The sequence below is a fragment of the Cupressus sempervirens genome, chromosome 8 (genome assembly GCF_028749045.1).
Source record: "Cupressus sempervirens isolate cs-2001-9-10 chromosome 8, ASM2874904v1, whole genome shotgun sequence".
Lineage (NCBI taxonomy): Eukaryota > Viridiplantae > Streptophyta > Pinopsida > Cupressales > Cupressaceae > Cupressus > Cupressus sempervirens.
In genome coordinates this window covers 636,409,816-636,481,904 of record NC_143125.1, presented here as the reverse complement: position 1 = coordinate 636,481,904, position 72,089 = coordinate 636,409,816, and the positions used below count along the sequence as shown (strand labels likewise).

General features: G+C 33.7%; 3 pseudogenes; 1 reads left to right on the top strand and 2 right to left on the bottom strand.

The window, feature by feature from the left end:
• Window positions 1-13,196: 13,196 nt before the first annotated feature.
• LOC149544045 (senescence-induced receptor-like serine/threonine-protein kinase) lies at window positions 13,197-25,224 on the top strand (annotated as a pseudogene).
• A 2,072-nt stretch (window positions 25,225-27,296) lies between these two features.
• LOC149544044 (cysteine-rich receptor-like protein kinase 25) lies at window positions 27,297-31,864 on the bottom strand (annotated as a pseudogene).
• A 22,450-nt stretch (window positions 31,865-54,314) lies between these two features.
• Window positions 54,315-61,058, bottom strand: LOC149544043 (cysteine-rich receptor-like protein kinase 25; annotated as a pseudogene).
• Window positions 61,059-72,089: the final 11,031 nt, after the last annotated feature.

Genomic DNA, 72,089 nt, shown 5'->3' with positions numbered 1-72,089 from the left:
ATGTGGAGTTCTACTTGCACAATTTGGAACTTATATGGCTGTCAGTTTATGAGACATGGACAAATCCGAGGCTTAACTATTTCAAGTTGGTTTTTGAACAACATTTCACAAAGATTTTTTATAAAACGATCCTAATTGGTCTAATTCGTTCTGCATAACTGATTCATTTTGAATTTCATATATATATATATATATATATATATATATATATATATATATATATATAGATAGAGAGAGAGAGAGAGAGAGCATTGTAGATTTGAAATGCACGTGTGTGAAAAGGGCATTAAAAATGACACACATATACATTTGTGGAAGATTTGAAAAGAGTTGTATTTAAGAGCTATATTATAAGCTTGTATACATGTATAGATGCAACATATACATTTGTATGTGTATATGAGATTGAAAGAATAGCAAGAGATATAAAGGGTTGAACACTCTGCAAAGTTATTACTACTGATGGTAAAGGAGTTGAAGCTCAATAAAGATTACAGCTTCACAGAGTGGTTTTTCTCCTTATGACAAATCCTATTTGAGAAATTTTGAGGGTTTCCCACTCAGCACAATATGTGTCTCTATACTTTGTGAGTTGGTATTTCTTTTTGTTCATGGTAAATGTTTTTAATTTCCAAAATAGCTTTATATTCAGTTATGAATTGTTAAAGGATTGAAATCAGATTTTTGAATTAAATTTATATAGTTCTGATTCACCTCGCTCTCAGAACTCTAACACTTCCAACAAGAAAGTAGATACTTTTACAAAGACAAAACTCTGCTACAACAAAGACCAAATTCTTTTATTCCATTACAATCTTATTTCATTTACTTACATTTAAGAACTAGCACTTCTACAGCTAGGAATAAACATGGAGTTTATGTACATGATCTTCCTTATTTTTTATCCTCTAATTTGTTTGCATGATAACAAATTAATTAGTATAACTTCTGATCCGTGGAGATAATCAGTTATAACTGTTGTCTACTGTGATTTTTTTATAACATTTAAGCTGTTAAATTGGTCAACAATCTGGTTCATCATCATCAGAAATTTGGTGCAGACAAAAGGTAGTTTAAACTGAAAGTATATAAGCAAAAAATAGCAACTAGTGGATATCTTTGCAAAGGGAGCTGGAAAGGATCAGTTTTTAACACTCAGAAATCAGATTGTTAGCCATTGCTAGAAGTAGGATACAGAGTTCAAATGAACATTAAACTCATCTCCAGCTCCACTGTTTCCGTCAATTTCCAGTTTTAAGTATTTTAGGATTGTGATAATCAACGCTTGATTATTATGAGTTTTCTGAAAGTTAATAAAAAGGTCTTTCTTTATGTTCTCTGTAGTTGCATTGATTCAACATATAATAAAGGGCAGTTTATATAATATGAAAGCTGCAGCTCAATTAAGCTTTGTAAACTGTTGTTAGGCTTTAAACACCGCATGATCATTGTCTTTTTGGTTGAAATACAGTTTTAGAATGTTGAAATAAAATTAGGATTAAGGATTATTCTGCTAAAGAAAATTAGAGTATTCTCTGTTTTTAAGCAGAGTTTTGTTAACTAATTTGTTTATGTGATTTTCTATATTATTTTGTATTTGGTTGCTGGTACATTTGAAATTCTACAAATATACATCTTTTTCTGAGTCACTTTTCACAGAGACACCAGGTCCTTAATTTTCTCTCCCAGCTTGTCCTGGGACTCTTTAATAGATGTCAAAACAGTGATAATCTCATTTTCTCCTGAAAGAAAATCATAGTACGAATATCCTAAACCTGCTCCTCTAAAAGCTCTTAGTTTAGAGACGAATTGTTATTGCAGATTATGTACAAAAATATTTAAATACTACATTTAATCATTTATATGATAGTTGAAGTTCACTAAATAAAACATACTGCATGAAGTTCACTTAACAGTTGGGATCCTATGCCATCTCTTCAGGAAGGTAAAATCTTAAAGTCCTAAAGAAATTCTGAAATTAAGTTTTTCACGTTTGCCCTTATGGATTATCGATTTTCACTTTCCTTACAATGTCAGGTCAGGATTCGTATCCGAGCTCTTCTCCTTCCGGACTTATTAAAGCCAGTAAGTGATCATAACTTTCGAAATGTAATAGGACAATAAAACCTAGTGTCCCTATTCTATTCTGAATTGTTGAGCCACAGAAGCATTTGTCATTAGGCAATGGTGTTATTTTACTATTTATAATTCTGTTCTACTGCACTTGTTACAGGCGCAGCTGTTTTAGGTGTGCTACTAACATTCTTCTACCTATCTCGCTATTTAACTTCTACCTGTCTAGCTAATCAAAGTAGTTGCAAGTGAGCTATAAAAGAACCTGGCTGGAAAGATAATTTATTTTTCTTAAATTTCATTTTATTTGAGTAAATATAAATGATAATATAAATTTTAATATTCAATGTCTTTAATTTTTAAAGATGAAGGGTCTATCACGTCCATCCTTGCTTTATGACATATATCACTCCCACTCCAAGTAAAATCTTAAAGTTCTAAAAAATATTGAAACCAATTTTGATAATTAATTCTATATTCATATTTGTATGCTCTTGTGTTGAGAACATGTGTCTCAACCTTGCAATCTTCTTTTGGAAAATTCTAAAATTTGTTTGTGGAAGTTTCCCCCTTGTTTATACATTAGAAATTGGTTAATGAGTTGTCAAAAATGAGTCCTGTCCATAGTAGAATATAGGTAGGTCAATTTTAGAGCCTTGATGACTCATTTTGTGAATTTTATGGGGGTCTAGACTAAGGGACAAAATTGTGCACGGGATTACTATTTTAACTGGTTGCTTTTCCATATTGGAAATGTAAATGTCAAAAATGGGTAACATGTGGCATGCTAGTTTTGCCAACCACAAGTGGTTTCTAGATTATAAAATCACTATAAAAGGAGTGCTTGGGGAGGTGTTTGTGTAATTGAGTTTAGTTTGCAAGACTGGTTCTAGAAGGAGTCTCTCCGAGTTTGAGTTGTGGTGATGTGCTCCTGTAAGAACTTACATTGCAAGTGTATTGTAATCATCTTGGTTTGATAATACATTGTGTGGATTTTGGAGGGTGGGATTTTTCTCTCAAAAGGGTTTCTCCACAGTAATCACTGTGTTATGTGTTCATTGTTATTTTGATTATGTTATTATGCATTTATTGAGATCTTTGCAATAGCTAGTTGAATTTGGATAATCATCCTTTCAAATATTAGTGTAGGAAGTGATTCCATACACCTTTGCTTCCGTACAAGTAGTATCAGAGCCTCATCAGTTTTGATTCTATTTGTTGGGTATAGGGTTTTTTGAGCTAATCAAAGTTTGAGTGGGAGCTTGTGCAGAGTTTTTCATTTCTATATTGCAAGATTGAAAAGATGGTAAGCATGTTGGGGAGAATTGATGTTGAAAAATTTTATGGCACAAACTATGAGATGTGGAAGCTAAAGATGGAAGATCTATTGAATGATTAGGATCTATGGGATGTGATTGATGAGAGAAGGTCGAGGCCCATAGATCTGACTTTAGCTGCACAATATGATGTTATAGACAAAAAAGCTAAAGGTCTCATTAGATTATGTCTTACAAACTTGATTCTGATTAATGTCCATGAAGAACCTACCGTAAAGAAGCTTTGGAAAAAGCTAAGTGAGATCTATCAAGAAAAATCATTTGTGAACAGGATTTTCTTGAGGAAGAAGTTGTATTCTTTGAGACTGGAAGAAGGTGAACAAATTTTTGAGCATCTAAAAAGGTTAATATATTGGTGACTTAGTTGACCTCAATAGGGGTGCTAATGGATGAAGAAAAAAGGTGTCAAATCTTTCTATGTTCATTGCTAGACTAATGAGATAGTCTTGTGATGGCTATAGGGAGCACTTTAGTTATCTTGAAAATGGACAATGTTGTTGGTTCTCTACTTTCTGAGGAGATGAGAAGGAAGGTCTCTCTGAATGCCAAAGAGGCTTTGAGTGTTCGTGGAAGACCAAAAGAAAGAGGCAAGAATGAAAAACAACATGGTCATTCTAAGTCCAAATAAAAAAGGGAGATCAAAATCTCCTAGTAAGTCCAAACCAATTTGCTGGAATTGTGGAAAACCTAGACACTTTAGAAAGGACTACAAAGAGAAGAAGAAAAGGAACAAAAAGAAGAAGCAAGATTCTAATTTTGAGTCAGAGAAGGAAGATGGAGATGCTTTCATTGCAGCCTTGGCCACTCATACATGTGAAAATGCATGGTTAATAGACTCAGGTGCATCTTTCCACATGACTCATAATAGAAACTGGTTTAGTAAGTATGAAAATTTTGATGGTGGTTAGGTGCATTTGGTTGATAATTCAATACTTGATATTGTTGGTCATGGAAGTATTCATGTGAAATTTTGTGATGGTAGAATTAGAAGATTTGATGGTGTCTTGCATATCCTTGGACTAGCAAGGAATTTGTTATCTATTAGTAAGCTAATAGATGCAGGTGTGCATGTATAGTTTTCTGAAGCAAGTGTAAAAATGGTGAGAGGTGCTATGGTAATAGCGAGAGGAGGTAGATTGGGTACATTGTACCAACTTGATGCATGCACAATCAAGTGCAATAGTACTTCTGATAAGATTGTGAAAAAGACTACTCAGTTGGAGAAGGAGAAGATTTCTCTTTCAACAAATGGTCATGGTTTTTGGGTACCCAAGGGTGCTCTATCTACCAAATCAAAGTTTCCTATAGAGAAGACCATGTTATGGTACCAGAGACTCAGCCAAATAGGTGAGATGGGTCTATGGACCTTGAAAAATAAGAACCTTGTTGATGGATTAAATGACTACAATCTTGAATTTGATTTTTGTGAGCATTGTATCCATGGTAAAAAAAACCGCATTCCGTTTTACTCAAGTTCTCATAAGTCTTCATGTATTTTGGATCTAATCCATTCAGATGTATTTGGTCTAGTTGATGTTCCTTCTATTGGTAGATCAATTTATTATGTCTCTTTCATTGATGATTTCAGTAGAAGAACATGGGTTTATTTCTTTAGGATCAAAGCTGAAGTTTTCAAATGTTTCAAAGAATTTAAAGCAATGGTTGAATTATAGATTGGAAAGAAAATAAAATGTTTGAGAACTGATAATGGTGGTGAATTTTTCTCCAATGATTTTGACACATTTTGTAAAGATTGTGGTATTAAAAGAGAGAAGACAACTTTGTATTCTCCACAGTAGAATGGAGTTGCAGAAAGAATGAATAGGACCCCAATGGAGAAGGCTAGGAGTATGCTGAGTGGTGTTGGAATAGAACAAAAGTTTTGGTCTGAAGCTATAACCACTGGCTTCTACCTAATAAATAGGTCTCCTACATCATCTCTTGTTGATAAGATGCCTATGGAAGCATGGTCAGGCCACAAGCCTTCACTTAGACATCTAAGAGTGTTTTTTTGTGAGGCGTATGCTCATGTGCCAAAGGAGAAGCGCACAAAATTGGACAGAAAAGATGTCAAATGTATCTTCATCGGATATAGTTATCATGTGAAAGGATACAAGCTTTAGGATCCTATTGCACAAAAGGTATTTTATTCTAAAAGTGTTATTTTTAGAGAAACTAAGCCTTCTTCTATTACAATGCAACCAAAACAGATTGAAGAAAAGAAAGATGTGATTCAACTTCCTGCTACACATAAGAACATTGAATGGAGGCCCTTAGAAAGACAAGATGTTGAAGAGAGCTCTACAAGTTCTAAATGATTAGAGGAAGACAAAGAACCTAATCATGAACCTGAACCAGGTTTTTTTTGAAGAACTACTAGACAAAGGAAACCACCTGAATGGTATGTGTATTCTCCTGATGATTGGAGATGCATATTTGCATTGAATGCTAATATTGATGAATTGAGATCTATACAAGAGGCTCTTGGTATGAATGATTCAAAGTCCTGGAAAATAGTGATGCATGAAGAAATGGTAACACTTCAAAGGAATCAAACATGGGACCTTGTACCATTGCCTAAAGGATGGAAGCCTGTTGGTTGTAAATGGATGTTCAAAAGGAAGATGGGTTTAGATGGAAACATTGAGAAGTATAAAGAACATTTGGTTTCAAAAGGTTACTCTCAAATTGAGGGAGTATATTATGGTGAGAATTTTTCTCTAGTAGCCAAAATGACATCAATTAGATTTTTGCTTTCTATTGCAATAGTTTATGATCTAGAGATCAAGCAAATGGATGCGAAACCTACTTTCCTTCATGGAGATTTGGAGGAAGCAATTTACATGTCATAGCCAAACCACTATGTGGTGAAAGGTAAAAGTCATTTGTTTTGTAAATTGAAGAAATCCTTGTATGGTTTAAAATAGAGTCCTAGGATGTGGTACTAGAAGTTCGATACATCTATGTTGAGTTTGAGATTTGTGCGGTCTAAATCTAATCACTGTGTATATTTCAAATTTGATGGTGATGGTTTCCTGGTCATTGCCTTGTATGTCGATGACATGTTGTTTATTGGCAAAGGAAAGGGTTTGATTGCAAAATTAAAATCTCAACTCTTGATAAAGTTTGAAATGAAAGATCTTGGTGCAGCTAGGTACATTCTAGGAATGAAGATTATAAGAGATAGATAGAACAAAAAGCTTTGGCTAGGCCAAAGTAAGTATGTTGGTACTATTTTGAAAAGGTTTAATATGTAGGATTCAAGACCATTGAGTGTTCCTATTACTATGGGAACAAAGCTTACTAGCTCACAGTGTCCTACATCCCCATTAGAGATGGAAGAGATGAGTTGAGTACCATATCAGACTGCTATTGGAAGTTTGATGTATGCTATGGTCTGTACAAGACCAGACATTGCCCAAGTAGTGGGAGTACTTTGTTGTTATATGTCTAATCTAGGAAGAGCACATTGGGATGTAGTAAAAAGAGTTTTTAGATACTTGCGGGGTACCTTAGAGTACTCAATATGATTTTTGTGGAATAGGAAACAAGCATTCCTTGGATATTTGAGGCTATGTGGATTCAGACTAGGCTGGTGATGTTGATAGAAGAAGATCCACCAGTGGATATGCGTTTACATTATTTGATGATGCAATCAGCTGGATGAGCAAGTGACAGGTTGTGGTCACTTTGTCCACGATTGAGGCAGAGCATATGGCAGCTACTCATGCTTGCAAAGAAGCCATCTGGCTAAAGAGATTGTGTTCAAATATAGAGTTCAAATAGGGTGTAGTGACAATTTATAGTGACAACCAAAGTGCAATCTGCCTAGCGAAGAACCCTACATTTCATGTGAGGACCAAGCACATTGCTGTACAATATCATTTTGTGAGAGATATGGTCGAGGATGGCAAGGTGAAGCTAGAAAAGGTAGAGACTTTGGTGAATGTTCCTGATGCATTAACTAGGCCCATGAGCATATAAAAATTTAGATGGTGTTTAGAGTCTATGGGCCTCTCATCCCCTAGAAATTAAGTCCATGATATTTAGGATCCCCTGACTCTTGCAAGGTGTTTGACAAGTGGGAGAATGTTCATAACATGTGTCTCAACCTTGCAATCTTCTTTTGGAAAATTCCAAATTTGTTTGTGAAAGTTTTCCACTTGTTTATACATTGGAAATTGGTTAATGAGTTGTCAAAAATGAGTCTTGTCCATAGTAGAATATAGGTAGGTCATTTTTAGAGCCTTGATGACTCATTTTGTGATTTTTATGGGGGTCTAGACTAAAAGACAAAATTGTGGATGGTATTACTATTTTAACCTGGTTAATTTTTCATATTGGAAATGTAAATGTCAAAAAATGGGTAACATGTGGCATGGTAGTTTTGCTCATGGTTTTCTAAAACCACAAGTGGTTTCCAAGTTGTAAAATCAATATAAAATGAGGGCTTGGGGAGGTGTTTTTGTAACTGACTTTAGTTTACAAGACTGGTGCTAGAAGGAGTCTCTGCGAGTTTGAGTTGTGGTGATGTACTCCTGTACGAACTTGTATTTCAAGTGTATTGTAATCATCTTAGTTTGATAATACATTGTGTGGGTTTTGGAGGGTGGAGTTTTTCTCTTGAATGGGTTTTCCCATAGTAATCACTGTGTTATGTGTTCATTGTTATTTTGATTATGTTATTATGCATTTCTTGATATCTCTACAATAGTTAGTTGAATTTGCATAATTGTCCTCTTAAAGATTAGCGCAGGAAGTGATTTTGTGCACCTTTGCTTCCTTACATCTTGAAGGCCATGCAGGAGTAACAAAGATGCCACCTAGAAGCTTTATGACGTATATCGCTCACACCACAAGTCAAATCTTAAAGCTCTAAAAAATATTTAAGCCAATTCTGATAATCAATTCTATATTCATATCTAAAAAATATTTAAACCAATTCTGATAATTAATTCTATATTCATATTTGTAGGTTGCTTGAAAGTCATGTGGGAGTACCAAAGATGGCACCTGGAAGCTTTATGCAGGAAATTCATGTGGGAGTACCAAAGATGCCACATAGAAGCTTTATGTGGGAAATTCATGCGGGAGTACCAAAGATGCCAACTGGAAGCTTTATGACATATATCGCTCCCACTACAAGTATAATCTTAAAGCTCTAAAAAATATTTAAACCAATTCTGATAATTAATTCTATATTCACATCTAAAAAATATCTAAACCAATTTTGATAATTAATTGTATATTCATATTTGTACACTGCTTGAAGGTCATGCGGGAGTACCAAAGATGCCACCTGGAAGTTTTATGACATATATCACTCCCACAACAAGTAAAATCTTAAAGCTCTAAAAAATATTCAAACCAATTCTAATAATTAATTCTATATTCATATCTAAAAAATATTTGAACCAATTCTAATAATTAATTCTATATTCATATTTGTATGCTACTTGAAGGTCATGCAGGAGTACCAAAGATGCCGCCTAGAAGCTTTTTTTGGAAGTATCAGAGTTCTTAGAGGGGTGGGGGGGTGGGGGGGTGAATTAGAACACAATTAAATTATCTCACAGTCTAATTACACTAATTTTAATTCACAATTTACAGCAGTGGAGAAATCAAAATGTACTGAAATGTAAACATGCATAATAATACCAACTCACAGAAAGAAGATACACCAATTTTGTGCCGAGTGGAAAACCCTCGAAAATCCTCATGGTTTCATCATAGGGAGAAATACCACTCCATGAACTTGTATTCTTTATTGAGTTCCAACTCTTTTATGATCAGCAGCTTCTACTGCTCCGAGTATTTTAACCCTTTTATCAGTATTGTAATTACAACCTTATACACATATATAAATGTATATGTATGACATTTATACATGCATACAAGTTTATAATAAGACTTTCAGTCTTTACAAATTGTTTTGAAATATAAGTCTTCTTTTTGTTTCTTTTCAACTCTCTCTGTATTTAATTTACAAATGATCTCTATATTTATAGAGATGAAATTCGAAACTGATAAGTTACATGAACCTAACTGAACCAGTTAGGTTTGTTAAAAAAAAAATTCTTTCAGAATGTTGTTAAAGAAACCAACTTAATTTAGTTAAAACTCGAATGTGCCCTTTCTTTATGAAACTGTCTGTCATCTCTTCCTTTTTAATCAAAACTGTGCTGGAAGTATTCCGAGTTTAATACTTTTAATATAATCTTCAAGATAATCTGTTTACTTCTTCAAAAAGAAAAACATTTTACCACTGGTTATTCAGTATTTCCAATATGAACATGCAATGCTATTGAAACCATCTATATTACAGATAATGTGTCTTCTCATTTATTTCTTTTGTCTTTTTGAAACTTTCATTTAGGGTTTATGTCATTCTTGTTTGAATCTTAGTAAAGATCCAATAGAAAAAAAAAACTTCTTTGCTATCTCCTCTAAGAATTCTTTTCAAAAACCTTGAAAGATTATAATTTTATGACTGTGCTTCATTCTTTTGGAGTTTTGATCTTCCGTGTGATTAAAAAGATCTGACAACAGCAATGAAAGAAAGAACTAAAATTTTGAAACCCTTGACTTCATGAAGAAAAGAAGTTTGAAGATCAAATGAAAACCTTTTCAACTTTACTATTTTGGCTGTAGTTTTTTTTAAAGTTTTATTGACGGTATTTTCGAAAACAAATGAAGAAAGACACCATTTGTCTCTTACTAAAAAAAATGACATATTTATCTCTTCACAACATACCTGAAGACTGTCGTCTTTTTACCTGAAAATGTTTTATCCTTTTGCCTTTGAAATCCATATTTAGCTTTGAAGAAGCAGCACACTATTCCTCTCGTTCAAGCATATGAAAAAGAAAACAAATGGGTTTGAACAAAGAAGAAATTAGTATCATGAAAAAACCTTGTCCTTTCACAATGCCGAACAAACATATTATCTTCAGTGAACTGTTTAAAAGATTTGCATGCCAAAACCCAAAAAATTATATTTCGCTGTCAAAGATCTATCCAAGAGTTCTTTCACGAAGATTAAACTTGCAATAATAGTAAAATAATCCTATTTTCCAGCCATAAATTTACAGAGAACAACCAGGAAAACCCTCATAATGCACTGTGTTAATGTTTCTTTCAACCTTAACGAGCACCCACAAAGAAAATTCATGTAGGAGTCAACAGCTTTATGCGGGAAATTCATGTAGGAGTACCAAAGATGCCACATAGGAGCTTTATGTGGGAAATTCATGTGGGAGTACCAAAGATGCCACCTGGAAGCTTTATGACATATATAGCTCCCATCACAAGTAAAATCTTAAAGCTCTAAAAAATATTTAAACCAATTCTGATAATTAATTCTATATTCATATTTGTATGCTGCTGGAAGGTAATGCAGGAGTACCAAAGATGTCACTTGGAAGCTTTATGCAGGAAATTCATGTGGGAGTACCAAAGATGCCACGTAGAAGCTTTATGTCGGAAATTCATGTGAGAGTACCAAAGATGCCACCTGGAAGCTTTATGACGTATATCACTCCCACCGCAAGTAAAATCTTAAAGCTCTAAAAAATATTTAAACCAATTCTGATAATTAACTCTATATTCATATCTAAAAAATATTTAAACCAATTTTGATAATTAATTCTATATTCATATTTGTACACTGCTTGAAGGTCATGTGGGAGTACTAAAGATGCCACCTGGAAGCTTTATGACATTTATCACTCCCACCACAAGTAAAATCTTAAAGCTCTAAAAAATATTTAAACCAATTCTAATAATTAATTCTATATTCATATGTAAAAAATATTTAAACCAATTCTAATAATTAATTCTATATTCATATGTAAAAAATATTAAAACCAATTCTAATAATTAATTCTATATTCATATTTGTACGCTACTTGAAGGTGGGAGTACCAAAGATGCCACCTAGAAGCTTTATGATGTATATCGGAATAAACCAATTCTGATAATTAATTCTATATTCATATTTGTACGCTACTTGAAGGTCATGCAGCTTTATGCAGGAAATTCATGCAGGAGTACCAAAGATGCCACGTAGAAGCTTTATGCGGGAAATTCATGTGGGAGTACCAAAGATGCCACCTGGAAGCTTTATGACATATATCGCTCCTATCGCAAGTAAAATCTTAAGCTCTAAAAAATATTTAAACCAATTGTGATAATTAATTCTATATTCATATCTAAAAAATATTTAAACCAATTCTGATAATTAATTCTATATTCATATTTTAATTAGAAGTGACTGCCATAAAAATTAATACTGTTAACGGCCACGAGTCAATAGACATAACCAGTAAAAATATGACCATGAATAGCTTTTGTTTTGACGCGTTGCACTATAATTTCAGGTTTTGGGCCAATATATTCCTATCCACATGGTAAGTCTAATTTTAAACACTAAAGGATGTAGAAGTAGTGAATTTCTATTTTGGTGCGACTATCCAGCAATGAGAATCTAAATATTACTCAAGGGGTTTAAAGTAATTTAGTCCCACCTTGATAAAGTTAAGATTCTGATATTTGAATAGAAGTCATAATTTAGATAGCTAGTTTTAAAGCAATTCTGTTTTGACAGGGTCCACGGCATCCGCGCAAGGGAATCCTGTGGCTGCTCCAACAGAGAGTAAGAAACATCTGTTTCAAATTAAGATATCATTCAAGAAGACATGTTTAACACATGGCTGACTGCCTGATGGATTGTTATATTCAAACAAATTTGGATAATCAACGCATGATTATTATGAGTTTTCTCAAAGTTAACAAAAATGTCTTTCTATATGTTCTCCGTAGTTGCATTCATTCAACATATAATAAAGGCCAGTTAATATATTATGAAAGCTGCAATTCTAAACTGCTGTTACGAGCAGTAAACAGTGCATGATCATTATCTTTTTCTGTTGAAATAAAGTTTTAGAATGCTGAAATAAAACAAGGATTATTCTGCTGGAGTATTTTCTGTTTTCAAACGGAATTTTGTTACACAATTTGTTGATTTTCTATATTATTTTGTATGTGCTTGCTTGTACATTTGAAATTCTACAAATATCCATCCATTTCTGAGTCGCTTTCGACGGAGACACCAGATTCTTAATTTGCTCTCCCAGCTTGTCCTGAGACTCTTTAATAGATCTCAAAACAGTGATAATCTCATTTTTGTCCTCCTCGAAGAACACCATAGAACGAATATCCTAAACTTACTCTTCTATTAAGCTCCTAGTTTGGAGACAAATTGTTATTACAGATCATATACAGAAAAATTCAAATACTACATTTAATCAGTTATATGATACTTGAAGTTCACTATATAAAACTTACCGCACGAGATTTTTTCTTTTCAGGTAAGGGCCAGACAGTTCGAATCCTACACCTCCTTCTGAGAAAGGTAAAATCTTAAAGTCCTAAAGAAGGCCTGAAATTATGTTTTTCATTTTTCCTCTTATGGATTACTGATTTTTACTTTCCTTACAATGTCAGATCAGGATTTTCCTCCTGGACTTATTATAGGCAGTAAGTGATCATAACTTTCCAAATGTAATAGGACAATAAAACCTAGTGTCCCTATTCTCTTCTGAATTGTTGAGCCACAGAAGCATTTGGTATTGGGCAATGGTGTTATTTTACTATTTATAATTTTACTCTGCTGCAGTTACAGGCGCAGGTGTTTTAGGTGTGCTACTAACATTCTTCTACCTATCTTTCTATTTAACTTCACCAAGAGCTGCTGTACCGTGAGATAACGTTCATTCAAACATTGAAATGGAGTCTTATATCATAGCAGATGCAGTTCTCTCTTCCAAGCAGCTACAATTCCCGGAACCTACACTAGATGTTTATACAAACCTCTCACCTCATGATATACTTGATATTAAAAGCTATTGCAGTGAGTCTCATCCAGCTAGGGTAGGAAGCTTTGCACGAGTTTACAAGATGATCTTCCATGGTGCAGTTTTGGCTATAAAGGAAATACAACATAGATCCCCTCACACCAAAGCATGGGTGCACAATAAAGTTGATCTTATGATGGGAAAGGAGCACACAAACATAAACAAACTGTATTCTTGGTGTATCGAAGAAAACATATCTTACTTGGCCTACATGTATATAGATGGGTGTTCTCTCCATGACTACTTGTTAGGAAATTGTATAGGATTTTCCTATAGTTGAAAGCAGAGCCTTAAACTGATGATGGGTATAGCCAAGGGAATTGAATTCTTGCACAAGAATAAAATCATTCATGTTGATATCAAACCTCAGAATGTTATGGTGGATCGTAATGATAATGAGGCAAAGATTGTTGATTTCGGGCTTTCGAAGCATGTAGATTGGCAGGGCACACATAGGTCAACTGCTATGGTAGTTGGTACGAGAGGGTATTGGGCTCCAGAGTATTGCAGGAATAACAAGATCTCTTACAAACATGATGTTTACAACTTTGGGATTGTTGTGCTTGAAATTGTAACAGGGCAGAGGCATGTTGATGAAGCACGTGGTTCAAGTCAGTTTCATATTCCAGGGCATGTAAGGCACATGATAGAGAACAATCGTTTTGAAGAAGCTGTAGATGCTAGACTCAAACAGGAAGGGCGGAACAATATCTGTTTAGAATATATATATATATATATATATATATTCTTATGATAAGTTTGTCGGTGTTTGAAAACAACAAAGAGGTAATAGTTCTGTAAAAAGAATTTTAAATTTTTACTACTTTTCTATGTTAGACCAAGTAGCTCATGATAGTCCAACGGTGTACTCTATTGTGAAGTCACTAAATCCTTACCAAGGTAGTTAGAGGTCTATGATGGAACCTCGAGTATTTTGATTGGTTCTATTTCCACCACCCCTAGGTCTTTTACCTAGAATAGGTTTCAATAAATTATATGTTTATGATGAGCAATATAATTCTTAAGATGAGACACATGGAAGATGTCATGCAGTAGTGTGAATCTGTAGGCTACCGGGTTCACAACTTTCAACCCCTCAAAGGGTCCCACATATCTTGGAGGCAATTCAGCATTCTTTCTAAACTTAATGGTACTCTTTTGGCATTTTAATTTTAATAGCTCCCATTGAGAATTCTCTAGATGTCATTTTTGCATCTGTGTGACTTTCATGTCTATCATTTGCATCTTTATGTCTCTTGTAGATTTGAGTTACTTTTTCTTCCATCTCCTTTAGCATTCCTGGCCAAATGACTATTTTATCCTCAACATGGTTCCAGCTTATAGGGGTTCTGCATTTGCAACCATATAGAGCTTCAAAGGGTGTCATCTTAATAGTGGACCAGTCAGAGTTATTATAATCAAATTCCATCAAACGTATATACATCTTCCATCGGTATTGTTCATCCATAAAATAAACTCTTAGAGGGTCTTCTAAAACCTAGTTTACTCTTGATGTCTAGCCATCAACCTCTGGATGATAAGTAGAACTAATATTTAGTTTAGTTCCTGAGGCCAAGAATAGTGTTTGCCAAAATCCAAATGTCATCCTAGCATCCTTGTCAAATATAATCTTTTCCAGAAGTCCATGAAGTCTGAAAAATTCTCACATGAACTTGTGTACAATTTATGGTGCTCCATCAGTCAAATTACCAGGTATGAAGTGGGCTACTTTGGTTAATCTATCTACTACTACTAGAATCATGTTGTATTTTCTTTGACCTTGTATTAAGTCCATTATGATTATTTTCCATTTCCATTATGATACCCCATTTGGATGTAGGAAGCCAGTTGGGTAAAGATGCTCTGCCTTGACTCTTTAACACTCTAGACACTTCGTAACATAGTCTATTAGTTCTCTTTTCATCCCCAGTTGGGTAAAGATGCTCTGCGTTGACTCTTTGATACTCTAGACACTTCGTAACATAGTCTATTAGTTCTCTTTTCATCCCCTTAAAAAATGCATAGGTTTTATATTATCCAAGGGGGGGCCAAGTGGAATTCTTCCAAAATCATTCTTTGATTTTTTGGTATTTTGGTTATGTATATCCTGCCTTCATATCTCAATAGCCCATCCTCTTATATTTTGAAATCTTTGTAATTGGGATCCTATGGGTCTTTGAGAAGTGAATGAATGATATCAATATAGAAGTCATCTTGTTTTAAATGATGTAATACTTGATCCTTTAATCTGATATTTATGATGGCCATAGTTGAGATATGCCTTTGTTGACTTAAGGAATCTTCTACCTTATTGTACCTTTTTTGGTGTTAAGATTGGGCTGAGTGAATGTGGTGATCTAGTCAAATTTCAAAAGGATTCCTTATCAAGTAATGCCTGCATATTTGGAGGGCATGCACAATGGCATCTAATTCTAAATCATGTTGGGCAGAATTTTGTTCATAATTTTTCAGCTTCCTTGACTCATATGAAAAAACTTGGTCCTATTGGATTAGTACACCTCCTAATCCTTCCCTAGATGCGCCAGTTATAATGAAATATTCTTTTTGGGGGTCTGGTACTCTAAGTATTGGTGCAGTGGTTAACTTATCCTTTAGGTGTTCAAAGGTTTTTGACATTTTTTACTCCAAATTAATTCCTTCCCTTTTCTCTTAAGTAAGGTGACGGGGTAAGCTATCTTAGAAATATCTCTGACAAACATTCTATAGAATCTTGTTAGACCCATGAAACCCTTGACCTCTATTAGATTCCTAGGTATACACTATTCCTTGATTTCTTTAATCTTTTAAGGGTCTACGACTATCCCTTGAGCTTATATATTGTGTCCCAAATACTAGATTTCCTTTTGATTAAAAACACACTTAGACAACTTTCCATATAGTTTATATTCTCCTAAGCTCTGTAGAACCATCTCTAAGTGTTCTGTATGTTCTCTTCCATTTTGTGAGTAGATCAAAATGTCATCTATAAAGACTAATAAAAACTTATCAAAATAGTCTTGAAAAATGATATTCATCAGGTTCATGAATGCTACTAGAGCATTGGTTAGTCCAAAGGATAGTACCACAAATTTGCAATCTCCATATCTAGTTTCTAAAGTAGTCTTGTGAATGTCTTCACCTTTGATGTGAAGTTGACGGTATCTTGACCTTAAGTCAATTTTTGAGAATATAGTAGCACCTCTCATTTGATCAAACATATCATCAATTCTAGAAAGTAAGTATTGGTTCTTGATGGTGACCTTACTGAACATCCTATAGTCTATGCACAGTCTAATAGTTCCATTATTTTTATTGAAGAACAACACTAGGGATCCCTAGGGTGAGACACTGGGTCAAATAAGTTTCATATTTGGAATGTCTTACCACCATAATTGTAGTTCCATCAACTTAGTCGTGGTCACTTGGTAAGGATCTTAGGATATAGGTTCTTCCCTACATACAAAGTCTTATAAAATAAAAATTTCTAGATTAAGGTAGTTTGGGAAGTTCTTCTCAAAACACATATTGAAACTTCTTAAGATATGGATAGTTATCCTCAAACAATATTTTTGAGTTTTCCATTATTTCTCCATCTTCTAGATCACTTGTATTTTTTCCAATTCTTCAATCGTAATTGGAAAGATATCACATCCTTTCCTTCCACATCATCATAGTGGCATGGTTGATATTTGACATAGTTTGATTTCGTGCACAACTCTTTTCATACTTACATGAGTACCTTGATTAAAAAATTTAGTGAGATAGTTGACCTTGGGCTTGTGTGCACTAAGCCAATTTGCACCTACGATGATGTCATAGAACTCAAGAGGTGCTACATATACATTTAATTCTATAGAGAAATTTTGAAAGTCAACCTGAACCTCAAACAAATATTGCTACACCTTAGCCCTTGACCAGTTTGAACATACTCAACTATCCATGGTTTTTCCATGTAACTAGACCTCTTTGGGAATCTACTTAACAACTTTGTGGTTATCAAACATTCTGAGGCTCCAATATCAATTAATGTAGAGATATGGTTTTTATAGATCTTACCCAAAGTTTAAATTGGGTCCAACTACTATTCTTTCTACTAGTTGTCTAGTATTGCTTGAATCCTCTACTAATAAACATCTTGTTGTGGTGCTAGTGCAAGTCAAGGTGGTTGGTTGGTGTTTGTCTTTCCAGTACATTTGTTAGTATAGTGATCCCCACCACAATTGTAGTGTAGTATTGGTGGTCCTTTTGTTTTATTTCCTTTACTATTCACATTTGTACTAGAGTTACCTTTAAATTCTTTGTTACCACTTTTTGTCAGCTCTAGTTTGTGGGGTTTGTAGTTCCTAAATTGTTTCTTATAGGATCTAGAGTCTCTTCCCTCTGAGTTCCAACTTGTTTTCCTTTTATTATCCTAAATAGAGTCATCTCCTTTTATTTTATTTTCTTGATGAACAACATTATTTATTCCCATGAAAAGATCTCCAGCTTTTAGATTATGGTCTTGCTAATACAAAGGTATATATTTCAGAAACTGAGTGAATTTTTCAAAGTATTTTTGTACAAACATATCCCCCTACTTAAGGTTCTGGAAGTCCAATGGCTTCTAGTCATAGAAGGTTTGGGGTAACCATTGGTTCTTGAAGATGACCACAAACTTACCCTAGGTAATTTTAGTTGTCTTAATATTTAGTTCTACCTTGCTGTTTCCCCACAAAGTTGTGACTTAACCTGAGAAATGGTGTATTCCCAAACTACCTTTGAGGTTTCCAAGAAATTTCTAATTTGAAAATATTATTCCATTTTTGTTAGCCATACTTTTGTATGCTCTCTAGATTTAGAACTAGAAAATTTGGGAGGTTTGATCTTTTTAATATCCATGAATAAGTAATCATCTATTTCAAGTTTCTTTTGATTCTCAGTTTGTGTAAGTGAGGCTTGAATATTTCTCTCACTATGTTTATAATTTCTAGTTCTTTTCTAGGAGGGGATGAGGATTGCATTTCCTCTTGACCTTGCTTATTTTGGGATGCCAAATCATTTATTCTCTTTTCCATATTTTATAGCTTCATTTGCATGTCTTGCAAAACCTGAAGTAGCAAATCTGTGCGAAGGGGTGATTGTTCTCATTAACCATTTCCTGGTATGTGACATTCTCATTGTTGTTCATGGTTCCTCTTTAATGTGGCCTAAAAGTAAATACAAGTTTTTGAGTCACTTTTCTGATTTATGTTTTTTTTTTTTTGAAAAGAAAAATAAGGAAAAACACAAGTAAAGCTAGGAATTTGACTACTTTATTTAAAATTTCTTAGCTACATTTGCAACCAATTTTATTCACCAAAATTCCTCTTCTGAGGACATTACGAATTTGGTCATTTCGATGTCTTATTATAAGGTTATTGCTCAATTTTAGTTTTGTAGTTATCTCGCAGCATCCAAGTTCTATGGAAGAGTTCAAGGGGGTTATCCTGGTGAGCATTCCATGCTTGGATGAGTTTGTCTCTATAAGTTGCCTTCCTAGTGAGGTCCATCTGACCCTTTCCTTCCTCATTCATTGACATGCTTGCGTTAAGGTTTCATTTTTCCAAGGCAAGGAACAATAAGAGTAATCATATTGTAGCATGTTCGTAATCAAGTAGGGAAATATGGGATGTTATGCCTTCTTGTGAGGAGTCTTCCTTGTATAAATGTTGCTACATTTAAATCTAAAGATTCTTAGGTTTACTACATTGCTAAGTGACGTGCTTGAGGTTCAATGTTGAACCCATTGCTCTAATAATTTCTCATATGAAATTATGTACTTATTCTAAGAACAATAATTGAACATTAAATAGTAAGGCATGAAGTAGGTATCAAAACAATCCATCTTAAACAACCATTAAAAAAACCCATTTCATACGATGATAACAAAATTAACTTTCTAAAGTGAAATAACTAACTAAATTGAATTCTACAATAACTCAAAAAGAAATTATAACCATTTCAATATCCTCTATGCCTAATATTACAAATTATAAATGTACTACAAGTACAAAAAAAGAGTACATAATGAAATTAATTGAAAATAATTGAAGGTTTTGTTCAAGCCTCGACATCTAGTAAAGAGGAGAACCATTAACATAGGCTTAACCTCCCAAACTCAAACCTTATGAATCCCAACATAATTTTATAACGAGAAAGGCCCTCCCTACTATGTGTTAGGCTTGGGGCACTATAGTCCAGCCACCTACGCATACTAGTGTCGCTTAGTAATAGGCATACATTCTAGATTAACTAGCAACACTGACATCTTGTGATCAAATTAGGCAATCATGCCTATAATCAACATTGGCCAAGGATTTAGATGGGTTTTAATACCCGATCACCATCACTTGTCGAGTACTAATTAGACAATCATGAGATGACTTGGATGTTTTAATAACCATCTTAAAGATTTAAATGTTCATACATGAAAGTTTTGATTTGTTGTTACTTTTCCATTGCACGAATCCTCTCCTCTCCACCCTCTTTCATTGGCTTCACTTGCCTAGGGTGAGTCCTTGGAGACTATTACTTCATACTTATATTTATGACATGGTGATCTTGGAATGACTTCCAACAACTAATATACAATGAGTACTAACATCTAATATCAGATATGCTATTTTGATAATCAAACATTTTTATAGAACTCTATTTGAGAGATACTTGGGTTTTTAAAAAGAAAGAAAATAAACATAATATATAAGGTCTCTCCACCTCAAGCCTCAGTAATGGATGATCATAAATATCTACAAGGATTTTTTTTTATATTGCACTCTCAACAAAATCTCATAGAAAAAATATGGTGAAAGAGACTTGGAATGTAAAAGTAACTAAACCTGATCGAATGTAAATGCCAAGGAAAAAGGTTAGCTCTATCTATGTCATGTGACTTTGAATGGCCCGATCTTTGAATTTCTTTTGAGGTGAAGAATGCAACAAGGTAGAATTGTGAGGATGAAGGAATGAGATAGATCACTTCAAGGCATCTTGTTCCGCTTTGATGCAAGATGCATAATTTAATATATATCACCTCAGACTTTGCAACCTATAGCCTTTAGCTCTCAACTCAGTTCAAGATGATAGTTTCAAATAAAATATCACCAGTTTCACAAGCTCTCAAATTTGAAAAGAGGGTGCCCAGTGCAGATGGCTGCTTCTAAAAAATATAATATAAGTTTTAAATTTACTGTAAGTTCCTTTTCTTAATATATTATATATGTGCATATATAAATATAGATAATTTTAATTTTTAATACATGATTTCAACATGATATCTCTTATATCAAAAATTTCTCTTCTAAATATATGTACATCTATATATATTTTTAATTTAGAGAAATATGGTTTATTTCTAACATCATATTTTCTTTGTATATGCATATGTGTGTGTGTGTGTGTGTGTCTATATATATATGCCACCATGATACTAGGACGATATGTATATGTGCATATATATACATATGTACATATATATATATGTAGACACACACACACATATATTTATATACAAGTTCTTATGATAATATTGCTAGTGCCTCAAAACAATAGCGAGGTAATAGTTTAGAACAAGAATTTTAAATATCTATTTTTTTTATATGTTTGACCAAGTAGCTAATGATAGTCGAATGGTGTACTCTATTGCAAAGTTGCTAAATCCTTATCAAGGTAGTTCAAGGTCATACCTAAAAATCAAATAATGAACTTAGATAGCACCCCATGCCTTGAATCCCATTTAGTAATGCTTTCTCCCATTTGTATACTCCTAGAACCACTAGAGCAAGATTTCAAAGATAATAACAAGTTAGTCCATTTAAATAAAACATTATAATGTATTACTAATATATTTAAATGACGACTAACTACCATTATCAATAAACAAATAAACATGATAACAGCTAACTGATTCTAATATACAAAATTTTAGCAACCTCTTTTCACGTGAAATAAATAGTTAACTATAATTTCCCTTTTCACACGATAATGACAATGATAATTTAAGTTAAACCTTACAACAACTATAAACTTTCCAAGAAGTTTGTTAATGGCTAGAAGCTAGAGACATATAGAAATGGAAAACAAGAAGTTATAGAAATATATAAATGAAAAACAAGGCAACTCCCACCCTAGTTTTCAAACTATAATTAAGCAGACAATTGTCCATATAATATCCAAAAGAAATGTTTGTAAAGGAGGCACCAACTTTCCAACAAATTTTTTAATGGCTAGAGGCTAGAACGATATAGAAAAGAAAAAAAAGAAAAAATTAAAATAGAGATAAAACTATGATACATTCAAACTATAAAGAATTTATATATATTTCAAACTTGATATGTAAAAATATTGATGTGATGGAACACCAACAAAGAGCCATTGCTCACTTATTGTGCACCACTCCTTTTCTCATTTATTTAGTTAATTAAAAAGAAAAATTGTACATCTCATCTTTTCTCATGTTTTTATTTATTTAGAAAGTCATATTTTCTTTGAACATTGGGAAAAAAAGAAAAAAATGAAAAGGAATAGAAAGTTAGATAAGAAAGAAAAACACATGATTGATAGACTTGAAAGATATATTTACTTTGAAAGGAAGAAAGACTATGTATGCATAATACATGCCATAATTTGAATTAGTTTCTAATGCTCCCCCTTACTCATGATTGTCCACTATAGTTTCTAAAAGTTGTCTCTAATGTAATATATGTTTTATTAGTGTGCTTATTTATTTTATGAAAAATTGAAATTTTGTTTTTGTAGTTAGTTTCAAGTGACTTACAAATCCACTTCATAATGATGTCATCAATAATACAAAGTATTGTTTGACAAATTAATTCATATTTTTATATCAATAACATTATCTTTAAAAATTATAATTATATTAGAATGAGTATAATATTTATGTTATAATTATTATAGTATAATTATATGTATTTTAGTAAATTAAATTGAGTCAATGGTGGTGATCTTTGATGAAGCGAACCTATAGTACATTTTAGAAAACATTAGAGCATTATTTTGTAGTAAAATGAAAAAATACTAGCAAAAAATTATATATAGAAATCTAATAAAAAATAGATATATTCTTACAAAAATTAAAATTAAATAAAGAATTGTGAAAATATTGGAAAAGTAGATTTTTTTTAGAAGACATAATTTTGAGATTAACAAATAGTAAAATATGAGTGAGTAATAAAATACAATAGTTATAGGTAAAAATATGTTATTGTTAATGGGTGCTTGTTCTATTGTTGAAGTTGAATTGAATAGAATGAGATCACTAGAAATTAAGTTTCAAATCTCAGGATGTCATATATGAACATACAACTTGAAAAAGAATAGAGTGCTTACTCCCCCTTAATCACGATTGTCCACTATAATATCTAAAAGTTGTCTTTTAGGTACATAAATCTTGCATTTCTCTCTAATTTGCAAATTATTCTTTTGATATGTAATGTTCTAAGTCTAGATTTATCCATTGTCATTTAGCTCTCTAATGAAATATATGTTTTATTAATGTCCATATTTGTTTTATGAAAAATTGATTTTTCTGTTGTTGTAGTTAGTTTGAAGTGACTTAAATATCCAATTCATAGTGATGTCATCAATAATACAAAGTTTTATTTGACAAATTAAATGATTAATTAATTAATTATAATTATATTAATAATATTATCATTGAAAGTTATAATTATATTAGAATAAGTATAATATTTATGTTATATTAACTATAGTATAATTATATATATGCTAATAAATTAAATTGAGTCAAGAGTAATGATCTTTGTTGAAGGGAATGTATAGTACATTTTAAAAGCATTAGAGCATAAATTTTTGCAGTAAAATAAAAAATTACTAGCAAAAAAAATAGAGGAATCTAATAAAAATAGATATATTTTCACAAAAAATAAAATAAAATGAAGAAGTGTGAAAATATTGGAAAACTAGTTTAATTTTTTTTAGAAGATAGAGTTTTGAGATTAACAAATAGTAAAAAATGAGTGAGTAATAAAATACAAAAGTTATAGGTAAAAATATGTTATTGTTAATGGGTGCTTGGTCTATTGTTGAAGTTGAATAGCATAGAATGAGCCCACTAGAAATTAAGTTTAAGACACCATTGAAAGACATGTATACTATGAAAGTAAGATAGACTATGTATGCATAATACATGAGGCAATTGGAATTAGTTGCTAATCCTTCCCCTTGACCACAACTATCTACTATAGTTTCTAAAAGTTGTCTCTTTGATACATAAAACTTGCATGTCCCTCTAGTTTGAAAATTATTCTTTTGATATTCAATGTTCTAAGTCTAGATTTATCCATTGTTATTTAGCTTTATGAAGAAATATATATTTTATTAATGTGCTTTTTTTTATATGAAAAATTGCATTTTTTTGGTTGTTGTAGTTAGTTTCAAGTGACTTAAATATCCAATTCATAATGATATCATCAATAATAAAAAGTATTATTTGACAAATTAATTGATTAATTAATTAATATCATTATATTAATAATATTATCATTGAAAATTATAAAATTATATTAAAATACATATAATATTTATTTTATATTAATTATAGTATACTATATGTATTCTAATAAATTAAATTGAGTCAAGAGTGGCAATCTTTGATGAAGTGAATGTGAAGTTGAATTGCATAACATGAGCCCACTAGTAATCAAGTATAAGATTTTATATCATGATTCCAAATATGAACATACCACTTGATAGAAAGATTAAATTTCCATAATCTATTAAAATTAGAGTGATTCGTTTCTAGATTATATCATGTTAAGATCTTTAGAATCAACATTTGGAATCACAATCCATCATCATGATGGAAGAGAGACTAAAGATGTAAAATAAAGCAATGATGGATCCCTTGCTTTCTTTCATTATAATGATAGATCACAAATGATTTAGAATATTGATTGTAAAAGCTTTAACACAATCTAATCCAAAACCTAATCAGTATAATAATACTTCATATTAAGACCATAGATATTACAATGTTTGATTCAAAATTTAAAACAAAATAATAATAATAAACACTATTTGACAATTTCAATTATTAATATTTTTTTTAGGCAAAAGTGGCAAGCCACTGTAATATTTTATTAATTTGATTCAACAAGGTCAACTGGGAAAGAATTAGTGAAGAAAACCTGGCATCATTCCTAATGTATACATAGTTTTAGATATTTTGAACAAATAATTACAAAGGGTGAATCAAGTACCACCCATTAGTATATCTAGAACTGACTATCACCTTCCTTCAAATTGGTATACATGAGCACGATCCAGAAAACATATCTTCCTAAATTAATTTTTTGAGGGCAGCATGTTTCTCAAATATGGATAAAGGGTGAAGTGATGAAATCAACAACCCATCACAACCCAAATTTGAAAGAAAATCTGCAACATGGTTTCCTTCCCTATAGGTGTGTGAAATACAAACATCCAAGCACTCATCTAGGAGCCTCCAAATTTGAATAAGAATATATTTTAACTTCCAAGAGAAGATAGTCCTATGAATATAGGCATTAATAATGACAGAGGAGTCTCCTTCAATATGTAGCAACCAAAAATTACCTTGTTTTGCTAAAATAAGACCAGCTAATAGAGCTTGTGCCTCTGCCATGTTATTTGTATTAATAGGCAAAGGGGATATTGTAATTGCCACAACATCTCGATCTGAATTTCTAATACATGCACCAAAATCAGAAGGGTCGAGATTACCTCTTGATGTGCCATCAAAATTCAGTTTCCAATATCCCTCATCTGGTGGCCTCCATCCTATTTTCTTACGGGATATTGAAGAAGTGGAAGAATTGCAAATTTTCCAACCATTTGGAATGAATAAATGTTTCCATCTTTGAATAATTTGAGAATCCCAAGAAGTAACAATAGGATTAAATTTTGTCTTTTGCAAACTTGAATTTGTCACCTCTGAGATAGATCTTTCAATTCCCTCCAAAACAATTTCTAAGGCATGGCTCTCTTTTCTAAAAATGCGTTTGTTATGTTCCCACCAAATAGCACAAACAACCAATGTCAAGATACATTTCCAAAGGTTTGCAAATAATGATTTGGGATAAAGGATTGGCCAAGCTTTAAAAAGATCCCACAAATTATTTTAGAGAGGAATACTATAGTGCATCTTATTCAAGACAAAACTCTAGGATTGATAAGAAAATGAGGATGAGACAAAAAGATGAACCGTTGATTCTTCACACTCATCACAAAAACCACAGTTAAAAAAGGAGGCAATGTGCAATCTAGCCAATCTATCATTGGTCAAAATCCTATGTTTTAGTGCAAGCCAAGTGAAACAACCTACCTTTGGAAGTACAATATGATTCCAAAAAAATGAAAATGCCCTACAAGTAATTTTATGTGAAACATTTTGCTGCAAAATTTTATAACCCTCTTTTACTGAATAATTGCCATCCTTAGCTAGAGCCCATAAAATCCTATCTTGAGATCCAGAAAAGATGACTTGCTTGGAAGAAAAAATATCTTTGAATTGTCTAATTTCCTAAGATGAAAGTGGTAAAACCGCTAGATACTTCCAAAACACTTTCCCTGAAAGTTCACAAACATATGCCACATATTGATAAAGTTGAGTACCCCAGTGTAGTTCTAACACTTCAATAATAGTAAGAGAAATCAAATTATTGGAAAGTGGAATTTGACCATTCCAAGAATCTCTCCAAAAGTTAACTTTAGTACCATCATTAACTTCCCAAGAAACATAATTAACCACAATATTACGAGAAGCTATCATGAAATCCCATATAACTGAACCTTTAGGAGGATCCAAAATACAAAGAATTATAGAAGGATCATTATTATCCAGATACTTTTGTTACATAATTTTGCACCAAGTGGATTGAAGTTTAGTGTACATTTGCCAAACCAATTTCCCACCAAATGCTTCATTTCTTTTAGTAAGGTCATGCACACCTACCCCTCCTATTGCTGGAATCTGTGACATGTCGTATAATGAAATAAGTGGGATCTTACAAGAATCATCCATATTACCTGTCCATAAGAAGCCCTTAATCATTTTCTGAATTTGAACTAGAATTTTTGGGGGAGCTTTAAGAAAAGCAAAAAAGTAATTTGGAATTGCAGCTAATACTGATTTAATCAGCAAGACTTTCCCAGCCAAGGATAACCATCTAACTTTCCAAGCAGTGATTCTACTCTGAATATGTTGAATGACAGAGTCCCAGTATGAAGATTTATTTGAACCCATAAAGAAAGGGATGCCCAAATAGATAGAAGGTAATAAATATTCTAAGAAACCCAATATTTGTTTAATTTTATCAGAAATCACTTTGTTTGTGTTAAAAAAATATATTTTTGATTTCTAAGCATTAATGGCTTGACCTGACACTGCTGAATATAGATTGAGAACATGAAGAATATGCCTAGCTTCCTGAACATTTGACAATCCAAATAAAAGTGTATCATCTGCAAATAGAGAATGTGTTATAGCAATATTTGTACCCAAAATAAGTGCGCCATGCCAATTACTGAGCTTATGTTGATGTGAAATGATCTTGCTAAAGGCTTCAGCCATAATGATGAAAAGAACTAGGGATAGGGGGTCTCCTTGCCTAATCCCTTGAGTAGAAGAGAAGAAGCCCGCCGGTTTACCATTTATTAATACTGAAAACTAAGCACCCGAAATACATGCCTTAATCCATTTGCACCAATTCTTTGAAAAAACCATTTTGGAAAGAACTTGCAGCAAAAATTTCCAACAAACCCTGTCATAAGCTTTCATCATATCAATTTTTATACAAAATTTGAGGAATGATTTGAATTTCAATTATTAACTCAAATTTTCGACATAAAACACTAATTAGTGATCCCAATGTTAGCCAGAACATGTTCTAGTTTTTCATTGGGAAGCTGCAAATGCAATCTCTTCTTCTTCTTCCTACGCAAGACTAATATGGCTGTGTGCACTGTTCATTAGTGAAGTAAGTTTTGTGAGAACAAGATCCATATCAGGTCATTCTGCCTTATCAGGGTGAGCACATGTGAGTGCAATGTTTGCAATAGTGAAGGCTTCTTCTACATCAAAGATGTTCCACCCATTCTCTTTAGGTTTAGAGTCCACAACTTCTTCAAAATGGTTGTTCTCTATCATGTGCCCCCTAAATATGAAACTAACTTGAACCCCGTGCTTGATCAACATGCCTCTGTCATGTTATCATCTCCAACACAACAATCCCAAAGCTATAAGAGAGCTTGTTATTCCAGCAATACTCTGGAGCCCAATATCCTTTGGTGCCTATTATTTTATCGGTAGACCTGTGTGTCTGGTGTAGTGGCACCCATGAAAGAATTAATTTACCATCATTATGGTTTAATATTATGTACAAATGTAAGCAAGAAATGTGACATGGGTGAAGGATCTAGGAGAATTAATATCTTATCATTATTATTTAAGTTGATGCACAAGTTTGATTCAATGGGTAATGTATCTTATAAAGAATCCTCAAACAAAAGGATTTTACACTATTTTGTTACCAAATGAAAATTGAATGAATGATTTTAGGGTAGTTGTAAATAGTTTGTAAACTGTTCAAATAGTCTTTAAAAGACATCTCATAATGTAATGGAAGGAGATAGAGAATAGAATCAATAAGAGGGGAAAAGACAATAGGTTTGAAGAAGAGAGTAAATTGATAAGAAACTCTCATGGCTCTTTGGCGGCAACCACTAGAGAGCCATACATTTGTAATCTGTCATTAGTATATAATGGAAGTGTGTTTTAGTTTTAATAATGTTTTAGTCTTCTCTATATCGATCTTTTGTACTTTAAAGCATTCGATTATAGTTCATTGGTTCATTGATAGGAAGAATGTTATAACAGTTTGGTTCGGGTTCCAAGTTAAGAACAGTCAATTTCATATTAACATTATTTTATTGTCATTATTGTAATTGCTCCGCATCTATGGTGCAGTGGCACCCATGAAAGAATTAATTTACCATCATTATGGTTTAATATTATGCACAAATGTAAGCAAGAAATGTGACATGGGTGAAGGATCCCAAGAGAATTAATATCTTATCATTATTATTTAAGTTGATGCACAAGTTTAATTCAATGGGTAATGTATCTTATAAAGAATCCTCAAACAAAAGGATTTTACACTATTTTGTAACTGAATGAGAATCGAATGAATGATTTTAGGGTAGTTGTAAATGGTTTGTTACAATTCATTGGTTCATTGATAGGAAGAATGCTATAACAGTTTGGTTCGGGTTCCAAGTTAAGAACAGTCAGTTTCATATTACCATTATTTTATTGTCATTATTGTGATTGCTCCGCATCAGTGTCCCCTCCCAATCCACGTGCCTGGAAAACCCAAAATCAACAAGCTTTGCTTCATCATCCTTAACATCGATCATGATATTATGAGGCTTGATATCATCATGAATGAGTTTATTCATATGTAAGAATTCAATTCCCTTGGCTATACCCATTATCATTCTTAAGCTCTGCTTCCAACTGTACGCAAAGTTTCTACAATTTCCTCTCAAATAATCATCTAGAGAACACCCATCTATATACTTGCCTCTATACACCAAGCATATAGCTTGTTTATGTTGATGTGATCCAATCCCTGTAGTAGTTCAACTTCATTCTCCACCCACATTTTGGTGTCAGGGGATTTGTGTTGTATTTCCTTTATAGCCAAATCTCTGCCTTGGAAGGCCCCCCTGTAAACTCGTACAAAGCTTTCTTCCCCAAATTTAAGAGACCCATGGCAACAGCTTTTGATATAAGCAATCTGATCTAGTGTGATGTTCGAATAAATATGTGTAGGCACAAGTGACAGTTCTTGATTAGAGGGGAAACCTGCATGCATGCCATGTACAATTATTTCTCTTCCTCCAATCCCATTTGTTTCAATTGTGTAGTGAGAAGCAGTTGTTCTCGTTGTAGCTGTTATTTGCAGATTGGAAGATAAACTTGAGGGAACCAGATTTTGTTGAACATCAGCTTGCTCCTTATAATTACTTGCGATGAAAGTAAAGGGGAAGTTGTTCCATCTCGTTTTTGCCCGGGTTTGTACTTTATATTTTAGATGATGCCGATTATAACCAATAGCACAATTGCAACAACTGCACCAGAGGAAAATACAAATAATGAAATAACATTGTCGCCAAATGCTTTTAATGGGGAAAAGTAAATTTGGAAAGTTACAAATTGCTTACCAATTACGACAGTAATTATTATAGATGAGTTTACAGAATTGTTGAAAGTTTTTTGGAATCTGCCCATTGTAGCTGTAGCAGAATTGTCGAGATTTTTGAATCCATCTGATAAATGGTAAGTGAATGTCATTACTCATCCATTGGATGAAATAAAAGAAAAATATAAGATTTTAATGTTTTTTCAAGAAAAATGAGATTTTACCATCGGCAGAAGAATGTGGTTGATAATCTAGTTGAGTAGTTGTCACCTTTCCCTTTTTACCTGTGAATAAATCATTAGTAATAGTTATAGTTTTTTTTTTTTTTTTTTTTTTCTTCATTCTTTTTTATTTATTTTAGATGATTTCAGAATATTTATTTATCTATGTAATAATAAACATGTTGGTCAGATTATTTGTTGAATTTGCTTCCAGATTATACATTAGTAAAAAATATGTTTACTTTTTACCTTTTATTATCTGTATTTGCTTGATGTTTGATCTATAATAATTTTTTTAATATATATTTATATTTTCTTATATATTACTTAATTGTTCATTTAACCATTTTATGAATAAAGATATTTTTGATACTAAGTAGCAGCCAAAAATGGGGACTGATTTAGAACAAGAAGCTAAAATATAGTGAGAAGTCATTTGCAACACATTGTCATCCTACCCTTTTTCTTAATATTAAAAACCCATACATTATTGTATCCCAATTTCTCCATCTACTATAACATGTAGGCTGACTAACATACTGAAAAATATAAAATTATATAAACATAATAGAATACAAAACCATAATTACATAATTCAGCTATGATAATACTAAAAGGTCATCCACATAGAACATAGGAAATAGAATACATCAAAAAATAAATTAACATAAAGAGCTACCATTCTTTCTTCTCTTTGTCAGGTCTTTCTAGGAGCACGAAGCCAATCATCTATCAAGAACCGAGACAAGGATGTGTGTGGTGTCCGTGACATCAGCAGAGGTAACAAACATTTCCTTCTCAACATGAAGGAGATGAAGAGTGGTGGTTGCCAAGTGCATCACTTTGAAAGTAAAATTGGCCACCTTGTCAAATCTGTCATCTAGTTTTTCTTGTCTTTTCATGAATTTTTTTAATAGTCTCCTCTAGCGCAACCCTATCGTCAGAACACACCTAAACACCAATCCCTAGAGACACCTCAGGGTTACTCCCATCTCCTTTAGTATTTCTCTTGCCAAGTTATCATATTGACAGACATGTGAAGTAATGGTATCAAAGTCCTTGTGATTATCCTAAGTATTTGTAGCTTCCACGGTATGGGTTTTATCTTTGAGATTGTCAGAAATATGGGAGAGCATGTGGCTTAAGTTGCCATCCATATGGCTATAATCACCCCCATATAAGGATACTTATTAATCTTATATACTTATTAATGATATTTCCACTCAAATAGTCATCAAGAGAACACCCATCTATAAACATGTAGGCCAAGTAGGATATATTTGCTTCTATATGTTGATGTGATTCAATCCCTGTAGAAGTTCAACTTCATTCTCCACCCATATTTTGGTGTCAGGTGATTTGTGTTTTATTTCCTTAATTGCAAAATCTCTGCCTTGGAAGGTCCCCCTGTAAACTCGTGGAAAGCTTCCTTCCTCGACTTTAAGAGACTCATGGCAAAAGCTTTTGATATAAGCAATCTGATCGAGTGTGAGGTTCGAATAAATATGTGTACGCACAAGTGGAAGTTCTTGATTAGAGGAGAGACCTGACTCTATATTTAAAATTCTTCCTCTTTCTCCAATCCCATTTATTTGAATTGTGTAATTACTATGTGGAGTATTACTTCTCAGAGGAGACATTTTCAGATTGGAAGATAAGATTGACTGAACCTGATTTTGTTCAAAATCAGCTCGCTCCTTTATATTTACTTGGGGTGAAGGTAAAGGGGAACTTGTTGCTTCTCGGTTTCGCTCGCGTTTGGACCTCATCTTGTAAATGATACCGAGTGTAACCAAAAACACAATTGCAATCACTGCACCAGAGGAAAATAAAATAAAGTAAAATAAAATTGTTGCCAAATGTTTTTGATGGGGAAAACTAAATCTCGAAACTTACAAATTATTGTAGATGATTTTAAAGAATTATTGACACTTTTTATGAATGCGTCTGATAAAATGGTAAGTAACTGTAATTAGTTAACAATAACAAAGATTAAAGAAAAATATAAGTTTTCGCAAGAACAATGAGACTTTACCTTCGGGAGAAGGTGGTTGAAAATCCAGCTGGGAGTTTGCCATCAGTGCTTTTTATCCGTGAACATCAAGAAACTGTAATGATCAGATGAACAAGAGAAACCTAAATTAACAATCAGAAAAATAAAAACATGTACGAAGTCTACAAAAAAGAGACTGAAAAGATCCACAACTTGAAATATCAGATCTGAGAATCCAGCAGAATCTGGGATATTTTGTTTGACTAAGATAGCCCTCTCTTTTCACTCTACCATAATGAAGAATTCTTTTTAAAGAGCTCAACTGCAATGGTATACAAAACTATATTAGCTTTACAATGGAGAAAATAGCTTTGTATTCCGTGGCTGTTTCACAGTAGTCCAAGAAAAGTTTTAAGGTGGGGAAGAATAGGAAATAAAATAAAATATCATTGAATAGTTGATGAAACCGCGTCAACAATCGGAGGTCACGGGTCTTCCTTTCATTTTCGTGGTTGCTTCTCAAACGCAACCCAGGCCAAAAAATATAAAATGGGGATGAAACAGGACAATGAAATAGGACAAAACAATGTCCACTGTAGAAGAAACTGGTTACACTGAACTTCCTTTTCAACTATTTGATTTTGTAGGAGGGGAATGCAAAATCATCTTAGTCAAAGCCATCTTTACAAGGAAGATGATAAATGATCTGTCAAAAAAAGAGGCTTTCAACTATATTATTTATATTTTGTAGGGTAGGTTTGTTTCTGGTTTTTTTATGTGGCTTGTAAATTTGTCTTGCCTACCAGTCACTGGAATAATTTGTGCAACTGCTGGTTATTACCTTCGTATCTCAATAGCCCATCCTCTTCTATTTGGAAATCTTTGTAACTAGGATCCTATGGGTCTTTGAGAAGTGAATCACTGATATCAATATAGAAACTTCATCTTGATGTTATACTACTTGATCCTTGAATCTGATAGTTATGATGGCCATAGTCGAGATATGCCTTCGCTGACTTAAGGAGTCTTCTAGCTTATTGTCCTTTGTCTAGCATTAAGGTTGGGATGAGCGAAAATATACTACAAGACATGGTGATCTGGTTGAATTTCAAAAGTATTCCCTATCAAGTAATGCCTGCATATTTGGAGGGCATGCACAATAGAGGCTAATTCTAAATCATGTTGGGAATAATTTTGTTCATAATTTTTCAACTTCCTTGAATCATATGCAAGAACTTGGTCCTCTTGGATCAGTACACCTCCTAATCCTTCTCTAGATGCATCAGTTATAACAACAAATTCCTTTCGGGGGTTTGGTACTCTAAGTATTGGTGTAGTGGTTACCTTATCCTTTAGGTATTCAAAGGTTTCTGACATTTTTCAGTCCAAATGAATTTCTTCCCTTTTCTCTTAAGCGAGGTGATGGGGTGTAATGGACACCCAGGAATGCCCAAAAGCTGAACCTAGGCTGAATTTATATTAATGCTGAGAATGCTGCAATCAATTACAAAGAGATGTATTCCAAAGGCCAAACCCTAAGGGAATGACGTCTAGAATGTTACAACAAAGAATGAACGTCTTCTATTGCCAAAAGAAGGGAGTGTGATTCACACATCCAAGCTCTTATCAAATGCAACTCATAATCATCTGATGATCAGCAATGAAACTTTCAGCCCTATTTATTCTTTTCTTCATCCTTCTGGAAGGAACTAAAACATTAATTAATTACAAGAGCTAGAAGCTTCCTCCTTCCAATAATTAATGCATACCTTAGAAATTCCTCCTTGGTAGTAATTAATTAAATCATGAGATGCTTCTGTCCTTCCAATAATTAATACATACCCTAGAAGCTATTAATACAAAGTCACCTTTTAATTTTTAATTGAATGACTTTAATTTTTCTTATCCTCCACTTAGACTTTGGAGAATGTGAAGGGTAAACCATGGGAACATTACAGGTCCGCCCTCCTTGAAATTGCTTGCCCTCAAGCAATCTTAGTCCTGTTTGTTGTAGCACCTACTCACTCTCCTAAGTAGCATCTTCCTCTGGCAGATATTTCCATTTGACTAAATATTCTTTAATAAACCTATTTCGCAAAGTCCTTTCCCTAGTATTTAGAATAGCCTCAGGAATTAATACAAGCTTTCCCTCCTCATCTAATGGTGGTAATTCTGCTGAAGGCACAATTCTTTCTCCAACGGCTTTCTTAAGCCTTGACACATGAAACACATTATGCACCCGACTATTCTCTGGAAGCTCTATGGATCACTTTGTAGGGGCCATAAAATCTAGGCTTCAACTTCTCTGCTCCACTTTTCTTGAGTGATGACTGTCTATATGGTTGTAGCCTCAGGTAAACCATATCCCCAACTTCAAAACTATGCTCTATCCAGTGCTGGTTAGCATACAATTTTTGCCAATTTTGAGCTTGTTGTATATTCTCCTTGAGCACCCTCAAAATATCCTGACTATCCTGTAAGAAGTTTTTTTCTTTGGGCACTCTACTATCTCCCAAAACCAGATCCATGAAACTAGGTGCTTCATAACCATACAGTGCCATGAATGGAGTCATCTTAATGGACATATGATAAGTGGTGTTATAGCAGTACTCTCCCATATGTAACCATTTGACCCAAGCCCTCTGCTATGTAGTCACATAGTTCCTCAGATATCTTTCCACCAATTTATTCACAATCTCTGTCTACCCATTTGTCTATGGATGATAACTAGTGGTAGGTGTAAGTTCAATACCACACAACCTAAACAACTCTTGCCAAAAAGTGATTATAAATTTACTATCCCTATCATTAACAATGAAAGTAGGTAGCCCATGTAATCTGAATATCTCTCAAAAGAAAAGATCAGCCACCTGTGTTGCAGTATATGTGGATGGAATAGCAAATAAGTGAGCAAACTTCATTAGTCTGTCAACTATCACATAGATGCAATCTTTCCCTTGTACTCATGGTAACCTCGTGATGAATTCCATGGAAATACTTTCCCATTTTTTGTTTGGAATGGGCAAAGGTTGTAACAACCCTGAAGGATATGTGTGCTCTCCCTTATTCTGCTAGCAAATTGCACACTCCCTGACATACTTTTGAACATCATCCTTGAGCCCTTTCCATGTGAACCGTCCATAGATCTGCCTATAGGTCTTAAAGACCCCTCGATGTCCAGCTATAGGTGCATCATGAAATGTCTTTAGTATTACTTCCTTATACTATGATGAAGGAATCAAATATATCCTGCCCTAAAACTTTATCAACCCATCCAACACTAGATAGAAATCATCATCTATGGTGCCTGCAATTACTCCAGAAGCCCAAGTGTCCCTAACATATTCTTTTGTGATCTTATTTCTCAAAACTCCTGTAATCTTAGCTATAGCACAAATATGAGGCCTCTTGGATAAGGCATCTGTAACCACATTCTTCTTACCTTTGACAAACTCAATGTCAAAGTCATAAGCCTACAACTTTGTGATCCACTTCTATTGTCTATCATTCAAATCACATTGGTTCATGAAGTATTTGATGCTATTGTGATCAGTTTTGATAACAAATTTTTCCCCAATGAGGTAGGACCTAAACTTAGCCAATGCATGCATTATAGCCAACATCTCCCGATCATATATGGAATAGCTTCTCTCCACTCCATAGAGCTTCTTGCTCTCAGAAATAATGGAATGCTTCTCCTACATCAAGATTACTCTGATCCCATCTCCTGATGCATTACAATGAAGCTCAAATGGCTTTGTGAAATCTGGTAGAGCTAGTACTGGACATGATGACATCACCTTCTTGAAATGATCAAAGCTTCTCTGAGTTGCCTCTGTACATGTGAAAGCCCCTTTCCTGGTAAGGTCTATCAAGGGTGTAGTGAGTTGTGAAAATATTTTAACAAATCTCCTGTAAAATCCACAGAGACCAAGGAATCCCTTAAGCTGTGTAATATTTTTTGGAGTAGGCCAATCAACAATAGCCCTAATCTTTTTAGGATCTACTCGAACTCCCTTTGCACTGATAATATGTCCAAGATATAGTAGCTCAGTCATCCCAAACTCGCACTTAGATTCCTTGGCATACAATGATTCTTTTTCCAAAGTAGACAACACCATCTCAAGATGTTGTAAATGCTCTTCCCAAATCTTACTAAAAACTAAAATGTCATTAAAGAAAATCAAAACAAATCTCCTAAGCTACTCCCTAAATACCTGATTCAAGCAACTCTGGAATGTAGTAGGGGCATTGGTTAGCCCAAATGGCATAACCAAAAACTCAAAGTGGCCATAGTGACATCGAAAAGCTATCTTCTCAATGTCCTCCTCCCTCATCCTAATCTGATGATACCCTGACTGTAGATCAATCTTTGTAAAAAAGCATGCACCATGTAACTCATCAATTAGCTCATCCATTCATGGGATGGGATATCTATTCTTAATGGTCTTCATGTTTAATGTCCTATAATCAATGCACATGCACATTGTCCCATCCTTCTTCTTTACCAACACTACTGTTGAAGCAAAGGGATTCTTACTAGGCCTAATATGCCCTATTTCCAACAACTCCTTAATTGCCTTCTCTATGTCATCCTTATGTTTCTTAGGATGATGATAGGGAGTAATCATGACTGGTTTGGCTCCCTCTTCAAGCTCAATAACATGTTCTATCCCTCTATTAGGAGGAACCCCATGCAGAATCTTGCCAAATACCTTAGTGTGCCTGTCAAGTATCTCCTGAATCTCTTGTGGATGACTCTTCACCTATGACTCTTGTGAAGTTGGCATAGTGAAGAATCCTACTGCCCACTCTATGTTACTATGCCAATTTTTTTTTTGCATTCTCCTTAGGGAAACTACTCTACAACTCCCATCTGAAAGTCCTCTAAGTACCACAGTTCTTCCCTCATGCTCAAACTTCATTTCCAATTTTGCTAGGTTAAGTGTGAACTCTACTAGCGAGGCCATCCATACCATGCCAAAGATGATATCATAGTCTCCCATGTATACCACATAGAACTCATCTTCCAACTCATATCCATCTCCAAACTTGATGTGAATATTAGATATCTTTTGAGTGCATAATAGTTTGTCACCATTATCTACCATAACTCTAAATCTGACGTGCTCCTTAGTCTGTAGACCTCTCTTGGCTACAAATTGTGCATCTATAAAATTATGTGTAGCCCCAGTATCAATGAGTGAGATCACTTTTTGCCCTTGGATAGTACCTTTGACCTTAAATGTGATTGCCTTCTAAGCCCCTGTTAATCATGCTAATGACTTCTCATCCTCAGGAATGCTACTCTCCTCTGTAGTGCTATCGTCATCTGAATTTGAGTGTTGATCCTCTCTCTCTAACTATGACTCTTCTATTGAGAAATACTCCATTTGATTTGCCTTAGCCTTGAGAGGACACTTATGAGATAAATCTAAAGGCTCTCTACAATGAAAACATAACTTTTTCTTTCTTAAATCATTCAAGGTGTCATTATCCAACTTATCTCTTTTGGGCTGAGCATCCTTGTGAAAATTTTTTTTGTCCTTCTCCTTGTCCTTTTTCATATAAGAATCCTTCTACTAAAATTTTCTCCTAAATGAAGAAGGTCCTAAGTCACGAGCCTTTTTAGTGGCCTCCTGCAATGTACCTGGGTCATGTCCCTTGACCCAACCTTGCAAGGGTTCTGAGAGTCCATCCATAAACAACACTACTAACCTCCTCTCTGAAATATCTGTGACCAACACAACTAACCTCTGAAACTAACTGATATATGTTTCAACTGATCCCCACTGCTTGATTTGTGCTAGCTCCTTAAACTATAATTTAAGATCCCTAGTATCAAATCTCTCTATGAGCTTCTCAGTGAACTCCTCATAAGATGTGATCTGATTATTTCCAAAGGTTACCATGCCATGGTGCCACCACTCATGTGCTGGTCCATCCAAGTGAATAGCTGCATACTTTATAGCCTCCTCTTCAGGCATAGGATTCAGCTGCAAGTATGTATCCATCTTCTGCACCCAAGCTCATGCGGTCATCTTCCTTGAAGCATCATAATAAGGTAAAGAAAGTTTCCCCACTTTCTTTCTCAATTCAAAGTTTTGACTTTGTCCTCTTGATCTAGGCATGTGTCTCATCCTCAAGTCAAAGTAATCTCAGAGAGAGATATCCGCCTGAAACTCTAGCCCACTAGCCTCCCAATCCATCCTAATTTGATCTTGTAACTCTACAATCTGTGGTTCATTAATCGGTTGAACTGGTTCTCTGGGTGGAAAGGTGGGTAGAAGATGTCTCGAGCTAGTTGTTGGAGTTTGTCATGCAACATGTCTAAATTTATCAGCCTCATTTCCATTGTTTTCATGTCCATTATTACCATTAATGTTGTCTCAGCCTCCATTATCATTACCCCTATTATTTTTGTTTCTATTGTTGGCATCACCTAGGTTAATATTGATGCCCATCTGTCTAGCCATTAGCTGCAACATCATATCTATTCCCCTATTTTGCTCCTATTGCATCATATTCTGCTCCTGTTGCATTCGTTGCCCCTCGTCTAATGTACCCAGTAACCTGAATATTAAATTTTCTTGGTCATAATTGGTATTTCTATCATCTTGGTCACCCATGCTGTTGTCTTGTTCAAACAATGTCTCCTCTGTGTCTGTATGACTGGATTGTATGTCCCTCTACACAAACAAACTATCCTGTTTGTTAAGTGAGTCTGAACTCCTACTTTGTCTTGCTCTGGTATTGCAAAAATTATAAAGCCCTTGTTGCATGCTCAAACATAAATGTTGAAGATCTCCACAGGATGGCAGGACTTATAGCTCTGATACCACTATAATGGACACCCAGGAATGCCCAAAAGCTGAACTAAGGCTAAATTTATATTAATGCTGAGAATGCTGCAATCAATTACAAAGAGATGTATTCCAAAGGCCAAACCCTAAGGGAATGATGGCTATAATGTTATGATAGAGAATGAACGTTCTCTATTGCCAAAAGAAGGGAGTGTGATTCACACATCTAAGCTCTTATCAAATGCAAGTCATAATTAGCTGATGATCAGCAATGAAACGTTTAGCCCTATTTATCCTTTTCTTCATCCTTCTGGAAGGAACTAAAACATTAATTAATTGCAAGAACTAAAAGCTTCCTCCTTCCAATAATTAATGCATACCCTAGAAATTCCTCCCTAGCAATAATTAATTAAATCACCAGAGGCTTCCGTCGTTCCAATAATTAATACATACCCTAGAAGCTGTTAATACAAAGTCACCTTTTAATTTTTAATTGAATGAATTTAATTTTTCTTATCCTCAACTTAGACTTTGTAGAATGTGAAGGCTAAAAAATGGGAACATTACATGGGGTAAGCTATCTTCAAAAAATCTCTGAAAAGCATTCAGTAGAAACTTTCTAGACCCATGAAACTCCTAACCTCTGTCACATTCCTAGGTATACACTATTCCTTGATTACTTTAATCTTTGAATGGTTTACAACTATCCCTTGAGCTTATATATTGTGTCCCATATACTAAATTTCCTTTTGATTAGAATCAAACTTAGACAACTTCGCATATAGTTTATATTCTCTTAAGCTCTATAGAACCATCTCTCAGTGTTTTGTACATTCTCTTCCATTTTGTGAGTAGATCAAAATGTCATCTATAAAGACCATTACAAACTTATCCAAATAGTCTTGAAAAATGATATTCATTAGGTTCATGAACACTACCAAAGCATTTTTTAGCTCGAAGGGTAGTATCATAAATTCACAATGTCCATATCTAGTTTCTAGATGTATTCTTGTGAATTCCTTCATCTTTGATGCGAAGTTGATTATATCCAGACATTAAGTCAATTTTTGAGAATATGGTAGTACCTCTCATTTGATCAATCAATTCTGGAAAGTGGTTAATTGTTCTTGATGGTGATCTTAATGAGTATCCTATAGTGTGTATGCATAGTCTAATAGTCCCATTATTTATCCTAACAAATAACACCAGGGCTCCCTAGGGTGAGACATTGGGTGGAATAAGTTTCGTATCTAGAATATCTTGCCACCATAATTGTAGTTCCATCAACTCAGTGGTGGTCACTTGATAAGGATCTCACAATATAGGTTCTGCCCTAGGTGCCAAGTCTATTGTAAAATCAAAATCTCTAGATTGGGGTGGTCTAAGAAGTTCTTCTCAAAACATAGATTGAAATTTCTTAAGATATGGATACTTGTTGTCAAATGATTTTTTTGAATTTTCCCTTGCTTCTGCATCTTCCAGATCACTTCTATTTTTTTCCAAATCTTCAATCTTAATTGGGAAGATATCACATACTTTCCTTCCATATTTATATAGTGCCATGGTAGATATTTGGCATGGTTTGATTTCATGCACAACTCTTTTGATACTTACATGATTACCTCAATCATTCAAATATTATAATATTTTAGTGAGATAGTTGACCTTGACCTTGTGCAAACTAAGCCAACTAGCACCTATGATGATGTCATAGAACTCAAGAGGTGTTGCATACACATTTCATTCCAAAAAAGAAATGTGTAAAGTCAACTAGAACCTCAAACAGACACTTCTCTACCTTAGCCCTTGGCTAGTTTGAACATACTCAATTGTTAATGAATTTTCCATGTAACTAGACCTCTTTGGGTATCTACTTAACAAATTTGGCAATATAAAACATTTTAAGGTTCCACTATCAATTAATATAGAGATATGGTTTTCGTAGATCTTACCCAAAGTTTAAATTGGGTCTAGCTACTATTCTTTCTACTAGTTGGCTACTGCTTCTTGAATCCTCTACAAATTGACATGTTGTTGTGGTGCTAGTGTAGGTCAAGGTGGTTGGTTGGTGTTTGTCTTTCTAGGGCATTTGTTAGCATAGTGGTCCCCATCACAATTGTAGTGTCCTATTGGTGACCTCCTTTTTTTTCATTTACTTTACTATTGCCATTTGTATTAGAGTTATCTTTGAATTCTTTGTTACCACTTGCTCTCAACTTTGGTTTGTGGGGTTTGTAGTTCCTAAATTGTTTCTTGTATGATCTAAAGTCTCTTTCCTCTAAGTTCCAACTTGTTTTCCTTTTAATATCCTAAATAGAGTCATCTCTTTTTATTTTATGTTCTTGATGAACAAAATTTTCTAGGGCTTCTTCCATGGTTCAGGGAGTAAGAACATCAGCTCCTCCTTCAATCCTATTATTTATTCCCATGATAAAATTTCTAGCTTTCAGATTATCTTACTAATACAAAGGTATATATTTTAACAAATGAGTGAGTTTTTTCCAATATTTTTTTATAGACATATCCCCCTACTTAAGGGTCTAGAAGTACAATGGCTTCTAGTCATGGAAGGTTTGGGGTAACCATAAGTTCTTGAAGATTATCACAAACTTACCCTAGGTAATTTTAGTTGTCTTAATATTTAGTTCTACCTTGGTGTTTCCTCGTAAAGTAGTGTCTTAACCTGAGAAATGATACATTCCCCAAACTACCTTTCAGGTTTTTGAGAAATTCTTAATCTCAAAATATTATTCCATTTTTGGTGGTCATGCTTTTGAATTGTCTCCAGATTTAGAACCAGACAATTTGGGAGGTTTATTATTTTTAATATCCGTGAATAAGTCATTAATTATTTCAAGTTTCTTTTGATTCTCAGTATGTGTGAGTGAGGTTGTAATGTTTCTCTCATTGTTTTTAGAAATTTTAATTTCTTTTCTAGGAAGGGGTAATGATTGCATTTTCCCTTGACCTTGCTTATTTTGGGCTACCAAATAATTCATTATCTTTTCCATATTTTATAGCTTCTTTTGCATGTCATGCAAAATTTGAAGTAGTAGATCTATGAGAAGGGGTGATTATTCTCATTATCCATTTCATGTTGTGTGACATTCTCATTGTTGTTCATAGTTCCTATTTAATGTGACCTAAAAGTAAATACAAGTTTTTGAGTCGATTTTTTGATTTATGTTTTTTTTTTTGAGAAGAGAAATAAGGAAAAGCAAAAATAAAGAAAGATATATATATATATATATATATATATATATATATATATATATATATATATATTGACTACTTTATTTAAAATTTCTTAGCTACATTTGCAACAAGTTTTATTTACCAAATTCCCTCTTCTAAGAAAATTACAAATTTGATCATTTCGATGTCTTATTCTAGGGTTCTTTATTAGTTTTACTTTTGTACATATCTCGTACCATCCAAATTCTATTGAAGAGCACAAGGGGGTTATCCTAGTGGGCATTCCATGCTTTGATGAGTTTGTCTCTATATGTTTACTTCCTAGCAAGGTCCATCTAACCCTTTCCTTCTTCATTCATTGCAATGCTTGTGTTAAGGTTTCATTTTTCCAAGGCATGGAACAATAGAGTACAATCATATTGTAGCATGTTCTTAATTAAGTAGGTAAATATGGGATGCCATGCCTTCTTCCAAGGAGTCTTACATGTATAAATATTGCTACATTTAAATCTAAAGATTCATAGGTTTACTACTTTCCTAAGTGATGTGCTTGAGGTTTAGTGTTGAACCCATTACTCATATACTTCCTTAGCTGAAATTAAGTACTTATTCTAAGAACATTAATTGAACATCAAATGGAAAGGCATCAAGTAGTTATGATAACAATCCATCTTAAACAACCATTAAAAAAACCCATTTCATATGATGATAACTTAATTAACTTTCTAAACTGAAATAATTATCTAAACCAAATTCTATGATAACTCAAAAAGGAATTATAAACATTTCAAATATCTTTGATGGCTAATATTACAAATTATAAATGCAATTACAAGTATAAAAAAAGAGTACATACTCAAACTAACAGAAAATAACTAAAGGTTTTGTTCAAGCCTCAACATCTGGTAAAGAGGAGTAGCATTAACATAGGCTTAACCTTCCAACCTCAAATCTTATAAATCCACACATAATTTTTTAACAAGAATGGCCATACCTACCATGGGTTGGGCTTGGGGCACTATAAACTAACCATCTATGCATACCAATGTCACATAGTAATAGGAAGGCATTCTAGATTAACTAGGGCCACCGGTATCTTGTGATCAAATTAGGTAATCATGTCTCTAATTAACATTGGCCAAGGATTTAGATGAGTTTTAGTACCTAATCACCACCACTTATCTCGAAAATAGAGTACTAATTGGACAATCATGAGCTAACTTGGTTGTTTTAATAACCATCTTAATGATTTAAATGTTCATACATGAATGGTTTGATTTGTTGTTACTTTTCCCTTGCACGAATCCTCTTTCTTTCCACCTTCTTTCATTGGCTTCACTAGCCCAAGGTGAGTGCTAGGAGACTATTACTTCATGCTTAGGTTTTATGACATGCTGATTTGGGAATGACCTCTAATAGCTGATATACAACGAGTACTAATGTCTACAATTGCATATCCTATTTTTATATTCAAACTTTTTTTATAGAACTCTCTTTAAGAGATATTTGGGTTTTTGAAAAGAAATAAAATAAATATAATATAGAAAGTCTCTACACCTGAAGCCTTAGTAATGGATGACTATAAATATTTACAAATTTTTTTTTTCATATTGCACTGTTAACAAAATCTCATAGAAATACATGGCGAAAGAGACTTGGAATGTAAAAGTAATATAACATGATTGAGCATAAATGTCAAGGGAAAAGGTTGGCTCTATCTATGTCATGTGGCTCTGCATGGCCTAATCTTTGAATTTATTTTGAGGGGAAGAATGCAACAAGGTAGAAATGTGAGGATGAAAGAATGGGATAGATCACTTGAAGGTATATTGTTCTACTTTGATGCAAGATGCATAATTTAATATATATCACCTTATGTTTTACAACCTATAGCCTTGAACTCTCAACTCAGGTCAAGATGACAGTTTCAGATAAAATATTATCGGTTTAACAAGCTCTTAAATTTGCAAAGAGGGCACTGAGTGGAGTTGGCCACCTCTTACAAATATATTATATGTTTCAAATTTACCATAAGTTCCTTTTCTTAATATATTATATGTCTACATATATAAATATATATTATTTTAATTCTTAATACATGATTTCAACATGCTATCTCTTATATCTAAAATTGATCTTCTAAAAATATGTACATCTATATATATTTTTAGTTTAGAGAATTATGATTTATTTCTAACATCATATTCTCTTTGTATATGTACATATCTGTTTTTCTATGTTTTGTGTGTGTGTGTGTGTGTGTGTGTGTGTGTGTGTGTGTGTATTCTTAATGATAAGATTGCCAATGTCTCAAAAAAACAAATAGGTAATAGTTCTAAACAAGAATTTTAAATATTTATTGCTTTTATATGTTTTACCAAGTAACTAATGATAGTCAAATGGTGTACCCTATTGTGAAGTTGTTAAATCCTTATCAATGTAGTTCGAGGTCATACCTGACAATCGAATAATGAACTAAGATAGTTCCCCGTGCCTTGAATCCTGATTAGAAATGCTTTCGCCCCTTTGTCTACTCCTAGAACCACAAAAGCAACATTTTGAAGATAATAACAAGTTAGACCATTTAAATCAAACATTATAATGTATTACTGATATATTTAAACAATGACTAACTACACACACACACACACACACACACACACACACACACACACACACACACACACACACACACACATGTATATGTATATATATATATATACATTTGTGTGTGTGTGTGTATACATATACATATGTATATATATATACACACACACACACATCTATATATATATATATAGATATACATATGTATATGTATATATATACATACATAAATACATATATACATGTATATATAAATATATGTATATACATATGTATAAATATATATTTTTTTTATATGTTTGACCAAGTAGCTAATGATAGTCAAATGGTGTACTCTATTGTGAAGTCACTAAATCCTTATCAAGGTAGTTTGAGGTCATGATTGACAATGGAATAATGAACTAAGATAGTGCCTCTTGCCTTGAATCCCATTTAGAAATGCTTTCTCCCCTTTGTCTACTCCTACAACCACCAGAGCAACATTTCGATTATAATAAAAAGTTAGTCCATTTAAATCAAAAATTAGAATGTATTATTGACATATTTAAGTGATGACTAACTACAATTATCAATAAACAAAAAAACATGATAATAATTAACTGATTCTAATATACAATATTTTAACAACCTCTTTTCACATGAAATAAATGGTTAACTATAACTTTCTTTTTCACATGATTATGACAATAATAATTTAAACTAAACCTTACAATAGCTATAAACTTATTTTTAGTTAGGTCAAAATTTTGGGATGTAACAACATGATATGAGAGATATGAGGTACCAACTTTCCAACAAGTTTATTAATCACTAGAAGCTAGAGAAATATAGAAATGGAAAACAAAGAAACTCTCACCCTAATTTTCAAACTATAATTAATGGGAAAATTTTCCAACTAATATCTGAAACAGATGTTTGAAAAGGAGGCACCAAATTTCCAACAAATTTGTTAATGGCTAGAGGCAAGAATGATATAGAAAAGAAAAATAGTAAAAATTAAAATAGAGAAAAAACTATGATACATTTAAACTATAAAGAATTTATACATATTTCAAACTTGATATGCAAAAAAATTGATGTCATGGAACACCAACAAAGAGTTGCTGCTGACTTATTGCACACCACTCATTTTCTCATTAATTTTTTTAATTAGAAAGAAAAATTGCACATCACTTATTTTCACATGTTTTTATTTATTTAGAAAGTCATATTTTCTTTGAATATAGGAGAAAAAAGAAAGAAAAGAAAGAGAATAGAAAGTTAGATAAGAAAGAAAATCACATGATTGAAGGACTTAAAGATATATGTACCATGAAAGGAAGAAAGACTATGTATGCATAATACATGCCGTAATCAGAGTTAGTTTCTAATGCTCCCCCTTACTCATGACTGCCCACTACAATTTCTAAAAGTTGTCTATGATGAAATATATGTTTTATTAGTGTGCTTAGTTATTTATGAAAAGTTGGAATTTTTTCATTGTAGTTAGTTTCAAGTGAGTTACAAATCCAATTCATAATTATGTCATCAATAATACAAAGTATTGTTTGGCAAATTAAATGATTAATTAATTCATATTATTATATCAATAATATTAACATTGAAATTTATAATTATATTAGAATGAGTATAATATTAATGTTATAATTATTATAGTATAAATATATATTATAATAAATTAAATGAGTCAAGAGTGGTGATCTTTGATGAAGCGAACTTATAGTACATTTTAGAAAACTTTAGAGCATTTTTTTGCAGTAAAATGAAAAAATAAAAAGGAAAAATTAAATATGGAAATCTAATAAATATATATATATATATATATATTATTAAAAAAATTAAAATTAAACAAAGAACTATGAAAATATTGGAAAAGTAGTTTTGTTTTTTAAAAGACATAGTTTTGAGATTAGCAAATAGTAAAAACTGAGTAATAAAATACAAAAGTTATAGGTAAAAATATGTTATTATTAATAGGTGCTTGGTCTATTGTTGAAGTTGAATTGAATAGAATGATACCATTAGAAATTAAGTTTAAGATTGTATCTCACAATGCCATATTTGGATGGAGTCTTTGAGAAGCGTTGGCTGCCGACTGGGCTAGGGTTTTTCCCCTAGCCTGTTCTTGGTGTTTGATCTTTACTATTTTTCTATTCTATTTGGATTGTTAGCTACTGGACATAATTTGTGTCGGTGTTTTTGGAGATCTTTTGCAGTCATTTTTGGATTGGGGGTTTTATTGTTTGCATGGTAGGGCCTGGGATTTCTTCTCCGTTGGTGAGAACAAATGGTTCTTCTCCAACTATGCATGCAATGCAATCTGAATTGTTTTATTCAGGGGAGAGCTCCAAGCTGAAAAAAGTTAATGGTTGTCTTCCGCGTAGCCATGATCGCCCTATTCTGGTTATTCCTCCAACGGCTGTAATGGAGGACATTGATTATTGGACCAAGCATGCTTTGATATGCAAATTTCTTGGAATCCGGATTTCCCTATCCGCTCTTGAGGCATGGATTCGCCACTCTTGGCAGGTGGAAGGTGATATGGAGATTATGTTGGCAGGGAATAGTTATTTTTTTGTTGTATTCTCTTGCAAGTCTGATCATGATCGTGTTTTTGAAGGAGGCCCTTATTTCTACAACAATGTGGGGTTATTTGTCAAACCTTGGCATTCAGTGTTTAATTCTGCTGAGGATCTCCCTTCAACAGTGCTAGTTTGGGTTCACTTGCCTCGTCTTCCCTTGGAATTTTGGCATGAAGACATCCTTCGACAAATTGCTGCTTTTTTGGGGAAGCCAGCTGCGATCGCACATCAAACCCTCGATAAAAAGGTTATTTCTTTTGCTAGAATTTGTGTTAAAATTAATTTGAATAACCCATTACCAGATTCTTTAGAAATTTGTCTGGGGGATTCTTCTTGGGTGCAGCAGTTAGATTATGAATCCCTCCCTTTCCGTTGTCGGATTTGTCATGAGTATGGTCATTTACTGCGGCAGTGCCCCCGTAACTCGAGTTTCAAAGGAGTGGATCGGTCTACAGCTTGAAATGCTGGTGGTTTGGCAGATACTACAGGGAAAGGACAATCTCAAATGGTTAATACTACCTAGGGGATGAATCCACAAGATGCTACAGGTAAGGGTAAGGCTCCAATGCAGGATAAGGATGGATTTAACCCTGTTCGTCCTCGAGCTAAGGGACGTGGTCAAAAGAGGCCTTTGAAAGAAAGATTATCTGTTTCAAGTTTTAACCATTTTGAGGTTCAGAATAGTATGGTTCTAGAGGAGGGTATTCCTCCTCCTATCTCTTCTGATCCAGCTTGCCCAGATGAGAGATCTGTTCCTAATGATGCTTGTGGGGCATCTCAAGTTGTAGTATATCAGAATTGTGAGGTTCCTGTAGCTCCTATGACAGCGGATCTGGTGACTCCTATAGTGTTGGAAGATGATGATGTTGTTTTGGCTGACTTGGTTAACGATGTGCTACCATCAGGTAAGGGCAAGGGATCTCCTCTCCCCTTGGGGTTGCTGCCTCAACCCTTTAAGCGGGCTTCTTCTTCTCCCCCTCTAAGGAGTGGGCGCAAAATAGACCAAGAGAAGATTAAACTCACAGGAGATATATTGATTGAGTCTGGTTCAGTGAAACCTTTGGATTCTCATTTTCCCAAATCTACCCAATGATGATTATTCTCTCATGGAATGTAAGGGGGTTGAATAGCATCCCTAGACAAAAGGCTATTCATAACTTGGTGGTTGATCATAGTCCTGATGTTTTTTGTATCCAAGAGACTAAGCTCTCTGTGGAGTCTATGGTCCAACATGCCTCTAGTATTTGGTCTTGTGGCCAATGCCAGTGTGTTGGGGCAATAGGCAGTGCTAGTGGTTTAGCTATATTTTGGGATCCTTAAAAAATTTCTCCTCTTGGCTAGATGTCTTCTCGCTCAACTCTCTCTATGGTAGCTTCTGCTCTAGACTCAGGAGAGGTAATCATGGTTACTAATGTGTATGCACTTGTTGATCTTGTGGGAAAGGAGGAACTTTGGGAACATATTCAATATGTTAGAAATTGTCATCCTTATCATCCTTGGGTGTTAGCAGGGGACTTCAATTCAGTTTTAAGTTTGGAAGAGAAGCATGGTGGTTTGGCTAGATTGGGGCCTTCTTTTGCTCTTTTTCGGCAACACATATCTCTTTTGCATCTCTCTGATGTTAAGCCTTCTAATGGCCTCTATACTTAGAATAATCGCAGGACTGGTGTTGCTTCTATCTCAGAATGCCTAGATAGATTTCTTGTTTCTTGCTTCTGGCTTAGTGGCACCCTTACTATCTCTTCAGAAATCCTTGATTGGAGGGGTTCAAATCATTGGCCAATCAAATTTTCTGCTATAGGGGCTTATGTTTCGAAGCATCCTCCTTTTAAGTTCCAGTTGATGTGGCTTCGTGACTCATCTCTTCATGATTTTGTTTTTTTCTGGTGGAAAGATGGTGCCCCTGCATATGGTACTGCAATGTTCTCATTTTCTAAAAGGCTTCAATATGTTAAAAGGCAGATCAAGATATGGAATAGGGAATGCTTTGGGAATCTTCACTTTATGAAGAGGCTTGCTAAAGAAAATCTTGATGTCATCACAAGGGAGATTAGAGATCGAGGTTTCTCGGAGGATCTTGGCTAGGCTGAATCCCTTGCTTCTAGAGCTCTAGAAGAATGGGAACTTCGAGAGGAAATTTTTTGGAAGCAAAAGGCTCGAGTTGATTGGCTCCAGGAAGGTGATCGAAACACTTCCTTTTTCCATAAAATAGTGCAATCTCGCCGGAATCAGAGCACTATCTCTTCTTTGGTTAATTCTCAAGGTATCCAACTGAATTCCTTGCCAGCTTTGTTCCAGGAGGCTATTTCATACTTCTCTACCCTCTTCTTTGAGGACTCTCCTCCTGCTGATAATGAAGAAAATATTATTTTGTCCTGTATTCCTTCCCTTATCACTCAGGAAATGAATGATTATCTCATGCATCCTATCTCTTTGGAAGAGCTGGAGGCGGTGGTCTTTGGCATGCCTAAGGGGAAGGCTCCTGGTTCTGATGGTTTTCCAGTTGAATTCTTTTAGGAATTTTGGGACATCATTAATCATGATTTGTTGGAGGTGGTTAAAGAATCCTATGCTAGCAAGCAGATGCTTCGAGCTTTGAACTCTACATTCTTGACTCTTATTCCTAAGAGAGAGGGTGCTAATCAATTGGAGTTTTTTAGACCAATTGCCTTATGTAATGTGGTCTACAAAGTTATTACTAAGCTGATTGCTGAGAGACTGAAAAGGTGGCTTACAATTATTATCTCAGAAGAACAAGGTGGTTTTGTTGCTGGAAGACAAATTTTGGATGGGGTGGTTATTGCTACTGAGGCTATTCACTCTATGGCTACTTCAAGGGAGAGATCCATGTTTGTTAAGCTGGATATGGCTAAGGCCTACGATAGAGTTAAATGGAGCTTCCTAAGGAGTATTCTTCTTTCTTTTGGATTTAGCTTTGACTGAGTGAGTTGGATTATGAGTTGCGTTACTTCTGCCTCTTTTTCTATTCTTATTAATGGTCAACCTTCACAACTATTTGGTGCTTCTAGAGGCCTCCGCCAGGGTGACCCTCTCTCCCCATATCTATTCATCATCATGGTTGAAGGCTTGGGCAGATTCATTAAGCATCAGGTGTCCCAGAATTCTATTCAAGGCTGGCGGTGGGGTAATGGCTTACCTTCTCTTTCCCATCTTCAATTTGTTGATGATTCTGCTCTTGCTGGTCTTGCTAGGATCAAGGAAGCTGAAGCCTTTCGACATGCTTTGGATGTTTATTTGGCAGCTTCAGGCCAGAAAGTTAATGAGCACAAATCTTTCATTTACTTTTTTAACACTCCTGATTCTATTCAGCACAGGATTGTTGGTATCCTACGGTTTCAGATAGGTTCACTTTCTTTGACTTATCTTGGCATTCCTATTGTTGTTTCCAGGCAGCCACGTCTCTTCTGGAAAAATTTGATTAACAAGCTTCAGGATAAGGTAAATCATTGGACTCATAGATGGCTTTCTACTGCTGCCCAGGTTACTCTTCTTCAAGCTGTTATCCAAGCTCTTCCTACTTATAGAAGCATGGTTCATGCTGCACCTATTTACTTTCTCAAGGAGTTTGATGCTCTTTCTCGACAATTCCTTCGGAGTGGTAATTTGCATAGTACTAAATGGAGCTTGGTTAATTGGGCAACTGTTTGTAGGCCTAAAAAGGAGGGTGGTCTTGGTCTTCATTCTACTCTATTGAGTAGACAAGCTTTGGCTGCTAAACTTTATTGGTGATGGTGCTCTGGACAGCATCAACTTTGGGCTCGTATTATCACTCATAAATATTTTCATGGTGCTGATCCTTGCTCTGTTTCTGCACTTCCTCTTGAAGGTCGTGGCTCAATGGTTTAGCATACTTTGAAGATAGGTGCGATGTTGGTGAAGCGGGGTCTGTTCTGGATATGTAAAGGAGGTTCTCAGGCTTTTTTTTGGTCTGATGCTTGGGATGGATTCCCTTCCATTTTATCCATATACCCTCATCTTCAGCCTCTTTGTGACTCTTTTCTTGCCGCTGGATGGGATAAAGTGGCTCATTACAAGACTCCTTATCAATTGGGACCTGTTGTTGGTTATAGATGGAAGCATTCCTCTGATTGGCCTCCTGGAGGTACAGACATGGATCGTCAGGAGCTTTCTCAAATTCTGGCCTCTAGAGAGTGTTCCTCTTTGCATGGTCCAGATGTATTGGCTTGGGGCGGTACCTTGTCTGGTAAATATCATGTCTCTACTGTGTATGAGGAGATAACTAGACAATTATTTGGGGATGCTGAGGTCCCTTGGTGGAAGCAAGTCTGGAATAAAGTTTCTTGGTCCAAGTTTAATTTTTTCATGTGGCTAGTGGCTCACAACCGTTGTCTTACCTGGGATAATCTTTTTAAACGTGGATTTCAGCGCCCCTCTTATTGTGTTTTGTGTGGTAATGGAGAGGAGTCGATCTCCCATCTGTTCTTCCATTGCTCCTATTCTACTCAGATATGGCACCTTTGGTGGAGCGCTTGGGGTTGCTCTTGTCGGCATGCTTCCTCTTTGCCTGAGTTCTGGGCTCGCTTGGGTAGTGCTCCCTCCAAGTCTTCTTCTCTCCATGCTGCTTGGATTGCTGGCCCATCTTTCATGCTTTGGCATAACTGGTTGGAGAGGAATCATCGCATATTCCAAGATGTTCGGCTTGGTGTTTTGCATCTTTGGTGGAAAATATCACATTCTCTCCAGGAAACTATTCTTGTGAAGTGTGAGCTTGATGGGGGTATGGATCCAGTTGATCTTGCTATCTGTAATCGCCTCAATTTTCATCTGCAAGATGGGGTTGCAGCTCATAGGTTTCCTTCTATGTCCAAGCAGCTTCACCATCAGAGAAAGGGTTGGGTTAACCGGGATGGGCACTGGACTCCTCCTCCCTGTGGAGTTCTGAAAATTAACACTGATGGTTCTTCTCGTGGGAATCCTAGTCCGGCTGGTATTGGCGGAGTGGCTCGTTGTAGTTCTGGGAATGTTCAATTTTTCTTCTCAATTCATAAGGGTGATTATACTAACAATCTCATGGAAGCTCATGCTATTTTATATATTGTGGAACAGTGTTGCTTGTGGGGATGGAGTAAGATTATTTATGAGTCTGATTCCCAGGTGGTGGTGAACAGGCTTTCTTCGCAAGAGCTTGAGGATGTTAGTTGGTAGCTAGCCACTGTTGTTAAGCAGATTCTTTTCTTCTCTTCCTCTTTTTAGTTCATTAGGTTGAAGTATATTCCAGGAGAATGGAATAGACCTGCTGATTGTTTAGCCAAATGGGCTTCTAGTCATGATCTGGGTTGGAATATCAGGGATAGGGGGCAACTGTCCTTTGAGATGGTGCAAGAATTTGATGATCTTGTTGCTTAGGATCGAGCTCCTTGTTGAGCTCTCCTTGTTGTATTCCTTTCTGTCTTAATAAATTTTTACCCCTCTTTTTGTAGAACAATGTCATATATGAACACACCACTTGAAATAGAATAGAGTGCTTGCTCCCCCTTAATCACAATTGACTATAGTTTCTAAAAGTTGTCTTTGTGGTACATAAAGCTTGCATTTACCTCTAGTTTGCAAATTATTGTTTTGATGTGCAATGTTCTAAGTTTAGATTTATCCATTTTCATTTAGCTCTCTCATAAAATATATGTTTTATTAATGTCCATATTTATTTTATAAAAAAATTGAATTTTTAGTTGTTTTATTAATGTCCAATTCATAGTGATGTTATCAATAATACCATGTTTTATTTGACAAATTAATTGATTAATTAATTAACATTATCATATTAAAAATATTATTATTGAAAATTATAATTAAATTAGAATAAGTATAATATTTATGTTATATTAATTCTAGTATAATTATACATATGCTAATAAATTAAATTGAGTCAAGAGTGGTGATCTTCTATGAAGGTAATGTATAGTACATTTTAGAAAACATTAAAGCAAAATTATTTGCAGTAAAATAAAATATTACTAGAAAAAAAATATAGAGAAATCTAATTATATATATATATATATACAAAAATGAAAATTAAATAAAGAAGTGTGAAAATATTGGAAAAGTAGTTTTTTTTTTTTTTAAGAAGACGGAGTTTTGAGATTAACAAATAGTAAAAAATGAGTGAATAATAAAATCCAAAATTTATAGGTAAAAATATGTTATTGTTAATATATGCTTGGTCTATTGTTGAAGTTGAATAGCATAGAATGAGCCCACGAGAAATTAAGTTTAAGATTGTATATGAAGATGCTGCATTTGTAAGAAAGAAAAACACATGATTGATGGACTTGAAAAACATATGTACTATGAAATTAAGAAATACTATGTATGCATAATACATGTTACAATTGGAATTAGTTGCTAATGCTCCCCCTTAATCATGACTGTCCACTATAGTTTCTAAGAGTTCTCTCTTTGATACATAAAACCTACATTTCTCTCTAGCTTACAAATTATTCTTTTGATATGCAATGTTTTACGAATAAATTTATCCATTGTTATTTAGCTCTATGATGAAATATATGTTTTATTGATGTGCTTATTTATTTTATGAATTTTTTTGTTGTTGTTTTTGTTGTAGTTAGTTTTAAGTGACTTAAATATCCAATTCATAATGATGTCATCAATAATACAAAGTATTATTTGACAAATTAATTGATTAATTAATTAATATCAATATATTGATAATATTATCATTGAAAATTATAAAATTATATTAGAATAAGTATAATATTTAATATTCTATTAATTATAGTATAACTATATGTATTCTAATAAATTAAATTGAGTCAGGAGTGGTGATCTTTGATGAAGCAAATGTGAAGTTGAATTACATAGAATGAGCCCACTCAAAATGAAGTTTAAGATTGTATCTCACAATTCCAAATATGAACATACCACAAAATTAGAGAGATCAAATTTCCATAATATATTAAAATTAGAGTGATTAGCTTCTAGACTATATTGTGTTAAGATCTCTACCATCAACATTTGGAATCACAATCTATCTTCACAATGAAAGAGAGACTAAAGATGTAAAATAAAGCAATGATGGATCCGTTTCTTTATTTCATTCTAATGATAGATCACAAATGATTTGGAATATTGATTGTAAAAGCTTTAACACAATCTAATCCAAAAACTAATCAGTATAATAATACTTCATATTTTTGAAGAAAGCCATAGATGTTACAATATTTGATTTCAAATTTAAAATAAAATAATAATAAAAATAAAAATTTGACAATTTCAATTATTAACTCAAATTTGTGACTTAAAACACTAATTAGCAATCCTAATGTTAGCTAGAACAAATACTAGTTTTTCATTGGGAAATTGTAAATGCAATCTCTTCTTCTTCTTGCTGTGCAAGGCTAATATGGTTGTGTGCACTATTCATTAGTGAAGTGAGTTTTGTGAGAACAAGATCCATATGAAGTTGTTCTGCATTATCAAGGTAAGCACATGTGAGAAAAATGTTTGCAACATCAAAGGCTTCTTTTACATAAAAGATGTCCTACCCATCCTTTTAAGTTTGGAGTCCATAGCTTCTTCAAAATGGTTGTTCTCTATCACGTGCCTTACATACCCTAGAATATGAAACTGATTAGAACCCTATGCTTGATCAACATGCCTCTTTCATGTTATCATCTCCAATACAACAATTCCAAAGCTATAAACCTCGTGTTTTTAATAGATCTTTTTATTGCAACAATACTTTGGAGCCCAATATCCTTTGTTTCCTATTACTTTATCAGTAGACCTTTGTGTCCCCTCCCAAACCACGTTCCTAGAAAACCCAAAATCAACAAGATTTGCTTCATCATTCTTAACATTGACCATGATATTCTAAGGCATGATATCAACACATATGATTTTATTCCTATGTAATAATTCAATTCCCTTGGCTATACCCATTATCATTCTTAAGCTCTACTTCCAACTTTACACAAAATTTCTACAATTTCCTCTCAAATAATCATCTAGAGAACACCCATCTATACACATATAGGCTAAGTAGGATATATTTTCCTTTATACACCATGAATATAGCTTGTTTATGTTGAAGTGATCCAACCCCTGTACTAGTTCAACTTCATTCTCCACCCACATTTTGTTGTCAGGGGATTTGTATTGTATTTCCTTTATAGCCAAATCTCTACCTTGAAAGGCCCCTCCTATAAACTCATGCAAAGATTGTTGGAATATTTAATATTTTTTGATTGTCCCATTCCCACCTACCAACATGGCATTCCCTATTTACAACTCCAATGGTCAAATGCATCTGTTGTGGGTAGGTGAGTTAAAATTTGGAAAATGAGGGGGAAACATTTTTGAATAGTACAAAGACAAAAGAGAGGGAATGTCAGTCATTCCACGAGCATTCTCTTATAGAGTCAATTTTGCAGCAGCAAAAAATAATGTTTTAGAGTATTTTGTGCAACAACATCATCAATTATTTAATCTATTGAGTAGTGATTGCTTTAGATATGTTTTATGAGAGCTTCGAGTAGCTCCAGACTTACTTGTGTGCAACTATATGTGCCACAAGTTTATTTTATGTACATTAGTTTAGTTAGTTCTAGTTTTTACATTCCAAATTTTTAATAGTTCATTTTTGGTAAATAGAAAGTAAGAAATTAATCTTACATACTTCCTACCTATTGCACTTTTGTCATCTCCTTCCTTCTTTATTCTATTGTATGCTTGGTCATAGGAAAAATAGAGCAACACTCTGTTCTTGTTGTTTGTATTTATTATAGAAAGAAGCTTGTGATTTTCATGTGGGTTAACACAATACTTTGGTAGGTGTTAACTTTACTTGGCATACTCTTGGTTTATACCCTTATTGACTAAATGATTTAGTCTTTCATCTATCAAGTTGTGTATGGTTAACTCACAAGTTATCCCTCAGTTTGGTATATTTTTTTAACTTGGTATTAGAGATGGTTGGCCCTAAATCCTTGTGAGTTTGGGCATTTATATTTTCTGGGTTTTTGAGTTTATTATGTAGGAGACATGGCAGGAGATGTAGGAATGATATGGCAACAACATCATCCTTTAATGGAAAAAATTATGATATTTTGGCAAAGAATATGAAAATTATAATGGTAGGTAGTTACTCTTAGGAGTTTGTTGTTAATGGGGTCAATGATGTGATAGACCTATCTTAGTATGTTGCCCTCACCAATAATCAAAAGACTTAGTTGAAAGAGTCAAGGAGAAAGGATGCTAAGGCCTTAAGTCTAATTGAGGCAATAATGAGAGACAATCTTTCCCAAGATTGCAATAGCAAATTATACAAAGGCAGCATGGGCTATCCTTGAGATGAACTTCAAGGGGACTGATAAGGTCAAAGTAGTGAAATTACAACCAATCATAAGGGAATTTGAGAACCTTCAGACAAAGGACAATGAACCTATTATAGAGTTCAACTCACGAATCTTCACATTGATAAACCAACTTAAATAAAATGGAGAAGATTATGAAGAGAAGAGAATTATGGAAATGATATTGAGGAGTTTACTTCTAAAATATGATAATCTTGTGATAACCATTCAAGAGGCAAAAGTCCTCACCATTTTGGCAATGGATGAGTTGATGGGTATTCTTCAAACCCATGAGCATTGGATAAATAGATTAGAAATAACATTCCAAGAGTAGTCTTTTGAGGCCCAATAGAATTCAAGAGGCAGGATAAGAGGAAGAAACGACTCTAGTAGATTCTCAAGAACTAGAGGTCATGAAAGGAATGGTCAATGGAATACTAGTGTAGAAAGCTCAAGACAAGCAAGTAACCAAGAGGGAGCAATCACCTCTCAAAATAGCTCTAGAGGAGGTAAGAAAAATTACAACTCCAATAGGAGCAATGTTGAATGCTACTACTATCATAAGTATGGGCATTATGCTAGTGAATGGTAGAAAAAGAAGGGTGATCAATCAAAGAAAAATGAAAATGTGGCTGATGTAAACATGGGAAATACAAAAAATCCCACAGCCATCATCATGTGTAACATTGGTGAAGAAGGCAACCCTTAGATATGGTACTTGGATAGTGGTTGTAGCAACCACATGAGTGGTAATGAAAGTTTATTTTCTTTCATTGATAAGACTTTCAAGTTTGATATTAAGATGGGAAATAATGGAACAATTCCCATAGTGGGCAAGGATCAATCATCGTCCACACCAAGCAAGGTGGGAGGAAGGATATACAAAAGTGTATTTTTCCCTCATTATGAAGCACAACTTGATAAGTGTTGGAAGAATCATTCAAAATGGATATAGGGTGTTGATGAAAAATGGCAAGTGTGTCATTCATGAGAAGGATGGGAGTAATAGATTACTTGTAGTAGTCCAAATTACAAGGAACTATATGTTCCCTTTGAGGATAGAGACATGCATCTCTTCTCAAGTCAGCGTTGCACCTCCCAGACATGCATGTACAAAAATACATCAACAATCAACTCTTAGGGGTGTAAATGAAAACCCCTCCAAGCTTTGGCATCTAAGTTATGGACATCTTGACATTTTTGGTTTAATTTTTTTGTCCAAGAAAAGAATGGTAGATGGTTTTCCAAGCATATTAGATTCATATGGCAAGTGTGAGGCTTGCATTTTGGGTAAGAAATATAGGCTTCCCTTTAATTTTGGAAATTCTAAATGGGCTAGAGCACCATTAGAGTTGGTGCATTCTGATTTAGAAGGCCCTATACAAACTAATTCTATTGTGGGGAGTAACTATTTTATGACATTCATGGATGATTTCAGTCATAGGACATGGGTGCATTATTTGAAGAGAAAATTTGAAGCATTTAATAAATTTGTTGAATTTAAAGCCCTGGCTGAAAAGGAATGTGGAGACTATGTCAAGGTCCTTAGATTGGATAGAGGAGGTGAGTATACCTACAACTTGTTTGTAAATTTTTGTAGGTAGAATGGCATAAAGAAAGAGCTTACAACCAGTTATACTTCATAGAAAAGTGAAGTGGCTGAGAGGAGCATAGGACCATTGTTAAAATGGTTAGAAGGTTGATGAAAGAAAAAGGGATCGCAATAGAATATTGGGGAGAAGTTGTAGCAACAATAGTATATTTGATCAACAGGTGTCCCACAAAGTGAGTTCATGACAAGATTCCTCTTGAGGACTGGTCAAAGAATAGATGGATAGTTGAATACTTGAGAGTGTTTGAATGTGTAGAATATGCACATGTGCCTAAGGAAAAAAGGCAAAAACTAGATGAAAAAGGTGTGAAGTGTATTTTCATGGGTTATAGCTTGGAATCAAAGGCTTATATATTATATAATCTAATCACTCAGAAGATCACCATTTCAAGAGATGTAGAGTTTCTTGAAAATTAGTAATGGGATGGCTCAGTTGATGTATCTTCAAGCACTTCAAGAAAATTATCAAGTATTGATGAGGAAGAGGAAGACGTTGGTGATTAGTAGGATGATGGAGTAGAAAATATTGATGATTGTAGACAAAGGCAAAAAGCTAAGTAGCTTCTTACATGCCGAGTGACAACTCCAAGCACTTCAAGGAAACCCCAAGCTAATATGAAAAATAGTAGTAGTAGTAATACTGAAAATTCATATCCCACTCTCACCTCCCTATTGCCAAGAAAGACTAAGAGTCTAAAGGAGATATAAAAAGATGAAAGGTATGAGGAAGATTATGATGAGGGTGTTAATTTTGCATTATTTTCTCATAGTGATTGAATTTACTTTGAAGAAGCTATGAAGGAAGAAAAATGGTGTAATTCCATGGATGAGGAAATAGATGCTATTGAGAGAAATGGGACATGGGAGTTAACTATTTTGCCTCCCAAGAAGCCAGTAATTGGATTAAAATGGGTTTACAAGACTAAATGTAATGTCGAACAAAAAATAGATAGGCATAAGGCACATTTAATGGTCAAGGGGTATAAATAATAGTATTGTAGAGATTATGATGAGGCATATGCCTCAGTTGCAAGAATGGAAACTATGTGTGCTATCATAGCAATTGGAGCCCAACGCAAATAGAATGTATATCAAATGGATGTGATGTCCTCCTTCTTGAATGGTGTATTGAAAGAAGAGGTTTATGTGGAGCACCCACCTAGTTATGAAGTTTTGAGTGAAGAATAGAAGGTGTATAGATTGAAGAGAGCTCTTTATGGGCTCAAGTAAGCTCCATGGACATGGTATAGTAGGATTGACTCATATTTGATGAGCAATGGCTTTAGCAAAAGTGATGGTGAGCCCACTCTCTATATCAAGGCAAAAAATGGTAAAGTGTTGATTGTTGTCTTGTATGTAGATGACTTAATCTTCACTAGAAATGATAATTTCCTAATTGGTGAGTTCAAAGAAGCCATGAAGAATGAATTTGAGATGACAGATCTTGGTCTCTTGATGTACTTTCTAGGCATAAAAGTAAAACAAATGCATGATGAAATCTTCATCTCTCAACAAAATTATGCAAGACATATATTGGAGACATTCAAAATTTAGAATAATAAGGTAGCCCCAACACCAACAACAATAGGTTTAAAATAGAGCTAGGAATATTGCAGAGAAAGTGTGAATCCAACACTATAAAAGAGTATGGTTAGAAGCTTGATGTATTTGACAACAACTCAGCTTGATATAATGCATGCAGTAAGCCTTATTTTTAGATTTATGGAAACACCAAAGGATTTCCATTAACAAGAAGGAAAGAGGTTCCTAAGGTATGTGAATGATACCAAGGGATTTGGGTTTTTGTATAGCGCATAAAATGATTTTAACTTGGTTGGTTATATAGATAGTGATTGGGCTGGAAGTTTAGATGATAGGAAGAGAACTTTTGGATACATGTTCCATATGGGATTGGGTGAAATTTGACGGGCATCCAAGAAGCAGCTTATTGTTCGTCAATCTACAATAGAGGCTAAATACATAGTAGTGAATGCATTAGCATGCCAAGCAATTTGCTTAAGGAGGATCATGATAGATTTGAATGAAAGGCAAGAGCGTGGAACCACAATCTTTTGTGACAACATCTCCTCAATTGCATTATCAAAGAATTTAGTCTTCCATGGGAGAAGCAAGCACATAGAGATCATATATCACCTCATCAAAGAGTTTGTGGATGGAGATATCAAGATGGAATTTTTCAAGTCTAAGTAGTATCTAGTAGACATATTCACTAAACCTTTAGGTATTGGAATTTTTGTGCACCTAAGAAAGAGTCCAGTTAATAGAAAGAAAGCAATCAATCTTGCATACTTCCTACCTATTACACTTGTGTTGTCTTCTTCCTTGATTATTTCACTGGGTGCTTGGTCATAGGAAAAACAATGTAGCACTTTATTCTTGTTGTTTGTGTTTATTCTAGAAAGTAGCTTCTAATTTTTGCATGGATTAACACACTATTTTGATAGGTGTTAAATTTACTTGAAATACTCTTGGTTTATGCCCTTGTCGAGTAACTCCTTTGTTGATCGAGTGACTTGATCTTTCATCTATCGAGTTGTGTGTGGTTAACTTGCAGGTTATCCCCCTGTTTGGTATATTCTTTAACTCTTCCTTCCCCAACTTTAAGAGACTCATGAAAATAGCTTTTGATATAAGCAATCTGATGAAGTGTCAGGTTTGAATAAATATGTGTAGGCATAAGTGACTATTCTTGATTAGAGGAGAGACTTGTATCCATGTCATGTATAATTCGTTCTCTTTCTCCAATCCGACTTGTTTCAATTATGTAGTGAGGAGCAATTGTTCTCATCGTAGCCACCACTTTTAGATTTTGTTGAACATCAACTTGCTCCTCCATATTTACTTGCAATGAAGGTAAAGGGGAAGTTGTTCCATTGCATTTTTTCCTGGGTTTATACTTTATCTTGTAGATGATGTCAATTATAACCAATAGCACAATTGCAACCACTGCACCAGAGGAAAATACAAATAATGAAATAACATTGTCACCAAATGCTTTTAATTGGGAGAAGTCAAATTGGAAAGTTACGAATTTCTTACCAATTACAATAGTAATAATTATAGATAAGTTTACATAATTGTTTAATGTTTTTAAGAATCTGCCCATTGTAGATGTGGTAGAATTGTCAAAATTTTTTAATCCATCTGATAAAATGGTAAGGGCCTATTTGGCAATGGGAATACAAGTAGAATAGGCATATGTAAATTCTTATAATTTTGAATTCCTCATTTGGATGCACCAAATTGGAATTGGGATATGAAATAAAATAGGAATATGTATTCCAATTTAGGCCCAAAAATGAGGTTTTGCAATTCCACCTAGGGCCTGTTTGGCTATGAGAATAGGAATAGGGGAATAGTTCATAACTATTTTTGAATACTTATTCTAGAATAGAAAACAGGGGTACATATTCCTATTCTTTGTTTGGTTCAGCCAAAATTTGATGGGGAATTCATAGACTCAAAAATTTATTTTTTCTAACATAAATAAAACTAGAATAGGAATACATATTCCAATTCCACATATTTAGATGGAATCACAAAACCTAATATTTGGGTCAAAATTGGAATATGTATTCCTATTTTATTTCATATTCCAATTCCAATTTGGTGCATCCAAATGAAGAATTCAAAATTTTAAGAATTTACATATGCCTATTCCACTTGTATTGATGTTGCCAAAGGGGCCCCTAAAAATGTGGAATTGGAATATCTATTCCTATTCTAGTTTTATTTATTTTAGAAAACAAAAAATTTTGAGTCGACAAATTTCCCGTCAAATTGTGGCTGAACCAAATAGAAAATAGGAATATGTAACCCCATTTTCTATTCTAGAATAGCTATTCCTTTTTCCCTATTCCTATTATCACAGCCAAATGGGCCCTAAATGTTATTACACATCAATTTGATGGAATAAAGGAAACATATAAGATTTGAATGTTTTTCCAAGAATAATGGGATTTTATCATTGATATAAAAATGTGGTTGATAATCTAATTGAGTAGTTGTCATCTGTCCCTTTTTACCTATGAATAAATTATTAGTAATATTTATATTTCTTTTTTTTTTCCTCATTCTTTTTAAATTATGAGGATGATCTCAAAATATTTATTTATCTATATAACAATAAACATGTTGGTTAGATTTTGTTCAATTTGTTTCTATATTATACATTAGTAAAAAAGAGTTTACTTCTTACCTTTTATTACCTATACTTGTTTGATGATTGATCTATAATAATTTTTTGATATATCTTTATATTTTCTTATATATTACTTAAATGTTCATTTAACCATTTTATAAATAAATATGCTTTTGATATTAAGTAGTAGCCAAAAATAGAGGTTGATTTAGAACAAGATGCTAAAATATAGTAAGAAGTCATTTGCAACATATTATCATCCTATCCCTTTTCTTAATATCAAAAACCCATACATTAATGTATCCCAATTTCTCCATCTACTACAACATGTAGGCTGACTAACATATTGAAAAATATAAAATTATATAAACATAATAGAGTTCAAAACCATAAAATTACATAATTTAGCTATGATAACACTAAAAGGCCATCTAGGTAGAGCATAGGAAATACGATACATCAAAAAATTAATTAACATACAAAGAGGTACCTCTCTTTCTTCTCTTTGTCAAGTCTTTCTAGGAGCACAAAGCCAATCATCTATCTAGAACTAAGAGAAGGATGTTTGTGGTGTCTCTAACACGAGAAGAGGTAACAAACATCTCCTTCTTAGCATGAAGGAGATGAAGAGTGGTGGCTGCCTAGTGCATCACTTTGAAAGTAAGATTGGCTACCTTGTCAAACCTCTCATCTAGGTTATCCTTTCTTTTCATGAGTTTTTCTAATAGTCTCCTCTAGCGTAACCCTATCCTTACAACACACCTAAACACCAATCCCTAGAGGCACCTCAATGTTACTACCATATCCTTTAGTATTTCTCTTGCCACATTATCATATTGATAGACATGTGAAGTAATGGTATTAGGGTCCTTGTGATTATCCTGAGTATTTGTAGCTTCCAAGGTGTTGGGTTTGTCTTTGAGATGGTCAGAAATATGGGAGAGCATGGGACCCAAGTGGCCATCCATAGGGTTATAATCAAACCCTATAAGGACCTTCTAATCCTTGCCATCATCTATATACTTTCCATGATACACCTTCCTCTTCTTCCTCTTATTAGTATTCTCACTCTCTCTTCTTCTTGTAGACTCCAAACTAATGGTGCACTCCTACTTCTCCTTAGGTTTTCCCTTCTTCAAATCTATCATAGATGTAAGGTACATATCCTAAGCTTTTAAACCTTCATATCAGTATCAATAACATTAACCTAATTTGATCTGATGGACGGATCTAGACTAATTGCAGTATTGCATGCTTAATTAAAAACACAACTCATCGAAAGTCTTAATACATTTAACATAAATGCAATTAATCATCACAAACTCAGAAGCTTGAGGTGAAATAAACAGAATTGAGAGAGAGAAGAAGATAGAAAGTGCAAGAAAAGTTTGATTTTGGAGTTTGCCACAAACATGACTACGTCTCCGGGTCGGCTCCAATAGAGTACGACCGATCTGATTAATCTCAAAAAATCAATTACAAAGCACCAAGACCATTCCTTTGAGCACTTTGGCAGCAATAAAAATCTGAGATACAAGAATGGTACAAAAATCTCCTTACAAGACCTCTTTGGCACAATGCCTGTTTCAATAAATCATCACTTGAAGAGAATAAAATCTACCTCCAAGAATACTTGGCCAAAATTCTCCTCCAAAAAGACTCTTGAAAATCATGAGTGAAAAACACTCACTCTCTCCCCCTTTTTATACAACAAATTTACTTAAATTAGGCCAAAATAAAAATATTTAATTATAGGGCCTATTAACTAATTGGATTTCGTATTACCCCTTTTTGCCTTTTATAATTTTGGCTTTAACCAAATTTAGGGGTCAAAATCCTAACAAATAAACCTATTTTAACATAGGTAGTTGGCAGATTGATCATGGTTAAAAATAACCTATGCCAAAAATAAATAAAGCGAACAATTTGGTGTGATGGCAACAAAGGGTTTTGATAGAAAATAGGTTGGGGGTTCCAACCCCGTCGGTGGCTTTTAGCCAAAAATAAGGAACTCTGTCGGTGGCTTTTTGTAGCTATTTAGGTAGGAAGATAACTTCAAATAAAAGTTGGCAAATATTAATCTCAAAAGCCAACCATATGGTGGAGTGGCAATGATTGTTACTTGAAAAAAGAAAGTTGTGGGTTCAAATCCCACTAAAATCTTTTTCTGCCTACTGCCTAGTTGACTTGTTGGAATAGTGATGTCATGCTGACATCATCATAATTAAATTTTTTATCTAAGTTTCAAACTGTTATAGCTTTCACATGTGGGCTTCAATTTTGATGAAATCAACACCGTCAGAAAGCTTGTGACGAGATCTTCATTTTAAAACCAATTGTTGACCACTTTCAAGATGGTCTAATTTCACTCCTTATCTAACCCTATGGTCTACCTATTGACCAAAACTTTGACCGAGCGTAACTTGCACAAACGAACTCCTTTTTGCTTCGTTCAAGTTGTGTTGGAATCAGGATGCTGAGATCTTTTTGATGGTGCAAAAATTTGGAGATTTGAAGACACTTCAATTTTCACTAAAATTATCCACTGGATCAAGCCTCCCCACTAAAGACCTTTTGGACCTCCAAAAGTGACATTCACTCTGACATTAAGTGAGGACTTGGCCTCCCCACTTGTTCTGTATCATCTGTACATCTGAATACCTAACTCACAAGTACAATGAAGATTGCAACAACATTGTTGATAAAAAACATTATTCTATCACTTCCATAAGCATCTACATCAACTGTCATAGCCACTAACCAACAAACATTGACTAGCATCAAGCTAAGCAATAGTGTAGAAATGAAAGAGAATAAATCAACAACATATCGATCCTTCACAACAGGAACATTTTTACCCAAGCAACCATCAATGCTTTCAATCATCATTCCCTCATGTTGTACTATGGATGCATCCTGCAACATCTGACCCTAGTTAGCTACTCCAAGTTCAAGTGTTGAACCACCTATACTGACAGACTTAAGAGTTAACTCTTTACTTGCATTAATTACCCTTGTTAACTGCCTTGTGTTTGCAAAAGAATGATCAGTCTTAATCCTATAAGAATGCACAATATACTGAATGCCATATTTAAACAAGTTATAATGATTCTACTCACTATAGAAAATTGCTTTTCTATCATAAAGATAAGGGCTACCAAGAACTATCCCACAAATATCCAGTGGAACCACATCAAACTGTACTTTATCCACAAACTTACTAGTGATTGTGAATATTAAGGCACATTGTCCTGTTACTTGGAATTTATCATTTTCACAAATCTAGCCTAGTGGATAATGTTTCTTATGTAATGTGGTTTTCAATCCCAAGTTTCTTACAATACTCTCAAAAATCAAGTTCACTTGAGAACCACTATCTATTAGTGCATCAATTTTAGTGTTCTTAGCAAGAACCCTTAAATGAAACAACTCATTCCTTTTCTTATCTTTAGAGAAATCATTAACTGTAGAAGTAGAAGCACAACTAGCAACAGAAACACTAGAAATAGGAGCTTTACCTTTCAAACCCATAGTTTTTATCTTAGTCTCATCATCTAAATCTGAACCAAGATCCATAACAACATTTGCAGCTTTCTCCTTACCTTTCTATTTCTGATCAAATTTCTGAGCCCACTTAGACTTCAATTCGGGATGCAACTTCCAACAATGTTCTTCATCATGACCCTTCCTATCACAATGAGTGCAAGAAAGTTTCTCATCCTTCTTGATTGTAGCTTCCTTCTTTCCTTTCTCTGTCTCTGCATTCTTAGAAGATTTCTTTACATCATTATCAAACTTATCAATAAAAGATCCTTTATCCCTTGACTCTAAGTGTGTAGCTTGAACAAACACTTCATCGAAATTACAAGGGTTCAATACCAAAATAAATTATCTAAGGTAGGAATGAAGACCTCCTATGTACTTCAACAAAGTATCCTGGGTGTACAAAGGAACATTCAAAGCAATAGCCCTTTTCATAAATTCATGGGTGTACTTTTGGAAAGTTTGACCTTTCCCTTGCCTAAGCATTTGCTAGTCCATCATTAATTGTTGCATATGTCCTAGGGGATAAAACTACTTCTTAAGAGCATTCAAAAACTTTGCCCAAGTTAAATTGACTCTACCATGTTGTGAAACTTCTGCCTTAGTCTTACTCTCCCACTAGGTTAAAGTTGTACCTCCTAACCAAAGAGTAGCTAATTGAATCCTATCAACATCATCTAATAGGTTTTGGAATCTATAGTAGACTTCTGCTTGCTAAATCCAATCATCCAATTTTTCAGCATTAAGTTCACCACAATACTTAGGCAAGTCAAATTTTACATCCAGTTTGATCTTAGGCTTATACCCACTCTTGAAAGGATTAAAATAAGTAGAATGAGGAGAAGATGGAGAAGAAGGAGAAGATGAAGAAGATGATGAAGACAAGGATGGAGGTTTAGGAGGGTCACTACCACCTCCTACTCCTTTGGCTTTGTCATCCTTTAATGAGGATTTTTCTTCCTCCTTCTTCTTAGCCTTATTTTCCTTTCTCAATTGTTGTTCGCGTCTCTCTTGGAGAAGAATGTCCACCTTAGCCTTCATCTCGAGGAATGCTCTTCAAAATTCTTGCTCACTAATCTCATTAGGAACCTCCATTCTAGAAATAGACATATTTGGAAATGTTCCATGCTTCCCAATCTTAGGATTAAATTCTTCAAGCTTGCCTTTGCCCTTTTGAATTATGGATCTTGTTAGCATTCAAGAAAACAACTGCAACAATAGTCAACTGAGCTCTGATACCAGTTGATCTAATGGACAGATCTAGACTAATTGCAGTATTGAATGCTTAATTAAAAACACAACTCATCAGAAAACTTAATACATTTAACATAAATGAGATTAATCACCACAAACTCATAAGATTGAGGTGAAATGAATAGAATCAAGAGAGAGAAGAAGATAGAAAGTGCAAACAAAGTTTGATTTCAAAGTTCGCCACAAACATGACTACGTCTTCAAGTCGGCTCCAATAGAGTACAACTAGTCCAATTAATCTCCAAAAATCAATTACAAAGCACCAAGACCATTCCTTTGAGCACTTTGGCAACAATCAAACTTCGAGATAGAAGAATGGTACAAAAATCTCCTTACAAGACCTCTCTGTCACAATGCCTGTTTTAACAAATCATCAGTTGAAGAGAATAAAATTTTCCTCCAAGAATACTTGGCCAAAATTCTGCTCCAAAAAGACTCTTGAAAATCATGAGTTAAAAACACTCACTCTCTCCCCCTTTTTATACAACAAATTTACTTAAATTAGGCCAAAACAAAAATATTTAATTATACGACCTATTAATTAATGGATTTCATATTACCCCTTTTTGCCTTTTATAATTTTGGCTTTAACCAAATTTAGGGGTCAAAATCCTAATAAATAAACCTATTTTAACATAGGTAGTTGTCGGATTGATAATGGTTAAAAATAACCTATGCCAAAAATAAATAAAGCGACCCATGTGGTGTGATGGCAACAAAGGGTTTTGACAACAAATAGGTTGGGGGTTCCAACTGCGTCGGTGTATTTTAGCCAAAAATAAGGAACTTCGTCGGTGGCCTTTTATAGCTATTTAGGCAGGAAGATAACTTCAAATAAAAGTTGGCAAATATTAATCTCAAAAGCCAACGTATGGTTGAGTGGCAATGATTGTTAGTTGCAAAAAGAAATTCGTGGGTTCAAATCCCACTAAAATCTTTTGCCACCTACTGCCCAACTAACTTGTTGGAATAGTGATGTCATGCTGACATCATCATAATTAAATTTTTTATTTAAGTTTCAAACTGTTATATCTTTCACATACAGGCTTCAATTTTGACAAAACGAACACCGTTGAAAAGCTTGTGACTATATCTTCATTTTAAAACCAATTGTTGACCACTTTCGAGATGGTCTAATTTCACTCCTTATCTAACCCTCTGCTCTACGTATTGACCAAAACTTTAACTGGGCGTAACTTGTACAAACGAACTCCTTTTTGCTCCATTCAACTTGTATTGGAATTAGGATGCTGAGATCTTTTTGATGGTGCACAAATTTGGAGATTTGAAGACACTTCAATTTTCACTAAAATTATCCACCGGATAATAATTTTTGATTTAAACATGTTGAATAATGTAGGAGGGAGCATGACTGAGGTATTTTATATCAGCAACTAACGAAACCTCCAAAGAGATCTAAGTAGTGGAAATGGAATTTGAAAGGTTTGAAGAGAGGGTAGGAACACTAAAGGGTTTGGGGGAAAATTAGCCTTATTAAAATTATATATGAAAACTATGAAGGCTTTGTGAAATCTATAATAGGACTTCTCCTCCTTACTTTTGTTCCTAATTTTTAGAATATTATCCTCCATAAAATGCAATAAAAGGTATTGGAAAGAGATGATCTCCCTATTCCTAATGTTATTTAATATATGGAAATTGTAGCAATGCAAAATTTGAAATCAACCTTCTAATGAAATAAGACATGACACCAAAATATACCTCACACCATGGAAGGGGAAGGGCATCTCTTTCAGAACCACCATGAATATGAACTAACTCTTGACCATGGCAAACGAATCTTCTTAGGTAGGTTTCATCTAAAACCCTTGTTTTCTTTCATAATTTTTTGTCTTTAAGGGAGATTCCACTAGCTTTAGAAATGACTTCTTATTTATGAATACTAATGTCAATAAATATTCTAGTGAGCTTATATTTATTTTTTCTAATAACAGTTAAGAAATTTTCCATCAAATTAATCCAAAAGAAAATAGAAATTACACTGCCCAAATCTAAATTGTTCTTTGATCCTTTTTATACATGTTATTAGTGAAGTTTTCATAAGCAAAATTTATTTATTTTTATTCAGAAAACCCTCTGAATACTAACATCTTAGTTTCTTAAATTTAGGTAAATTTACTCTAATATTTTAACCATGATAAATAAGCAATCTTCTACTTTAGTTTTTTTAAATAGTAATACATAATTGTATCACCGTGTTATAATACATTTGTAAATAACCAATAGATATAAGATACAAATAAATATCATGGATTAATTCAATAGGATCTCTAATTTCCATTCAAATTAGGATGCAATGAAAAACTTTTCACAAACTTTATATATAAACAATACTATCTAATTATTAACCTGACTTATTTATTTCAAATTCAAATCAAGCTCTAATATTATCCATATAGAGTGTACATAACATAATCAATAAATAAACATAAATATGTTTCATAATAAAGTAAATCTAAATGATACACTTACGATGATAATTGCTAGCACATTTTGTAAGGATTATCTCATCACTGTGAAGATATGACGATCAAACTAAACTAGGAGCCAATTCTTTAGAACTTGAGGCAATGGTAAGATTTCTAGTAGAAGAATGTTAGATTGTGAAGTCCAAAAATTAATCTTATATACTTATTAATGATACTACTAATGTCCACTGGGGAAACCTTTCTTGACTTTGTGGTAAACTTTCTTGACATTTTAATATCATATTAAATATATGATTATATATATACTTTTATAGTTGGTATTTACATCTATTCAATATTATAATTTTACTATTTTTATTATAGTGGAATTACATAATTTCACCTTTCTTTTGATGTTTTTGTGTAATGGATGCCCCATCTCTCAATTTTTTAAGAAAATTTGGAGCTTTTGCATATTTGTTTATTTTGTGATAGGAAGATCACTAGTTTTTTATTCAATTCTACCAATTTAAAATCAAAAGCCACTTAGGAAAGTTTTATTTCATTAAATGCACCAATTTGACATATTTATTAGAAAATTGATTAGAATTTACGTTGGGTGTATATAATCTTTTCCCTTTTTTTGTTTGTGAAATTTGAATTTAATAATAAAATATTCTAAGATGAATTCTTGAACAAGTATAGATTTATAAAGTTAAAAATAAATGTATATATTTATTAATTTAGTATATAATCAATTGCAACCAACATCTATATTGAGTTAATTTCTTATAACTTAGATATAGATCAATTGCACAATAAACTCATAGAAAGAAGTTGTCTAATTTATAATAATTAGTTCTTTGGGTTAATTAACTGGAACTAAATTGTAATTTAGAAAAATAATAAAAACCAAACACATTTAGATGATGACATAGATATACATAGGAAACCCGAACTTGTGGAAAAATCTATAAATATTGGATCTTCTATTGAGCCTAACAACAAACTTTCTCTTCTAAAATATAATAGAGTATGCTATGGAAAGTTTACATATATAGAGCCCAACTACTTTACTTAGCAAGAAAGGAAATAAGCTCTCCTTTCTTTCTTTGGCTTTAAAATCATACAAAATCACTCATTCTTTATGTAGCCTCACAAACTCATAATTTTCCTATTTAAATAATAAAAACTAAAGTTGTTGCTAAGCATCCAACTTGAGTTGCTATAAAGAAACTCTACTTTCCAAGCTATTCTTTAGGATAGTAGAAATGGAAATATTGATGCTAAAAGTGACAAAGGCATATACCTAGCTTATTTTGCTAATAGAAAAAGTTACAAGTATTTTAACTCCAAGATAAACTAGGTTTTGGAAAGTACAAATGTGAAAGTTGATGTTCATATGTAGAAAAGAATTAAGTTTAACACAAGACATAATTTGAAGATCATAGTATATTCATATATGTGAATGAAATTTCTCCATGCACAGTACCTGAAAAAGAGAAAAAATATACAAATTGGCAACAAGATGGAAATGTCAAGTTACAAAATTCAATTGCTGATATTAGACTATGGTTGTCAAGCAATAGCAAAATGAGGTTGAGAAACATGCAAAACGTTCCAAACATTAGGAAGACAATGTGGATAATTTAGACCATGAACTAGAACCTAAAGTAGAGAGACATAATAACTTTGAAATAATTTTTCAAGATGAACCTATCGAATAAGAGAGAAGGAAAGAACCTATATTGGAAAAATATGTCAGAAGACATCATGCACCTAAGAAAATCATCAGAGTTAAAGAATATGGATTTATGACAAGGAAAGAATTTGAACTGAGATCTATTTACTTTGTGAGTTTGACCCTAAATTAGTGAAAGATACTCTAACAATGACTTTGAGTTTAAAGATTATTTAGGCAATGAATGAAGAAATTGAGTAGATAGAGAAGAAAAAAATGTGCACAATGGTGCCTAGACCTAAGGACAAAAATGTTATTCCAAAACAAAGTGGGTATGTAGGAACAAGAAAAGATAGGTATGCAAAGGATATGTATAAGAATAAGACATTGATTATGGGGAAACATTTTCTCCAGTTGCTAGGTTAGAAGTACACTACTTACATATTCTATTTACAAAGGACATAAGGTATACCAAATGGATACCAAATTAGCATTTCTGAAAGTAATATTGGAAGAAGAAGCTTGCATTAAGTAGACAAGGGGATTTTTTGACACTAGCAAGAAGAACATCATATGTAAGATGTACAAGGGTTTATATGGTTTGAAACAAGCCTATAGAGCATGCTATGAGAGACTACATAACTATTTGATATAGATTGAATTTGCAAGAACTAATGGACATAGAAATATATATTCAAAGATTGATAGTAACAATGAGATGGTGACGTATAAAATCTTTACTGATGATGTTATATTTTGAGGAAAGGAAGCATTATACAAATCATTTGTAAATTAGATGAATAAGGAATTTCAACTTTCTATGTTTAATGAGATAAAATTCTTTGCTAGTTTACATGTATATCCAATGAGGAAAAGTATTTTCATTACTCAATCAGAATACATCAAGGATATACTAATTTTTTTGGAATGGAAGATTCAAGACCAATTAGTACACCCATGGCCACATGACATAAGTTATTTAGCAATCATGATTCTATTGATGTTACTGGGGCATTATATAGATCGATGACTATAAAACTACAGTATGTTGTTCATAGAAGGCTTGATATTGCATTATAAATTGTGATT